The sequence below is a fragment of the Tursiops truncatus genome, chromosome 11 (assembly GCF_011762595.2).
Source record: "Tursiops truncatus isolate mTurTru1 chromosome 11, mTurTru1.mat.Y, whole genome shotgun sequence".
Classification (NCBI taxonomy): Eukaryota; Metazoa; Chordata; class Mammalia; order Artiodactyla; family Delphinidae; genus Tursiops; species Tursiops truncatus.
The window spans coordinates 42,026,921-42,087,868 of record NC_047044.1 but is presented as its reverse complement, the minus strand read 5'-3'; the positions used below and the strand labels follow the sequence as shown (position 1 = coordinate 42,087,868).

General features: G+C 42.3%; 1 pseudogene; it reads right to left on the bottom strand.

The window, feature by feature from the left end:
* Positions 1–21,257: 21,257 nt before the first annotated feature.
* On the bottom strand, positions 21,258–21,695 carry LOC109552918 (transcription initiation factor IIA subunit 2 pseudogene; annotated as a pseudogene).
* Between the last annotated feature and the right edge of the window lie 39,253 nt (positions 21,696–60,948).

Below are 60,948 nucleotides of genomic sequence, written 5' to 3'. Positions count from 1 at the left end.
AGGACCTACAAAAACAAACCCAATCCGTTCTTCTTACCCATTAAGAAAATGGTAATAGGAACATACATATCGATAATTACCTTAAACATGAATGGATTAAATGCTCCAACCAAAAGACAGAGGCTTGCTAAATGGATACAAAAACAAGACCCATATATATGCTGTCCACAAAAGACCCACTTCAGACCTAGGGACACATACAGACTGAAAGGAGGGGATGGAAAAAGATATTCCATGCAAATGGAAATCAAAAGAAAGCTGGAGTAGCAATACTCATATCAGATAAAATACACTTTAAAATAAAGAATGTTACAAGAACCAAGGAATGACACACATAATGATCAAGGGATCAATCCAAGAAGAAGATATAACAATTATAAATATATATGCACCCAACATAGGAGCACCTCAATACATAAGGCAACTGCTAACAGCTGTAAAAGAGGAAATCGACAGTAACACAATACTAGTGGGGGACTTTAACACCTTACTTACACCAATGGACAGATCATCCAAACGGAAAATTAATAAGGAAACACAAGTTTTAAATGACACAATAGACCAGATAGATTTAATTGTTATTTATAGGACATTCCATCCAAAAACAGCAGATTACACTTTCTTCTCAAGTGCACACGGAACATTCTCCAGGACAGATCACATCTTGGGTCACAAATCAAGCCTCAGTAAATTTAAGAAAATTGAAATCATATCAAGCATCTTTTCTGACCACAACGCTATGAGATGAGAAATCAATTACAGGGAAAAAAATATATATGTATGGGCCAAAGACCTTAACAGACGTCAAAGAAGTATACAGATGGCAAGTAAGCAGATGGAAAGATGCCCCATATCACTTGTCAGGGAAAAGCAAATTAAAACAACAATGAGGTACCACTACCCAGCTTTAGAATGGCCAAAATCCAGACCACTCACGACACCGAATGCTGGCCGGGACATGGAAGAACAGAAACTCTCACTCCTTGCTGGTGGGCATGCAAAAGGGTGCAGCCACTTTGGAAGACAGTCTGGCGGTTTCCTACAAAACTAAACATGCTCTTACCAGATGATAAAGCAATCATGCTCCTAGGTATTTACCCAAAGGAGCTGAAAATTTATGTCCACACAAAAACCTGTACATGGATGTTTATAGCAGCTTTATTCATAACTAGTAGAGCAGCTCTGCAGGCGACCAGATGTCCTTCAGTAGGTGAATGAATAAAGAAACTGTGGTATGTCCAGACAATAGAATTTTATTCAGTGCTAAAAAAAAATGAGCTATCAAGCTATGAAAAGACATGAAGGAGACGAAAATGCCTATTACTAAGTAAAAGAAGCCAATCTGAAAAAAGGCTACATATGGCATGATTCCAACTACATGACATTCTGGGAAAGGCAAAACTATGGAGACAATAGAAAGAGCAGTGGCTGCCCCAGCAGGGCAGGAGATGATGAATAAGGTAGTAAAAATACTCTACATGATATTATATTGATGAATAGATGTCATTATACATTTGTTCAAACCCAGAGAATGTACAAAATCAAGAGTGAACCCTAAGGTAAACTATGGACTTGGAGTGATTATGATGTGTCAGTGTAGGTTCATCCTTGGTAAAAAAAAAAAAGTACCATTTCAGTGAGTGATGTTGATAATGAGAGAGGCTATGCATGTGTGGAGGAAAAGAGTATATGGGAAATCTCTGTACCTCCCTCTCAAATTTGTTGTAATCCTAAAACTGCTTTTAAAAAATAAAGTCTTAGAAAAAACTGAGACGTTTCTGGCCAGAATTAACTGCCTTATTTTTATCAAATCTAAGCTTTCATTTACTGTGAGTGACACCATTATTTCAACCACCACCAAAAAAAAAAAAAAAGCCAATTAATTAATGTGTGACATAACATAATAAGAAAGACACCTCCCAAATTCTCAGGTGTTAAAGGATGAAAATGTCTGATTCCCAAAAGCCACAAAACATAGCAACACAGCCCCTCAGTCATTGGACTAAACATTTCATTTATATAAATTCTCTTTCTCAGACTGTCTCAGTGTTAAGATGCCACTTGGAAGGACAGGTGAAATAAAGTTTAAGACACAGAATTGTTCATCTAGACCCCTCAAGCGACCTAACACACCCTCTTGTCATTTCTATCAAAGCCACGCCTGTATTTCATATCTCCAGGAACAAGAAGCAACCAGCAGGAGAGATCGTTTTGAATCAAAGAGATGAGAGCAGAGAAGAGAGGACCACCAAGCGATTCTCTGCCAAAGCAAACAGAGACGGGCAGAGGGAAGTGGGAAAATGACATTTCCTTCCCAGAGTCTCTGAAGGAAAAGTACAAAGACTTCATCGACCGGTATTTGGAGTTGAGACAACAGCTGTAGAGGTATGATGAGCCCCATGTGAGGGACAGGGACCTGCGAGATTTCCTCTGGCTGTCTCTAGCCTGGCACAAGACCAGAGCTGTCTCTGGCTATTCACAAAGAACTGGTGAGGGGCCAGTTGGCTACCAGGGGTATGTTTCTGTATCATTTATCACACACAAAGTGCTCTGTGGCTGGAAAAAGAGCCATGATCACTGCAGCCAATCAAGCCCGGCAGTAGGACAAGCCTTCCCCCACTCTTTCTAAGTCTCAATCCCTTCCTCAAAAGCAAACAACTGGCAAAAGCCCAGCAGCGGTCAGAGAAAGGGACCGAGGAGACCATGCAGGGTATGGTTAAGCTCGTAGAGACAGCTTGCCATGATCATCATTCACTAAGTATTTCTTCAACACCCGCTATGTTCTAGGTCTTGGGGATACAGTGGTAAACAGGACAGCACATTACATTCCAGTATTTTTGATTTGGAATGATTTGGGGCCCTGGGTTCTTCCCATCTACTTCCAGGTGCAAGGGGAGAAAACTGCCCCAGTTTGTCCCTTTGTTCAGTCTCTTCAACGGGCTCACATCTTGCTCCCCTCCCAGGCTTTCACAAGATCGGTCATGGGAACGCCGGCTCAGCAGAGCAGCCCAGGAAAACTAACAGCCCAGCTAAGTGAAGTCAGCATTTCATCATAAGTTTGGAAAATTTCGAAGTGGCTCACAGGAGAAAAAAGAAGGAGGACAGATAAGAGGGGCATGATTGTCATTAACAAGAAACAGTACAGCCTCACAGCCTCTAACCATGTGCTGAATAAGTCTGTGAAATATTCTTGGGAGGATAAACACTGATGGCCATTCAAGCTGACAGTGGGAGCTGGACAGTTGACATTTACAACAATGCTCAATGCAAATCAAGGCACTTGCCCCCAGAAATGGAATTTCATAGATTTATCCTTTGAAAGGCTGTTTCTCTGACTAGTCTGGGTCAGCAGTTAAGCTGAAAGAGAAATATTTCTATTATGTGGTAGATTTTTCCAAAGCCTCTAGCTCATTAGGCGAGAGAGGCCTTGAAAAAGTGTGATTCTGGTGTGGTCGTCAGGCAAACAGAATGAGAAAACATCAAAGCGCAATCCCACCTCCAGAAATGATGAAAACAAATACTTCCTCTGAAGTCACTAATGTTCCGAGACGGGGGTGTCCTCACAGGCCAGGTGTCCTGGCAGCATTCCAGTTCTGCAAAAATTGTTTCCACATGCTCCAGTAACTCTCACAGAGCCACCTTAAAGAAGTGAAACTTTTCATGCATGCCACCGCTGCTTGCCATCCCAGAAATGGATTAAAACTCAGAGCCTCTCACTAGTTGGGTGACCTTGAAAAGCCACAAAGCCTTAAGCAAACCCTCATTGCTTCACACCTGCTGCTCCCTCCACCATCCCCACAATCAGTGATTCCCAGATGCACTGTGTTTTATTTTCCTCACAGCACTTAATATTTGAAATTATCTCACGTATTGGTTTGCTTGTTTATCACAGTCAGCTTCCTGAGATTAGAGACGGTACCTGCCTTATTCATCTCTGACTCCTTAGCACTTAAAAGGATGCCTGGGGGCTTCCCTGGTGGCGCAGTGGTTGAGAGTCCGCCTGGCAATGCAGGGAACACGGGTTCGTGCCCCGGTCTGGGAAGATCCCACATGCCGCGGAGCGGCTGGACCTGTGAGCCATGGCCACCGAGCCTGCGTGTCCGGAGCCTGTGCTCCGCAACAGTGAGAGGCCCGCGTACCGCAAAAAAAAAAAAAAAAAAAAAAAGGATGCCTGGTACCTACTAGATGCTCAATAAATATTTGTTACACAAATAAATGAAACTTATTTAAATTATTTGAGCAAAAATTCTATAATAATAAGAGTAATAATACAAGGTAATCACTGCCTTATAGGATTCTTTGAAAGATCAAGTGAGATCATGTTAATAAAAGAGGAGCCTGGAACATTGCAAGGTGCTCAATAGATATTAATTTAATATTAATATTAATATATATTAGCATTCCTAATTCCACAAAGCACTTTTCTCGGGTAACTTTCCAGAAACAAAAATTCTGAAATACTTCATACTTAGATATGATTAACTAATAACTGTTTAATATACCATATTTATAACATTCTAAGCCCCCATCTACTGAAAATGCATTATAAATTTAATAAAACTTGGCTGGGTAAAAACGCTATAATATATTCATCACTTTTAAAGCATATCAATTTCAAAAACGTAGAAAAACTTTTAAAAATAGATATGGTATTACCTCTCCTTGGGAAAAATAAAGGTAAGTTTTAGCACAAATGAATAACTCTCTAATTTCAGGTGCTGTGATTGGATGGTGGGAAAGATCATGGGGGAAAGCCTTCCTCACACCTTGAATTAATAGCATCCGATGCTACTTCCTGGCCCGAGTTTGGAGTGTGAGCAACTGCTCTCACTTTGAGACTAGGAAGTAAGCAATGTAATGAACAGACATACAATTAACTCTTAATTAGCCTGGGGTCAGGAACTGCTTGACTAGTCAAACACCCTGCGAAATGAGATGACTAGAACGCGGTAGCTGGAAAGGAGAGAGCAGACTAAAGAGATGCCCTCCTTTACCATGTGTGGGACAAAGATGAGCTCAACTCTCTTTCATTAAGTAGAATCAGATGTGTCTACTCTCTAATGGAAATGCTCACTTGTGGATTTTTAGTTTCTTTCTTTCTTTCTTTCTTTCTTCTTTCTTTTCTCTCTTTCTCTCTTTCTTTCTAATAGTCACCACGCCGTACATTACATCCACAGGATTTATCTATCTTATGACTGGAAGTTTGTACATTTTGCCCACCTTCACCCAAAACTCTTTTTAGTTTTATCCCCTCATCCTTCCAGCATTCAATCCCTGGGCAGCTGGGTTAATGACCAAATAACAGGGTGACAGGAGAACAAGAGGCCTGGATGGTCCAGCAACTTAACAATCAAGACGTAAGTGACCCATCCCCTACTCACTCATGAGTGTCCAGTTTCTTCCACTGAATGAAAAGTCCTATGGGCCCATCCATAGCATTTAATGCGCCTCCTCTTCTCCCATTTTCTCACTAATCACCATCAGTAACAATGAGAGTTCAAAGGTCCTGGAATAAAGGCTGGGGAGAGTAGACAGGAGGCATTTTCCTGTAAAAGCCTTGTCTCTGATGTCCACACTTGAAGTGAATGCCTCCCATAATGAGATGTCAGTTTATTTTTTTTTTCCTTTGGATCTGCACATAAAAAAGGAGTTCAACTGGCAGACAGCATCTTTAAGGGGTCCAGACTCGGCGCACTGGGATGCCCTGTCGCTTGTTGGCGGTGGGGGAGATCACCAGCAAGTCACAGCCTTCCTCCTGCACGTCTTTGTCCCTCCCTGACCTCTCAAATAACAGGAGGGAGCGGAGAGAACAAGGACAACATTTAAAGGTAGATTTCTAAATGGAACATCAATATATTACCATGAGCCATCTGCCAACTCCTGAGTCTGGGGAACCATTATATTTTCTGAGACGGGGAAAGTGGGCTAGTTCTTGGACAGAATAAAAATACAAACAGCTTCAGTGAGCTTTACCCACTGACCTGTCTCAAAGCCCTTCAACAACAGGAGGAATTTCCAAAGCTGTGAATCCATCTAAGAAGCACTATTTCTAGGAAAGACAAAACCAGGTTCAGATGGAAAAATAGAGCTTAAGTTTTGTTAGGGTTTTGTTTTGTTTTGTTTTGTTCAGATGGAAAAATAGAGCTTAAGTTTTGTTAGGGTTTTGTTTTGTTTTGTACGCTTTGTTTTCCCTAAAAGAAGTCTATAAATCAATTAGCTTCTTTGTGCCTTCCTGTGTACAATACAGGGCAAATTGCATGAAAACCTCCATCCCTGTCAGACTGAATAGCAGCTTGGGTCTGAGTACCGCACATCCAAAAGGCGGCCATGCGTGGGGCATTACAGCCTTTGCAAGCGCCGGCTTGGTGTCCTGAGCAGCAAGCTGAGATGGGCTTCCCGGCCCAGCCAGGCACACCTCTGCCGCCCTCCACTCTAGCTGTGAACACCAGCCCAGCATGCATGTCCTATGACACAATCCCACTCCAGAGTCCTCTGGAGAGACCCCATTCAGATAACTGGCCAAACAGATAAGCACATCAGGGGGTCACCCATCCTGACTGCAAAACAAGTCAGCCAAGTGGCTGCGAAAGGAACAGAGGATGTCACCGAGAGCTTTGCTCTTGTACGTTTAAATTCTATTCTGCCTCTGACCACGTGCATCCAACACAATTGAATGTCCTGATCCAGATAAAACCGTGTTTGTTCCAGGGCTCTATTGGGTAAATAAAACAAACAAAAAACCAAAAACGCTTCCATCTCCATTGACAACAGTTTTAGTTTGTTCTCACGTCTTCCCAATACAATAAAATAGGATTTTTTAAATAAGTGGATGACCTCTTTACAAAATGTGATCAGCTAACAGCTAATTTGGAGCAGTGGAGAGCTGATTGTATAAGCCACTAGCTCAGTCTTAATACTGTTGGTACAAATAGGTATTTAAACTACTTGCTTACCTTGTTATCTGTTAAGGTTTTACTTCTGGTCAAGTGAAGTCTTCACTGGAAATGTAAGCTCAGTGGTTAACTGAGGGATTTAAGATCTTATAAAGACAGCATTTGTTACTTTAAATTGAGCCAAGAAAGCATGAATGCCTTAGATCAATAGCTTCAAACTCTAGGGACCCACTGTAAGAAACGCGCTTACATCACAGCCTAGTACACACCCTTACATGGGTGTGTGACTAAAACAGAAGTTTCACCAAACAGAGCTCACCCTGGCCCTTTCCTATCAATTTCTTCTTTATCAGAAAATGCTGTTGCAAGTTGAAACTCACTATACTGAATTGATGACCCACTAATGGGTTGAGACTAGCAAATTTTTTTTTTTGGCTGCGCTGGGTCTTTGTTGCGGCACACGGGATCTCTAGTTGTGGCTTCTCTAGTTGCGGTGCGCAGGCTTAGTTGAGGAATGTGGGATCTTAGTTCCCCGACCAGGGATGGAACCCAGGCCCCCCTGCATTGGAAGCTCGGAGTCCCAACCATTGGACCACCAGGGAAGTCCCGAGACTAGAAATTATTTTTAATCTTGCTTTAAATTATATCCAGGGAAAAACTACTAAAACTCTCTTTCTATTTCTCTAATACCTAATGCCCTCTCGCTCAAAGCATAAATATCCACATATTATCTGAAATACACTGTTATGTTTTTAGGATAAGAAGTGGTAAGGGGTGGGGAGGATTAAAACAAAATAGTACAGGGAATTCCCTGGCGGTCCAGTGATTAGGACTCAGCGCTTTCACTGGCGGAGCCTGGGTTCGATCCCTGGTTGGGGAACTAAGATCCTGCAATTCGTGCAGCATGGCCAAAAAAACCCCACAAAAGTACAAACCAGAAAGTACTAGTTGAAAACTTTTAAGGAGATTGAGAAAATAGCTCCAAAAGTTGTCTCATAATGCTTCGTTCAACCAACAGATTCTGAGCTCCCCACCATGGACCAGGCGCTATGGGAGGCTCGTAGTGAGGAAGGAAAGAGAGGGAAGTAACAGGACTTTTTGCTGCCTGCGTATTCACCACCTCAGACCCTTTACACACAGCCGGGGACCAAAGGAACAGCCTAGGCCAAGGCTGCCCCTCTGCTTCCAGGAGACGGATGCTTGGAGTGCCAGGCCCTCACACAGGGTGCAGCACGGAGGCCTGGGCTCTCCTCCCCTTGCCTTTCACGGGGAGGGAGGAGGGACCCCCTAGAATGGAGGTCCAGCCTGAAGCAACATGAAATTTCTCTGGCCAAGCCCTAGTTACTCATCTGACAAAAAGCAGAGAAGGGAAATTATTTATATTCAAGAGTCTAAATTTTACTATTGATAAATTGTAATTTATTTTCTATCCTGGCAGGAATAGTTTATAAAGCACATTTCCCAGCTTCACCTTTCTCTTTCCATTTCCTCTCTTGATAGGAAAGAAGGGAGGGAGGGAACAGAGAGGAAAAGGATAAAGGAGAAGGAGGAAGAGGAGAAAAGGAAGGAGAGAGGGAAGGAACAAATGAACAAACGAAGGCAGACAGGGAGGGAGGGAAATACTAAAGCTAAGATCTAATCAGATCTCAATTCAGTTAAACCCAGAAAATTTTTCCTTGTATCCTTACTGTGGAACCTTCATGGCCACATGGGACCAAAAGTATTTGGAATCTTAGCTAGTTCTTTTTTAAAATGCAAAGAATAGAGTGAAACTAATGTAATTTATACTAAAGTGTAAAATGCATCCTCAGCGCCTTTCTAGAAGCGATAAAGAGTAATCAGTACAAGGCGTGAGGCCTACCCAGCTATTACCATTTTGTCTAAAATAGGCCCTAAGGATTTCCTACTTCTTAAATCATTTTATGGATCATCCACCCCATTGGCTCAGTTTCTGCCTCTTCTTTCAATCAATCCAAATGTCCAAAAGCACCCACAGCTAACATTAGTCTTTTCCAAAACCACTCTACGATGCTTGGGGAGGGGGTGGGGAGGGCCATTAGGCAGCCAGGAAAACAATGATTTAGCAAGGAGGGCAAGCAAAGACTACAAATATTTTCCAGAGAATTAAACATAAAGTGAACTCAATCTCTCTCCATTTAATTACAAAGGGCTTCCAGTCTTCTCTTTTTTTTTTTTTTTTTTTGCGGTACGCGGGCCTCTCACTGCTGTGGCCTCTCCCGTTGTGGAGCACAGGCTCCGGACGCGCAGGCTCAGCGGCCATGGCTCACGGGCCCACCCGCTCCACGGCATGTGGGATCTTCCCAGACCGGGGCACGAACCCACGTCCCCTGCATCGGATCGGCAGGCGGACTCTCAACCACTGCGCCACCAGGGAAGCCCCAGTCTTCTCTTAATGACATCTTGATGCTCTTGAAGATCACACTTCAACAGAATGCCTGCTCTGTTTCTGTTGCCAGCTTACATGTGAGCATACTCTCACCACAGGCAGGTGAGGTTTCCAAGCCAACGATGAGAAAAGTGCTTAACTTGAGATGAGTCTAAGATAAGTGTTTGCACTCACACCCGTTTTGATCGGGCAGATAAAACATAATGTTGGATAGGTTATCAGCAGGGCTCACTTTATAGAATTTTCTTCTCTCAGCAGGAATCTGAATTTATACAAGATCACATTCAGAATTCCTTGATGTCAGCAAGATGGGAAATATATATAAAATATATATACATATATGCACATATATACATTAGAAGCCCATTAAAAACTTCGGCTCTAGGGCAAAATGAAGCCACATAGCCCTCCCTAGAAGTAAAAACATTCTCTGTGGTGGAAATTAGCTTGATGACAAGGAAAAGCTACAAGTTACATCCATGTTCCCATAGAAGAAGGGCACCACCAGTGTGGCGTTTGTCACCAGCCAGAGCACCTGCCTAGGTTAGGTTTTCTCTGAGAATAGCCATGTCACAAACGTGCTACTAAGAGTCAGAGGAACTGGGCTTCAAATTATCCACCTTGCCCTCTACCAGCCTAGTGACACATCAGGAAATCTCTCTTGGCCTCTGTTTCCTCAAACACACAGGAGCACAGACACATGAACTGTCATCTAAAAAATGCCAGTACTTGATTAAATGATGTCTAAAATCATTTTCCATTGATAACATCCTGTTTTGAAAACAGGAATCATTTTAACTCCTAATAAATAAGTGTAGGTTAAAAAAAAAAACCCAAACTGCCAGAGTTCGAACACAAAACAAATGCGCCTTGAGTTTGGAATGGAGGCTAACGTCACACCAAGGCTCGCGACTTCCAAGCCAGGGTCATTCATTCCTTCCTTTACTCAGACAGTCAATAAAATGTACTGAACATCTGCTACGTACCAGACACCCCCCTGAGCATGAGTGAAGCTCAGAGGGAGGGTAAAAGATTTCAAAGCCAGCGGCTCTATAAACAGGTGGGAGGTAAAGGGAAGAGTAAAGAAAACAGAGAAAAGGAATATGTTAGCACACTCCTACCAGAACAAGGGTCCCAACATTTTTCACCATAAATATGTATGAATTTATAGAGTACTAAGAGTTGAAAAGGAACTAGAAGAAGGTGTGCTTATTTTTTTTAATAGGCTTTGGTTTTTAGAGCAGTTTTAGGTTCACAGTAAATCTGAACAGAGAATACACAGCTTTTCCTGTTTTCCTGTACAGCCTCACCCACACACACGCGCAGCCTACCCCATTATCAACATCCCCCCTCCACAGAGTACATTAGTCACAACTGATGAACCTACACTAACACACCATTGTACTTATTTTTTCAACAGACGAAATTCACATGTAACACTGATAATCAAAATATAAAACCACCATTTAATCTTTAGGATGTTTAACTAATCCGTTTCTCTCTTTCTAATGCAACCCCTCAACCCTTAAGGGACCAGAGAGGAAAGAAGACTCAAGCCGCTTCTGAAAATCTGGTAATCAGCTGGGAAACCTTGGAGGCCCACAGTCAGGGGAGGAAACTCCCTTTAGTCACTGGAGCAACTGTTAACAGTGAGGACTGCTCTTGGGGTCCATGGTTACTTTCTGGGATTCTTCCCCCCAACTCCTCTCCCTCCCAACTGCTTCCCAACACACACACACACAGACACACAGACACACACACACACACACACACACACACACACACACACACACACACACACACACACACACACACACACACACACACACACACACACACAGAGTCATTCTAGCTCATAAAGCCTCTGTAAGATCTTCCTTTGACCAGGAAGTTGGAGACCATTTTCTAAGGATTCTTTTAGACCTCTGATTATCCTAATTTAGGACATGACCCCAAGATGTTCCCATGAGTAGGGACTACTAATAGTGTAGGACAATAGTGTAGGGACTCTCAGAGCTCGGAGGTAACATACCTCCCACTAAAGGATGTCATAAACTCTTTGAGTTAAACAACCCAATGGGCTAAATCTTCTTGGAGTCATTATTCAGATGCAGGTATTAAGGCTACCCAGTTAACAAGTAGCACAAGCCTCAACAGGTAGGATGTAATTCTGAAATCAGCTTAGAATAAAGATGGCCAGCTGGTGACCAGAGGCTCCTATCAGCCCATAGATACGGTCGGTTGGCTCACATAATTGTTTTTAAGGCTACATTTGATTATTCCCTCTAAGGTATCAGATTTCCCATGTCTTTTGAAAACTGGTAACACATGAGGTTGACATGCAACAATCGGCTAGAGCTAAGGACAGAGCAACTGACTTGATTAGATGGAGACTGTCCTCTCTCAAGTCTGCCTCTGTCTCCAGCCCCCAACACACACACACACACACACACACACACACACACACACACACACACACACACACACACACACACACACACACACACACACACACACACACACACACACACACACACACACACACACACACACACACACACCCCCAAGGCTCCGTGAATGCACACACAGTAAATGGGATGGCTTCACTCACTATGCAAACAGCCTGGCCCTTGGCCACAGAATACACCCTGTTCTTTGCTTATCCTGAACCTCAATCTCAGAGTGCCTACACTTTTCAGTTCATCATCCACCTACCTCCTACCTAGAGTCAACTGTTTTTATCTGTTCATTCTCACTCCTTTTCAAAGTTCTCTTTTCTGTAACTAGCATTGGCAGCTTCTAGCTGACTTTCCACCATGGTCCTTCCCACAGTGTTGAAACACTGAGTAAAGGCGCTACTCATCTCCCAGCCCTGCTGTCATTGTTCAAGAGAAGAGTAGGTATTCTGAGGGGCTGGCTGAAGGCCATGAGGCTGTCAAGTTCTTGTGAAACGACATTCATTATCATTTACCTATTTTATCAGTCCTTTTGTACCGTCCAGACCCAGAAAATAACAAGGAAAATAACCTACGCAAAAGAAGATTTCAAAAGAATACTTTTTCCTCCTAAATTAGCAGACATGAGGTATTAAATAGTAAAAAGTATCTAAAATAAGGCAGTGTTCAATAAAAACCTTTGCATTTATCCCACCTTCATTATATTATTTCTGTATCCAGAAGAATGATCTGAAAAATAACAGAGAAATGTAGTTTCCAAGGCACTGTTCTTGCATAAATTTTAAAAAGCACTGTTTGATATACAAAGATACTTTTAAAAGAAAAAATGTATTATATTAAATAAGCATAATCTTGATCATTATATATTAGGTGTTATTCCATAGAAATACAGGAAGAAAGGCTACAGCTGAAAAGGTCAAGAGTTGACAGAACTGTTTATTGCTAAATTCTCTGTGTAGCGGCCTCATGTGATCCTTATGTAAATTCATTAGGTAGTTGGTCTCAGTCTCCATCTGCCTTGCAAGGAATTCTGCTCATTGGCTAATAATGCTCTGGCAACATCCTTACCCGTGTTTACTATACATTAATTCACTCAAAAAGTAATTAGCAGGCCTAAAAGACTCAGTCCTGAGAGTCATGCTGAGTATGAGACATAGCCATTCAGTTTTTGCGTTTTAACAAACTATTTTCCACGGCATCTGGCTGAAGGTATGGCCTATGCTAATGTTTATGACTCATGTAGTAGAGGCAGGACTGTTACTGAAACAAGTTTTAAGGACTGAAATCTAAGCCATCAAGCCCCTGGGCTTCCCAGAAGCTCCAAATTTACCTTACCTCGTGCTCCTCTGCCTTTGGCTATCATAAAACACTGCTGACTGTCTTCCCCCTTAACTAATACTGCTTTAACCTTATTTAAGGATGCTGCCTAAAATTAGCTTTGTATATAAGTAGTTTAGAGAGCAATATAAAAAATGAATTCATTGCTTTGGATAAGTGAATGCATGAATTGACTGATAAAAGGCAAAGAAAATTGGAGCTTGTTAGAACTTTTTAAAAGCATCCTTCCATATAAAAACTAATGAGGGCTTCCCTGGTGGTGCATTGGTTGAGAGTCTGCCTGCCATGCAGGGGACACGGGTTCGTGCCCCGGTCTGGGAGGATCCCACGTGCCACGGAGGGGCTGCGCCCGTGAGCCATGGCCGCTGAGCCTGCGTGTCCGGAGCCTGTGCTCCGCAACGGGAGAGGCCTACGTAGCACACACACACAAAAAAACTAATTAATGCTCACTTCATCTGGTCTCATGAATAAGGATTTAAAGTCAGACAAGAGAAGTTTCTGATTATTAGACAACAATCTTCCACATTAATGGAAACAAGTCAAACTAAACTCTCAGATAGTGATAGCTTTTTCTATCTTTGGGAATATATAAAATATCAATTTATGCTGAATTCAGCTGTGAAAAGATGCTTGGCCTAACATGAGGATTAATTAGTTATCTTTGCCTGAGCACATGGTGACTTGCTGGAGGATGGGGATATGAGGAGAGAGATGACAACACCACAGGTAATGATGGTAGAAGTTCAGTCCAGGATTTGAAATATGCCATAAGTAACCTACAATGTAGATAACCTACATAAAGAGTAAAGCTAAATGACTGAAAACAGCTAGCTTCAAATTTAGCAAATTCTGTCAGATTCCGCTACGGCATAGTTTGCTCAAAGCTATACTTTTGGTCACAGCATCAGAGAAGGAAGTTAGCAGTACTGAAGACATGATTCACGAACACGGTTTGGCTGCAGTTGGAACAAAAACAACATGCTCTTTTAAGGAACTGACATTGCAGAGACTTGATGATATTCTAGGAAATGAACATGAGATAATGTTTTCAAAATAGCCCCATGATAATGTCAATGAGTAATTTCAGTTCTTATCACCATATTATGTAGTTCAGGGCAGTACTGATACTGTAGCAAGGAAAGGTGTCAGAATGTTTTAAAAGAACTGATGCTTCCCTCCCTCGCTCCAAGGAAAACAGCTGACGATGGATAAAAACTTTACACTGCTCATCATGGGGAAAAACAAAAAAGTCTGAAAACAGGTTTTGCTGTTTCTCAGCAAATAATGAACCAAAGATCTTGACCCATCAGCATACATATGTCCAGCTTTATTATCAGAGGGAAAGTCATGGAAAACAGGGCCCCATATCATTCAAGCTGGAAAAGGTTTTAAAGATCACTAGGCCAGAGCCCATACTGACAGATGCCCAGAGATATTAAGTAACTCTCCTCAACTGCCCAGCGTATGAATTGCAGAGACAGAGCTGTGGAACGAGGTCCTCGCCTTTCTCCTCTGCCTTGTGGTATTTCTCCACCTACTTAATCTATTTCCCCTCTTCTTTTATAAACAATATAGATCAGGGAAGAAAGACTGCTGAAACCCTTTTGCAAATCTGCAAAAGTACAAAAAGCCACCCACCCTGGTCCCCCTTTCTCACCTCGCATTCCCTGCTCACATATTGTAGCTCTCTCTGGGACACTTTTCCACCCCTGCCTACTTCACAGATTTCATTTCTTCTTTGATGGTTTTTCCTACCCCCAAGCCAGAGTTAGGGGCTCAGTTCCTACAGCAACCTGTTCAGACCTGTGTCACAGTATCCACTACCTTATTGTTTTCTAACCTCTGATAACCTTTCTATCTCTTACCACACCCACAACACTGTGATTTCTTGGAAGCAGTGATTTTGTCTTACTTACTTTTGCAGATGCCATTAAGCCCAGCACTTAGCGAAGATCAGTAACTTTTTCCTGAATACATAAATGAATGTTACAAAATATTTTTGCCTTTCGAGCTTTTGGAAAAAGCAGACAGGCAAAGTTGCATGATGGTACAGGACAATATATGTATGCTTATATAAATATTTTTTCAAATTGCAGAAGATCCATGATTGGGTGCTATCTAGTTTCTGTAATTTTTCTTTTTTAAGGGAGCATGAAAGGGCCTGCTAATTCCAGGACAGATAATTAGCAAACTATGCCCATAGTTTAAAATTCAAGTTAGTCTCTGCCTCTCCCTTCACAGGCTTCTCTGCCCCAAATGCTCTTCCCTCCATAGTTGTTCTTGATCCATCCATTTTCAAGGCTCAGCTCAAACACTAGCCCCCCAACAGGGCTTTCCTTGACCCCCTTGGTGACCTCAGGGCCCTTTATCACACCTTCTTCTGAAGTCTCACAGCACTGTAGCTGTACCTCTTTATTGATTGCATTCTGTTTATTTAAGTGGATAGTTTATCTCCCCTCCCCCACTAAGCAACCTGAGGGAACGGTTTCTTTCTTTATACCCTGAAGATGTCTAACACAGAGCCCTGCCCATGGCAGGTCCTTGGTAAACAGTTTTTGCATTGCTAAAAGCTTCCCTCCTTAAAGATAGCAAGTTGCAAACAGACAAATCTTTACCGGCAAAATGAGGAGATCCTTCCCAGCTGGCTGGTCCATGACTTAGGTAGCTACGTGTGTGAGCACCAGCCAAGTCAGTAGGTGAAGGAGGACAGGGTGGAGATGTGAGCCTATCATGGGGGGATTTCTCAAGGCAGATAGATAAGAAGAGCCCCTAACCTGGACTACAGGGAGAAGACTTCCTAGAAGAGAAGACTTCCTAGAAGAGATGACCCCTTAGCTGAAGCGCAAAGGTTGAGTATCAGATGGGGAATGGGGAATGACAGACAAGGAGGCTGAAGAGGTGAAGACCTAATCAGGGCTTTATACACTGTGTTAACAAGCTTCTTTCTTTTCCTGGAGGAATGGAAAGTCGTTGAAGGATTTCATATGATCAGGTAGCATTGTGGGAAGTGAACTGGAGGGTCCTAGGCAGGAGGCAGAATGACCCATGGCTATGGCAGTCATCTATGTAAGATGAAAGGAGCTTCAAAGAAAAATGTGCAAAGTGGGCTATTAATATTAAGATAAATATGAGCTGGTGATCTATTAGCAACGGGAGAAAAGAGAACAGGGAGGGAGAGGAAGACATCAAGGATAATTACGAAATTTCTGGCTTGAGTAACCAGGTCGTAACATTCACAAAGACAGACAAGGCAGAAAGTAGAGGAAGTTTAAGTGGGAAGATAATGGATGAATTAAGCTAACTGAGACTGAATTGTCTAAGGGATGTCAAAGTGTCTGTCCAATAGGAATTGGCTACATAGACCCAGATCTCAGGAGAGAGATTTCAGAGCCAGAGACATCTATTTGGGAGTCCTTGTAAGGTGATGGTTGAATTCATAGGCATATATGAGATCACCTAGGGAAAGTACATAGAACTCACGAAAGGCTCAAATCCAAGGGCAGATAAAGAAGGAAGACCTTTGGAGGAACTGAGAAGTTGCAATCACAGAAGTAGGAGGAAAACCAAGAGAAACCAATTCATGGAAGCTGAAGGATGTTTCAAGAAGCATGGCGTGGCCAACACTGTAAAATGCTGCAGAGATATCAAATGAAATAAAGACTCAGACCATAGCCATTGCATTTAGTCAGGAGCTTTTAGTGCCCTTGGAAAGGAAAACACTATTTCTGAGGAGTGATAGAAACTGAAGTCAGGCAGTGGGTTAGGGAGTAAATGGAAGTTGAAAGTGTGGAAAAAATGAATGAAGAGATTTTTTAGAAGCTTGGTTTTAAAAGGAATGTGAGAGATGGGACCAAAATCCAAATGAGACACAAGACCGAGGGTACTCGTACGTGTGTGCGTGTGTGCGTGTGTGTGTGTGTGTGTGTGTGTTATTTGGTTGGTTACTTTGTTTGTATAGTTGAGAGAGCCCTTCAGTGTTTATGTCCTGAGAGCGATAGAGTCAGGGAGAGGCTAAAGATACCGGAGAGGGAGGATAAAAAATGGAGGGCGTTTCCTAAGAAGCTGGTGGAGAGAGACCAAGGGCGCTGACGGAAGAATTAGCCTTAGATAGAAGGGAGAAGGGACACTTTTCTCAGGACCAGCAGAGGAGGGAAGGATGGATGCAAGTGCTAATAGGAGTATAGGTAGTTAAGGGTACTAGTTAAGAGACTCTTACTGTAAATCCTGATCAGCTGTCAGGAATGAGAGAGTTGGTCACAGTAATATAGCAATGGTTTCAAAAGCAATCACAGGACCTAGTTTCTTCAAACAAACAAAAACTATACGTATATGTATATAAAGAGAAAAGGAGGAAGAAACTTTACCTTAAAAGAGACTTACCAGACATGTCAACCAATCACAAAATATTGACCTTATTTGGATCCTAATTCAAACAAACTTTTTTTAAAAAGTCAAAAGGCAACAAAGAAATGTGAAAACTGCCTGTATGTATGTCTAGTGGTATTAGAAAATGACTATTAACTTTTTACTGAGATAATGCTATTGTGCTTAGTTTTTTAAAGTGTCCTTATCTTTTAGAGTACGTACTGTATTCACAGATAAAATAATATGATGTCAAAGATTTGATTTAAAATAATTTGGTGGTGGGATAGAGGCCAGAATGGAACAAGACTGGTCACGAGCTGAGTAACAGATATGTGGAGGTTTAGGACACTATTCTCTATGCTTTTACAAATGTTTGCAATTTTCCATAATAAAAATGTTTTTAAACTAAAAATACATACTTTTAAACGCCAGAAGAAAAAAATAAGGCAATTGTGGGGAATGAAAGTGATAACCCAAGACACATAGAAAGATTAATATGCAGCATTGTAAGTCTGCCTAAAGTTGAACACAATCAATTTGTTGCAACAAAGCTGAGTGACTTTTTTTCCTAGCAGCCTTCAGAAGGCTAGATGTGAAAGTGAAGAAGTTGCATTGGAACAGGGTAAGGATCTTGAAGAATATGACAGCAGAAGGGATACGATGGTATTGACTAGAGAAAAAGTGAAGCATTAAGCCATCATCCTGTCTAGGCTGGATAGGAAGTATGTGAAAATATGGAAGTGACTGACATGATAGGGACAAAAAGGAACCGGAAGTCTTGAAGAAAATGCATGGCTGGAAAATGGAGGTGAGAAAGCTGGAAGAATTGTAAGCCTGTGGTTAGCAAGCCAGTCTATGGAGTTTAAGATTTCAGCTCTGGGCGATGACAAGGTCAAGTGTAATTGCAAATGCCTATGAAGTGCCTATGTAAAAGGATGGCTGAAGTGGGATGGAGGTGAAAGTCAAATAGAATTAAGACAGTTATAAAAGTGTGAGGTTGGGTGCTGGATGGGTCCTAAAAGAACACTAAAATCTCCCATAAAGATGAGGCTCAGTTATAAGTTCTGTAACGATAAGGTCCATGTCTCTCTTTTTAAAAAAATTAATATACACCCAACATTGAAGACAGTGCCTGGACCACAGAAGGTGCTCCAAATAGTTGTTGAGTACATGAATGTAAGGACTATGGCACTAACTTTTTTTTTTATATAAAATTATTTATTTATTTATTATTTATTTTTGGCTGCGTTGGGTCTTCGTTGCTGTGCGCAGGCTTTCTCAAGTTGTGGCGAGCCGGGGCTACTCTTCGTTGTGGTGCGCAGGCTTCTCATTGCGGTGTCTCCTCCTGTTGCGGAGCACGGGCTCTAGGTGTGCGGGCTTCAGTAGTTGTGGTGCGCAGGCTTAGTAGTTGTAGCTCGCGGGCTCTAGAGCGCAGGTTCTAGAGCGCAGGCTCAACAGTTGTGACGCACGGGCTTACTTGCTCTGCAGCATGTGGGATCTTCCAGGGCCAGGGATTGAACCCGTGTCCCCTGTATTGGCAGGCAGATTCTTAACCACTGCATCACCAGGGAAGTCCCATGTCACTAACTCTTTAACTTAAAGCCTTCAAGTTTCTACTTACCACTGGTTAGTGGTTAGTTGGGAGTGGGAGAATGGCATGGAAAAAACAAACCAATGAATATGCACCAGAGCAATATTCATAGAGCAAAAGAAATATTAAAGGAGTTAAAAGTGGAAGCTACGAGAAAAAACTCAAATGAGTTCACTCCTTCTTTAGTCATTTATACCTGAACTAATATATGAGCTGTGGTCAAGTTAATAACTATCTATGAGTGTACGAAAGGATATTTTAAGGGAGGGGAAAACAAGAGAGGATTGTTTGCCTAGTGCCCTGCCCTGTTGCTGTCTGGCTGGGACCTGGCTCAAATGGGAGTTGATCTGGATCACACCAGCCTGAGGTCATCTCCGGTTCATAAGCCAGGGAGCAGGGCGAGGAATCAGGCCTCTAGGAACCCCTGTAACTCTGTAACTGGGCAGAATAAACTCCTCACCCTGCAATTGATCTGCCCGCCTAGGAATCTCAGGAACAAATGAGAATTTTTGAGAATATAGTTGGCTCTTATCATTGGGAACATAGACCACTATCATTCAGTCACTGTTGATTCATTTATTCAACAAAGACTGAGAAATAAAATAGTGGTTTAAATTGAAGACTTCCCTGGTGGTACAGTGGTTAAGAATCCACCTGCCAATGCAGGGGACACGGGTTCGAGCCCTGGTCTGGGAAGATCCCACACGCCACAGAGCAACTAAGCCCTGCGCCACAAGTACTGAGCCTGCGCTATAGAGCCCACGAGCCACAACTACTGAAGCCCGCACGCCTAGAGCCCATGCTCCACCACAAGAGAAGCCACTGCAATGAGAAGCCCTCGCACCGCAACGAAGAGTAGCCCCCGCTCGCCGCAACTAGAGAAAGCCTGTGCACAGCAACAAAGACCCAACACGGCCAAAAATAAAAATAAATAAAATAAATAAATAAATTAATTGAAGACATGATTTAGAAAAGACATTAAAAAAAAGAATGTGAGAGAATTAAAGACTAAGCTTACAAATAAAATTCTTATTAATCTCAAATACTGAGTGAGTTTACCACTGGCCACATACTGTCATGTGCTTTACATAAATTCTCATGTCACCATCACAGTAGTCCTGTGATCCAGGTATTACTAGGATTCCCATTTAACAGGTGAGGAAACAGGGTAAGAGGTTAAATGACTTTTCCAAGACTACCAGCTAATATGAAACCAGTCCAGGTCTAGCTGACTCTAAGGCACACGCTTCTAACCTGTACTCTAAACTGCTTTACTAAACCCTGGAAGTCAGGAAGGGAGTAGATGAAGCCCCATGTAGACAGACTTGAGCTACTAGTGATGAAGGATCTGAGGCTTTGAGGAGTTAGGAATGTAAGACAGAAGAAATTTTTATAGTATCTCTCTGGTCTCTGCTCTCACATTCATGTAATTCATATTTTCAACAGAGAAAGGAAAGGCTGCATCAGGGACACGTTAAGGGCAGGAAAAAAAATGGGAAAACTGACAACAACAACAAACTTCCAGAGATCATTTAGGTCACTGCCTATCAGAAAACAGAAAAGGGAGGAACTCCCAAAGTCCTCGAGTCCCTATTTCCCTGTGAATGAAAGAGACTAGTATGTAAATAAGAGCTTTGCATAAGCTAGACATTCTTTCAAGTCCAGTTTATCTAGCATATGAGTCACTTCCTTTTTAAAGCAGGAATTAAAAGAGATAGAGGCATATAATCATTACCTAGCACAAACCTTTTTTTTTTTTTTTTGAGTTTAAAAATGAATTTATTAAAGAATGGTCTTAGGAAGGCCACAATGTTTGATTTGTCGTAAAACGAAGTTCTGGGGCTTCCCTGGTGGCGCAGTCGTTGAGTGTCCGCCTGCCCATGCAGGGGACACGGGTTCGTGCCCGGGTCCGGGAGGATCCCACATGCCGCAGAGCGGCTGGGCCCGTGAGCCATGGCCGCTGAGCCTGCGCGTCCGGAGCCTGTGCTCCGCAACGGGAGAGGCCACAACAGTGAGAGGCCCGCGTGCGGCAAAAAAAAAAAAAAAAAAAAAAAAAAAAGTTTTGTTTCTTCATGCTGTATAATAAAGGTAATGTAAGAAGGTACAGAGTTATAAGCTTCTTTCTACTGGAACTCTCTGATAGTACGGCACAGTGCAGTCACTTCTGCAATGCCGGAATAAATTTTTTAAAAATCTCTACCATGCTTCTCTTCAAAAAGCGATGAACAATAACAGGATAGCATTAAAAAGCCATTTTTTTCCCTATTCATTCTGTAGTATTGGAGCCAGTATTTTTACCATCACAGGCTACAATATTCACTTTATCCACTTTAATAAGTTCTGTCACCTCTCCGAATTCAACATCATTCAATACAAAAGTCCACACATTATCACAGAATCTGTACGTATTTAGAGAGCCCCTGAAATTGACTCTGTTCCTGACCCTCTGTGCCCATGCTGAATTTATAGCCTTATCAAACTGAAGTAGAACTTGAAGGGCAAGTTGGGGGGTAATCTGTTGAGACTGTGTAAGCTCATCGAGGCTCTCCTGAAGACTGTTTCCCAAAGTGGTATTTCTGTACAACGGATATGCCATGGCTTAGGAGGGAGAAATTCTTTTTCTTATTCAGGCTTGCATTGATATCTGTCAAGTCACTGACCCACACAATCTTAATAGACCTTTTCTTCTTATTCAAGTAGCAAAAAGGTAAAGGGCTCCTCCTTGGACAAAACAACATCATTTTGCATATACTGTACACACAGTCTGACCAGTTCCTATCCTTATTGGCAGAGAGAAATGAACAAGTAAGATAAACAGGCAGATGAGATGATAGAAGAGGCCACAGCCGGTTAACCTGCCACACTTACAAAGGAATCTGAATAACAAGAAGCCTTTGACTGACTCAGGAAAGGTTTATCTCCTCCAAAAGGAAGTTTAACCCCACGTCATCCACTAGAGCAAAGATGCTCATAAACCTTTGGAGGAAGTCTCAGAGTAGCCTAATGCCAGAAAAAAGGAAAAGGAAACAGCAACCCGTTCATTCACAGATAAAGGCTCCGCCTTGACCTTTCAACTGAAAAACAAATATGGCTGTATTCTGTGATGGCACAAAAAGTAAACAGGAAAGTGACTGGCCTCTTTCCCATCTTAATGCCTACTGTAGATCTTGTCCCATCCCTGCAGTATATTTATCAGGGATGACTTTTTTTCTTTTCTTTTTTTTTTTTTTTAGGATTAAAGATTCAATTTGAAGATTGAAGCAGGGAGGAAGAAGGAAGCAAAGTAAGTAGAAACGGAAGCACATTCCCATTGCCTCGGGAATTCCAGAACCCTAATCCATCCTTCCTATATACCCTGCACATGAAAATGTGTCCAGAAAAGCCTTAGATTCACCCAGTTCCGTCAGCGTCCACAGTTACTAACATGCAAAGCTAATGAGAGCCACCAGCACCAAAGTTTAGAGGTCTTGGGATGTCCTACATAACACGACAAAATTCTATGGAGCATGCACCAATAAAGTGCTGTGCTGGGTGCCAAGGTTACAATAATAAACAAAATAGATCATTTTTCTGTTCTCAGGGATCTGTGGTCCAATGGGAGAGGCTGACAAGTTAACTATTGGTTCCAATGCAGCATATGCTAAGTGCTATAATTGCGGGGTGGGAGAACAGGTTCCTACCGGAGCTCAAGAGGGAAGGGGGTCTTCTCAGGGGACATAATATCCAAGCTGAAACCTAAAGGATGAGTAGGAATAAAGAAAGGATTTCAGGGAAGGGAATAGGCAGGAGAAAGAGGAAGCTTTGCCTGGGTATACAGAGAACTTGGAATGCCTTAGATCCACCCCATAAAAGAAACAAAACCCATGTCAATTAAGAACTAGGTGTTTTCCTCTTCTAGTGTTTCATCAATTAATCCTCCTTGTGCTTTATGAGAAAAACCCTAGCCTTTGCTCTCTAAACAGCAATTTTCCCTCACTTTGCTTATCAGGTAATTTGTGAGTCTGAAGTCGACAGCACTTGAGTAATTAGATTTCAGAGTATTGGGAAGGTTTCTCCATCCTTAAAATTCTTCCTGACTTATTTCATGTTTCTGAATGTACTGTTAGGACTAGATAGGTGATTGTTACACACACAAAATGAATGTAAAAGTACATACATAGGAACAATTATGAAAATAATAACAGCTAACATTTATTACATGCACACCAGCACCAGCCACTTTTTCTAAGTTCTTTATGCATATTAAGTCGATTAATTCACACAATAGTAAAGTCTACTGATATCTCTAGTTTGCAGGTAGGTTAACTGAAGCACAAAACGTTTAAGCATCGTGTCCAAGGTCGTACAGCTAGCAAGTGTAGAGTCAGGATTTGAACTCAGACAGTCTGACTCCAGGGTCCATGAGTTTAACTGCAACGCTAGTCAATCAGGGCGAAGACGGAAACAAACTTTGCCTCACAGCTCTTTCTACCTCTGGACAGTTCTGTGTGGGCCAGAGCTGAGCTGCAAACCTTTCTACCAGGTATACCAAGCAACGCAAACTATCCGCTGTTCCACCTGTTAAATCCTAAGGCTGAAAACTTCTGAAATGTCCAGACTCCTCCCCAGATGCTTTGAGCTATGTTACTTCTGTTAGGAGCCCCTATATTCTTTCATAGAAAAGAGCAATTTCTGGTCATTTGGGACCGTTACTTCAGGATGACCGTGATTACATTCATCAAGTTTCTGACACTGAGCTTGCTAAAGGTGCCTTTTCTGAGGAAAACTCAAAACAATCTTAAGCCATTCCTAAGTCTTTACCTGAGGAATTAAGCTGGCTAGTTCTACTGTGGGAAAGTCATCTTTAAATAATTTGTGTACCACACAAAGAATGACTTCAAGAAAATGTAAACAAAATTTTTTTTCCTTTAGTAAAAAGTGTTCTAAGTTGAAGATTTATCTGCCTACCCACAGGAAAATAGAGCCAGCTGATTTTTTTAAAAGGTACCAGTTACAGGCCACATGATTCGACATGAACAAAATACTGAAACATCTAAAGGGATGAGAACTATAATTTATCCATATCATTATTTTTCTATTTAGAATTTAGTGTCATTTTATTAATTAGAAAAATGAATCTGGGGGAAAGGTTTTAAGAATACTTATCAGTTCGGTTTTGGCTGCAAGTAACAGAAACCTCCTCCTCAAAGTTGCTGAACAAAAGAGAAACAGGGGCATCTTTGGCTGATGGTAGAATCTAGCTTTGTGGATTAACTTTGAGCCCTTATGGGTCTTTATTATTTTCTGGATATTCAGCTAGGAATATATATTGCTGTTAATTTTTTTTTTTTCCTAATAGTAGTTGTCAAAAACAAAAACAAAACCTGACCAACTTTCATGAGTCCTAGGAGTCAATAGTTCTCAGATCATCATTTCTATTTTTCCCAAATAGATCAAAGCTGGATGAGAAGCCTCAGTAAAAAACTATGTAAACATTGCTTGTTTAAGATAACCAAGCCTCTCGGCTAACATCAGATAACCCCTGCAGGACTAGTAGAACTTTCTTGTAGCCATAGGCAGCCCTAAAGGCGGGTAGAGAAACCATTATCAATGGGTTTTACGTAGCCCCTATTGTGAAGATCAAGAGAACACCAAAACCCCAGGGGTGGGTGGTGGTAGGAATGATTCTAGAAACTGGTTTCAACCATTTCAAACCCCAATTTTTGTTTTAATTGAAGATATTTCATTAAGATCAAAGGTTTTTCATTATACTTATTTACAGTTCCTTACTAGTCAAAAAGGAAACAAATAATAAACACCTTTATCTTTAGGGAGCTTTTGACAACAGTTTAAAACAGTTTTGTAAATCTGTTTGTCCGTTTGAAATTGTTACCTATTAGATGCCTGAAAACTTGCAATACCAGGGATGTCAGCCTTAAAAATACCGATAACTGCCATATTGGTTAGTGAAATCATGTTAAAAAAAATTATGTATCTCCATTCTACCTTTTTACTTTTTTAACCAACTCTAATTTGTCATTCATAGGAGTACGTATAGGATTTCCCTCTTGCTCTTAGATTTTTAACATGTACATTCTCTCTTCTTTCAAATACTGGTTGATACTCCATTGGAAACAAGTTGCTAAAGGAGCTAGTACAATGAGGGGCATAATGCTTACCCCAACTTTTTTTTCTTACCCCAACTTTAAATAAAGGCCACGCCACACACAAAATAGATTGGGGAGCAAAAGTGGTGAATACCACTTTCTAAGCCAAACTCAACCCACTTGTTACTTTCTATCATTACCCACTGCCCTCAATAAGAAAAAACTTCCTGGCAATCCATTTATGCGAACCTCTAAGCAAGAACGGAAGGACTTAACTGCAGAATGAGTATTCTAAAGAAATATATATTTCTATGTTTATAAAAATTGTTCTGATTTAAAATATTGAAACATTAAGATAAACTTTCGAAGCTCATTTGTCATGAGTTTTATTTCTAGCTTCCAGACAGGTTCATATAACAAGCACAAATGTATTTCCTTTCTGGGTATCAGGTACTTATTTCTATAAAGAGATCTTACCTGTCTGAACGGAAGAGACAGATAGAGTTGCTACAGTCCCAGATCTGTGTCTCTGCTGCATTTAAAGTGGCACAGTTTCTCATGCCTGTTTTTCTTTATAAGCAATTAAAATTATTTGAGATCATTCCGCATCCCCTAAATTTCAAAGATGCAACTGTATATCACAGCAAAAAGTAGTTGAATTCAAGTGGCTCATTATTCAAGGATGAGAGGTCAAATTCATTCAGGCAATGAACAACCAATTCTGGCTGCATTCAACTGTTTGTGGTTTAGGTTATTTTCTTTTTTAAAGAGCTGATTTTCCTCTCAAACCAATTCAGTCTTCCACAAACTGTTTATACGGGTAGATAAAACTTTTAACACAAAAGCCAGCAAAAATTGTATATGTACAAGATTTGCTTATTGACAATCAGTACTGAACTACATTAAACACTGATTTTTCTTCCATTTAGATAAAATTCTTAGATTGCTGTGATGAAGTCTCATTCGTTCTAACTTCCTTTAAGAACGAGGACAGCCTTTGCACACTGACTGACATAAGGAAAGAGTTTCGTCGTTGGTGGTTTACAAATGCTTTTGAAGGATACAGGTGGGATTACACATGACGCCTCCACCAAAATAAATGTTGGTAAAATCATGACTCCATTCAGCATTAATCAAAGAGCAGTAGAGAAGTTACTGTGAGGAACCTTACTCAGTAAACAATAAGAGATCAAATTCCGCTGTCAAAGAGCAACTTTTAAATAGTTAAAACATGATTCATACAAATATAGAATGAACACGTGTTAACTCATATTCAACTCATTGATGGGGGAGCCAGTGGAATGTTAAAGCTGTTTCCCAGGGCTTTTGAGAACCTGTGTATTTGTAGAAATTTGTGAAAGAGAATGTCTGAACAAAATTGCTACGTTAAATACAAAACTGGTTAATGTCCTACTGGATAATCTTTGGAGATATCTTTCTACCAGACATAAATCTACAAATCAACATATAACCCCATGGAGTCTAGGCCTTGTTGGTAGTAAGTTGTCTGTTAAACAAAAGGTACTTTTCCTTGGTTAATTATATAATCCTTGGTGGCCTTTTAAACATTTCCCCAGTGTAACATTGATGGGACATGCTGTCCTATTTTTCCCTTATTTCCAAGTTTGCGGTTATTTTTCTTGTCACCTCTGAAGTTGTGCTTGAAAAAATAAAAATGAGATTCTAATACTAGATCATTAGGAGCCATTATTGAAAAGTAATTCCCAAATCTGGAAACACAAAATTTCTGGAAATGAAATTTAACTTCGTTTCTTCAGCCCTGGTTTGAAACAATGATTCTCCATCTCGTGAGTCACTGTGTTTGCCTCCCTTTTTTCCTCTCCCTATTCTAGTAAAGACCTGAAAGTTTCCTGGCAAAGCCATCTGGTTCTCCCCTCTGCACACTGGCACAAATTACACAAACTGCTTTCCTATTTTAGAAGAAATACCACATTCTGCCACACTAACATTCAACAACTTTCACCTAAGAGAAAAATGCTTCTTTTAAGTGAACATGAGTCCTTACCCTCTTGTCCTTCCTATGCATTAATGGTCAGCCAACTACCTGTTACTAGCCATTCTCCTTTGATTAGAAAGCCAATACTATTCTCCAAACAAAATGATCACCATGCCTTTAGTGTCCTCCTATCTTGTTTTCCAACTCCAAATTCTTTTGGGGGTCCCTTTTAAACTTTCCTGAACCTGATAGATTAAAATGCTCTCCTAAAACTCCAACAGATATTGAACCAAGGACCAAGTATTCCCACAAATACTGGAAGAAATGAGATTACATTTCCTTTGCCTATTTCCACCTCCTCTCAGAGTAAAAGATTAGACTTTAGTAGTAAACAGATTGAACGTAGGTAAAAGATGCAAAGACTCAGAAGAGGATTTAAATGAAAAACACATGATGATATCACGCATAGGCAGAATCTAAAAAAAAAAAAAAAGATACAATTGAACTTACTCACAAAACGGAAACAGACTCACAAACTTAGAAAACAAACTTACGGTGACCAAAGGGGAAAGGTGGTAGGGGGAGGATAAATTGGGAGTCTGGGATTGACATGTACACACTACTATATATAAAAGAGATAACCAACAAGGACCTACTGTATAGCACAGGGAACTCTGTTCAATATTCTGTAATAACCTAAATGGGAAAAGAATTTGAAAAAGAATAAATATATGTATATGTACAACTGAACCACTGTGCCGTACACCTGAAATACAACATTGTAAATCAACTACGGTCCAGTATAAAATAAAAATTAAAAAAAAAACAAAAACCCACGTAATTAAAAAAAAAAAAAATCAGGTACAGAAGTAATTGCTTGGGGCTGAGGATCTGTCATTTATTGAATGTGTTGGGCTTCGGGGTGTTTTACTACTGTTCCTGCTCGACCTCAGGAAGCCATGGCACGAGCTGGAAGCACTGACCTCTGCCTGCAGTACGCTCTGGGTTTCCTCACACACGAGGACCAAACTGAAAGGAAAGGCCTAGAATGTAAACGTCTCATTAGCCTGAGTCTGGGCTTGTTGCCCAGTTCTGATTGGGTTCCCAGTGACTTCTTTTGGGCTTGGGGCCAGGACTTATTTTTATGTTAGATCTTGAAGAAATTTATTCAGTTCCCACAAGCCGCATGGTACTGTGAAAACTTTAGATCCAGCAGCTGGAGTCTCGGGGAGGGGCGTGAACAGAGGGTGGCCTGAAGGAGACAGAAAGACAAAATGCCACGAAGATAGTTAATGAGGTACAGAGCTGTGCTCCTTTGGTCACAACAATCCACGTTTTGATCAACCCATCTCCAGAGCGCAATTCCCACACCAGCTGGAAATAACGAGCTACCCAGCCTCCAAAGGAAAGCCCCCAGCGTGGGGGGCTGTGAAGGGACAGAGGACAGGGGACTTCCATTTGCTCATCACTAACCACATTCCTAACCTTGCACCTGGTACTTCAGTGAATTCATTCTTCAGGACAACCCCATGAAGAAGGACAGGGAACAAGATTCTTACAGCCACTATGTCATCAACCCCTACCCTCACTTTTAATTCCATTGACAAACACAGGCCATGCTTAAAATTTGGAAACCAATGACAGTACCAGAATTAACTATGTAACTTGAATAAAACCAGATTTAGTTCTTCCTTTGCACTTGACTCCCACAGTCAAGTGGGAGGCTCATTAGTAAGGACAGAAATTCACCCCAAAGTGAACTGAATGTATGAAGGGCTATTCAGCATTCCTGGAGGACGAATGGTGAGTCCCACCTCCCCGCCACCGCGCACCACCCCAGTGTCTAAGGGCACTGAATATGTAGATGGCTATGGTCCAAGGATAAATTGTTTTTTCTCTCTTTTGGCCAGACTTGGGTTGAACAAGGACCAAGTTCTTGGTCACATGCATGGCCCTTAACCCCCAGGGGAAGGCTGACTGGGTTAGCTGGGGTGTAGTGAGCCCTCTTGGGTGAGCAGACAGAAACCACCTGTACTGGAGGGAAGAGAACACACAACAGGCAGTCCAAAGCCATAGGTGATTTTGAAAAAGACTTGAATTATGTTTTTTAACCTATGCTAACAAAACTCTAACCTGTGACCTAACAAGCCAAAGATATTGGAAGAATCTGATGGGAACAGTGAATTAAAAGCCTTCTTTACTGCTGTCTCTTCCCAATGGAAGCAATGACCTTCAACATTCATTCACTCATCCAACAGATATTTATTGAAAGGCTACTATACACTAGACATCATTCTAGGACCTGGGCAGCAGTGAACACGACAAGAGCAATGACAGAAAGGTTCTTTGTCTTCCTTATTAAAGTAATATAGGCACATTCAAGGAAAATTATAAACTGGAGATAAACTGAAAGGAGAAATCATTTGAATTCTCCCAATCAGAAAAAAAAAAAATACTGCTAACTTTGTGGGATATATATTCTTCTTTTCAATCTATTTTCAATGTACATGAATCCATAAGTACATACATACTGTTTTCCCCAAAATACTACTAAAATGTACATAATATTGTATCACGGCTGCTTTTTTCACTTGTCACGTTGTTAGCCATATTTCCATATGTTACAGTCTGATTAAATGCTAATTTCCTCATTCCAAAAGCAGGAGTAAAAGCATTTTTTTTGAAATCCTACCCAGTGAGCTAGACTCAATAGATATGAGGAAGAGAAAAGGAAAGAGTAAATGGAGCCCCAAGCCATCCCCACCCCTGGGTTTCTGACCAGGAGAGAGCAACTGCTACTACTCCCACAGTTCCCAGTTGACTGCAGGGAAGCGGGTGGGCAGCATCCTGATGGCTGCAAGTACCTGCAGGCCCTGGTTCATAGCACTGGGTCCACCTGGCCCAGGCAGTGGAAGGACAGCGGGTTTGACAACAACACACAGTCTGGAATGCTTGACCTTTGCCTCAGGTTTTACCTGGGAGGGAGGCCAAAGCTTACCTGGGTGTGGTCAGGGCTCTTAGGGAGAACAGCAGGGCAGGCGTGGGCTACTTGGCCCAGGTATAAGTACCCTGTAATTTCTTCCACATTATATGTTACCAAAAGCCAGTCACATCCTTATTATTCAGCTTAGCACTTACGCCTAAGTTCAATCTGTTGTACTTTGGCAAAGTTGCACGCTTAAGGTCTAAATCACTAAATAATTTAAGAGAAGTCTGGTGCCCAGAGAAAGCAAGCCTCCTCTCAAGGTGGGATGTGCTTGTGGGCACCAGGCTCACACAGGAAATTCCTAGGGGAATTATCCCAGGAGCCAGCCACAGCATCATTGACTATCTCTTATTCCATGGTATCAGTAAACCAAAGTTTATTTTATCAAATGTCTTTTTTGAAAAATACTTTTTATCTTCCATTTTTTTTACCTTAATATTCCTGTAATGAATATCTGACTGCTAAATACTCATTCACTTGCTTTATTATAGCCTACGATAAATTCTTTCAGGTAGAATTATCAATTCAAAGGGTATAAATATTTTTATGACGTTTGCAACCAAATTACGAGACAGCTCTCTCAGAGAAGCTGCACCAATCTTTATTCTCACTAGTCTTGTGTGGAGGTATTTAATTGCCTATAACTTTCTCTACACTGGGTATTACCATGAAACAAAACTGTTAATTTGATATGTGAAAAAAATAATTTCACTGTTTTCCTCGTTAGCAATACATGAGCCTGAAGATATTTTTATATGCATGTTTGCTATTCACTTGTTTTATGAATTAACTATTCACGTGCCTTGTGAGTGTCCTTTACAGAGTAAGGATATTAACCCTTTGCATGTATCTACTTTGCAAAGAATGAGCTTTCATGATTTACATTTTATAGATGCCGAATCATTTTTGTCCTCTTTGCCCTGTAAGTCATTTCAACGATTTCTTTCTTCCCTTGTTGGCTGCATTTATGACTTTCCTAATCATATTCTAAAACCATATATTTTGAAAGAGCTCAGTATATAAGCCATGCTGTAGAGGAGTCACAGGGTTGCAACAAGCAATTCTTTTCAATTTGTGTTTTTAGTCTCATGTTTTGTTTTTTTTTTTGACTGCAGTTGAATTCATATATTTTACTTTGTGATTCAGAATAACTTCTCTGAGTATATATGTCAATAGACACATCTAAGTATGTAAGCAAACATACACAATATATAACATATACGTATACACCACTAATAGAAACAAAAGTGTTATAAAACAGTACTGCCCTTAATACCTGCCATATATACTGCCATTTTCTTTTCTCTTAGCCTAGTTGAGACTCAGTTAAACTGATTTCATAAACCATTAATAAGATCCAACCCACAACTGGAGAAACACTATAATAACTGAAGATGTTCTGGACCTAGGAAGAGATGTAAGCCAAACTCTTCCCCTAGAAGACTCACCCTTATTTTTCTGGAGTCCCATTAATTAGCAGTAACAATTATTATCGTCAGAACATTCTTTTGTGCTTATCAAGTGTTTTACATGTAAACCCTCACACTTTTTGATAAGGTAGGGAGCATTACTGTCCCCACGTGACAGATGAGAAAACCGCGGCAAAGAGATTAAGGAACCTGCGCAAACTCTCATGGCTAGTACGTGGCAGAACCAGATTTTGAACTAAGCAGCCCAATTCTAGAAACCCTTGTCTTAACTCCTCTGGCTTTCCACTCACTCCGCTGCAGCTGGGTGTGAGTCCAGGGACCCTGACTCTTAAGGGTGGAAGAAAACTAATTGCAAAGTTTAGCACCAAAGCTTCAGAAATTTTGGTGGTTCTAATAAACTATAAAACATTGGGAGGGGAAGAATATCGGGGAAAAGAGAATAAAAGGTAAGTTTCCATCATCCCAGTCATCGAGGACAGTTTACAAAGAACCTACTGTGTTGCAAAATCTTGTCTCTCCCTGCCCAAGGAGGAGTAGGTGGAAGAAACGTGTAGCCCATATAAACCAACTGCGGAAGGAATATTAGGACAACGGCGCTGGCTGGTTGATGGGTCAGGACTAGAAATCTGAAATGAAACTCCACCCCAAACACATGTGTGCACGTATCTGTCTCTCCTATTTTTTTTGCGGGGGGGGGTGGTTCACGGGCCTCTCACTGTTGTGGCCTCCCCCGTTGCGGAGCACAGGCTCCGGACGCGCAGGCTCAATAGCCATGGAGCACGGGCCCAGCCGCTCCGCGGCATGTGGGATCTTCCCGGACCGGGGCACGAACCCGTGTCCCCTGCATCGGCAGGCGGACTCTCAACCACTGTGCCACCAGGGAAGCCCCTGTCTCTCCTATTTTTTAACGACATGGAGCCTCTAACCTTTATTGGAATGTGTGGCTGAGAGTGGGGGAAAAGGGAGCTGAAGTCTCAACTTGTGAACAGAAACAGCATCAAAGTCCACCACGTGAAAAATGTGTTCCTTATGTTGTTATTGAGGCATCAACACCCTCCTGCTGTGCTGGTTTCCCAGAGTCCAGAGTCTTAAAGAAGAGTTGCCCAGAATTGGGGTTTTCCTAGGTCACAGGCTCCAACTCTCTTTTTCTTTCCTTTAATACTTTACTATTTGTGTTTCAGTCCAAGACTCAAGCTTGTTCTACCCAGGAGGATGATGGTCTGGTTTGGTGGTGAAAAGTGCTCCCTCAGAGTGGCAGGAAGACCCCATCATGCAAGTCTTTAAAAACTGACACAGTAATTCAGACCATCATTTAATAACGTCACAACCAGGAAGTCCATTTTTAGATCTAATCTACATCCATCTTGCTGAAATTTATAAACTTTGGCTTCCCACCCAGCCCCAGAGCGCTGGATGCCCAAGGAAATTTTGAAACAGTAATTGAATGTATACGGAGCACAGGAGAGTTCATTAACTTGCATACAACGCATCGTGATCCTCAGATGAAAGGTGCCACTTTGAACAAGGCCTCACTAATTTTTTCCACAAATTAGTCCCATAATTAAACTCCTGCTAATAGTAATTGTAAATACTTCATTACTAAATAATTCCTATTCAGAAAAGACACATGCAGCTCATTTACTTATTTTATTGCTGGATGGGTGTGTACAATGGATCTTAATCTAAAGATCCAGGGCCCCGAGCTCTTGCCGAGATAAATCAGGAGCAATGCTGAGATAAGTTAGGCACAATGCTTTCAGATCCTTTGCAGCAGAGGAAAATGGGCTTCAGCTTCCCAGGTGTAGGTCAGAGGTGGAAAGACTGGGTTTTGCGGTTGCATATTAACTCTCTGACCTCCACTAGATAGCCAGGTGACAGCTGCAGGGAGGTTTCTTTGAAGTGTGACATTCTTGCGGCACTTCAAAGGGCACTGGCCTCTGTGGCAGGTATGTTTGCCGGCCACACCTGGTACCTGCCAACCCCACCGCAACAGCTGGCTGGCAGGAAGCTCCAAAGAACCAGCCCAGGGTCTCTCTAATGAAGTGCATCCAACTGATAACTGCACCAAAGGGAGAGAGCGGGGGCCCTGAGATGAAGGAACGGCTTCGAGCCCCGACCTTCTCTGAACACATAATGCCTCCTCCGCCCAGGTCAGATCTTCACAGCTCAGAAAGCGGCAAGTATGGAATTTCGCCTGGAAAATGCCCTTTGTGGAAATCCAACCTGATTCACGCAGGGGAGAGGCCTGAGCAGGAAGGCTTAGTTAAAAGTGAAAGGTGAGCACAGCGCTCAGGCAGTAGACTCGGCTGGGAAAGCTAAGTGGGAAACAACCCTAATCACTGAAGCCAGCGGGCCAAAGGGAGCATATGGAGGTCAGATCTAGAACAGGAAAATAACCCTGGCCTCAACCCAAGTCGGTTATGAAGCACTTAGCACATACATTAAGATCCACGGCACTGCCAGTCACCTGAAGCAACCACCTTTCCGCGGCCCCACTGGGTAACAAGAATTACAGAGTCCCTACTATGTACGGACAGGTGTTGTGAAGGGGATGAAAACACGATGGTCCTCAAAGAAGTTACAGTCTAGTGGAGATTATCAGCCTTAGACCTCTTCAGGCATCTGGCCTCTAAAAACAAACATCCTTGGGTCTGAATCAGAGCCCTTCCACTTGCTTCCTGTGAGACCCTGGGCAAACGGCCCCGACTTTTCTGTCTGAGTTCCACCCCCAGAGAGTAGCTGTGAAGATTCAATGAGCAAACGCGTGTCCAATGACTAGGATGGTGCCCAGCACTTAGCAACAGCTCAACAAACATGGGCTAATATTCTCACTACTATGGCAGGGATGGAGGTAATAAGGTGGGACGTGGCCCTGCAAAAACTGCTGTCCCACGCAGCTTATGGGTCCCGTTGACTGGCAATGAGCTGTACCTGCACTCCTCACTCACTCGTTTCTGGGGAAGGAATGGGCCTACGCCAGCTGTTCGTGGTCTGGCAGAGAACGCTGCGAACCTAGTAAGTAACCAGAGTCCCCAGTGTAATTTTCTTACTACATCCAGCCTGGAAGCCAGTGCGGTCGATCCCACCCTGGTGAGGCAAGGCAGTGCACTGGGAAGGCGCTGTGCTAATCCCAGCTCACCGCACACAGAGTGCTTAGCGCACGGGCTTGCAGCGAGGATTAAATGAGACCATGGATGCGACGCTCTTAGCAGAGTGACTGACACACACTGAGGACTCCATAGTCACTGTTTTGTTTTTTGGGTTTTTTTTCCTGCCACGCCACACGATGCGAGATGTTAGTTCCCCCCCACCCCGCCACGCCAGCCCCTCGGACCAGGGATCGAACGCATGCCCCCTGCAGCGGAAGCGCGGAATCTCAACCACTGGACCACCAGGGAAGTCCGTGTTCATTGCCCTTAATGAGTTGAGATACAGCCATCGTCCCGGGAACAGCAAGTGATTGTTTTCCATCAATATCCATTCCCGTCACTGAGCTAGCTGTCCAAGTCACTGTAGAGGGAAGAAGACAAAGCGGGGGTTGGGGGGTGGGGCATTGGGCTTTGAACCCTCACACGCATTACACAGGACCGGAAAGAGCATTGGTCTGGAATTCGCGAAGACCCGAGTTTGAATCCTGACTTCACAACAGATTAACCAAGTTACTTAACCTATGTAAGCCTCAGTTTTCCCACCTATACAATGGAGAGAGGCGTTGTAAAAATTAGACCTGATGTATGTAAAACACCCAGCCCAATGCCTGGTTTACCACGGCTGAAAACATACACTGGTGGCAGCCACTTTCTCTGCGGGTTCTCCCTTCAGGCATTTTATATATTCCCTTTTAGTAAGTGCTTTGCCAATCGTAAAGGCCTTGAAAACTGGCTCCAAACATAGGATAAGATCACATGACAGCAAACATCAATGTTTTTCACCCAAAGAATGAGTACACATCAGAATGAGAAAACCCAGTGTGTCAACGATATCAGCCATGCTTCCCATAGGTAAGGCCGTGGGTGAGGCTGGCACCAGCCAGAAGGGAAAAAGAGCAGGAACTTAATAAACACACACCCTTCCCTTTCTCCTACTACCTCCTCCCATGACTTTCTTTGTCTCTATTGCCAACCAGGCAATGCCTTCCAGACCTTTAACACACGCGCACATGCTGGGTCGTCACCTTGCATCTAGCCCCCCTTCTTCGTATAAGTAGGCATACGTGGCACGGGGTGCTAGAAACGGCCTGAGCTTTGAGGCCAGACGCATCTGTGACTTCCCAAAGGCCAAACTCCTACTCAAACTGACTCGGTTTTTCTAAGACCCCACCCCAGCCATTTCCACCTTCTTTGCCAAGGCCAAAGCACGTAAGGTCTCTAAGCCTCTTAAAACACCCTCTGTGAGGACTCCCCATTCCAGCATGATGCTCCTCTGTCGAGCCTCTCAGTGGCTGCTGCAAGGATCTGTACCCCATATTTTAGCCCCTCCCTGAAAAACAACCCTACCCTGTGAGCAGGGGAGCCCTTACTGTTAATACCGCTGCTACCACTATAATGATAACGCTATCTCTGTTAAAGCACTGTGCTAAGGGCTACAGGGACATTTACATCGTTTTATTTCTTCCAGCTACAAAGTAAGTATTGTTTTTTTCCAATTTTGCAAATAAGAACACTGAGACCCAGAGCGCTTGGGTAGCCTGCTCAGAGCCACACAGTCACAACAGAGCAGCTCTGGGATGTCAAACACGTTGGTTCATTCATTCACACATCCACCTATTCATTCCCTCAACATTCAACAGAGAGTTACCGAGCATATACTCTGTGCCAGGAACAGAGCCAGGTATTGGTACATCGACAAACAGGTTGGGTGCCATTCCTGCCCTAGAGGGACTTTTGTCTGCAGTCTGACACCAAATCCTGTGTTGTAACCATTAAATATACGCCTCCCAAATTGGAGACCAAACAGTTGTCCCGACAAGGTATATATGCCCTAACCTGGAAAAGGGCTTGTAGCCTGCCTTCCCTGGAGACTACAGCCTGATACACCAGATCATCACCCTGTACAACCCAGAGGAAGACCTGGCACACAGCTCTGGAAAATGCAGACTGTACTGTGGAAGTGCTACCCTAGAAGGCTGAGACCTCTCATTTCCAGTCCTGCCCCACAGACACTCCAGCTCTCACAGAGCAGCCCGTAAGTGTCTGCCACGCACAGTCCGCCACACCTCCTCTTCCAGCACTGGCTTCCATCCTGCCTGAGGAAGGCATTTCTAACAGATGCTTCAGTCCACTTCCTTGTCAGGCTGGCTCGGCCGCACTTCGGGGATTGTTTCTATTTCTGTCTCTTCCATACACAGCCAGTCCAGACAGGTAGGCTCCAAGTCAGCATTTCCTGTGATTTAGAAACACTGAAAAGCTAACTCTACAATCTCCTTCTCCAGGGCCTCTGTGCTGCCCATCGCTCGGAGTACAGAGAATATGATACAACAGGTGCCCTTGGATGGGAGACTCCCCCCAAAATCCTATTAATTCCTTACATGCCCCAAATGCCCCAATTGCACCAGCCTTTCCTTCCACACTCAGTAAGACATTTTAAATGCAAATACTCTTCTAAAAGGTCACATTCACACTAAGAGTCCATCTTTTTCTGGTGACATTAGGGGGTGGGAGTGGTATGGAAGAGGGGGCGGACTTCCTCGTGGCAGCCAGGACTGAAGGAGAATTTGGAGCATAGGGGAAAAGTACTGAAGACGCTGGGAACCAACTTTGCCCATGCCTGACTCCCAGTACCAAATCTGGGCCTCGTTTTCAAAATCACAAGTGCCTCAAACCAACGGTAAAGTAAGTTGAAATACAAGACCCTGCTTTCTTTCCATACTCTTCCCTCATAACATTTCTCTGTACATAAAAATCTGACATATTTTAGAGGAAAAAAATATAATTTCCATAGTACCAAACCATCATATATTTTCTAGTTTTTGGAAGATTTATCATAATGTGCTGACGTGCATATCAAGTTTCAGAAAAGAGGCATTCCACATAAATGTCCATAAGAAAATATAGCCTGTCTTCCACGAATAAGATGGGTTTCATTTAACATTCATTAAAATGTAACTTGCTTTCAGCTCATAAATCTTGACAACAGATTCTCGCCCCCGCCCCCCCCCCCCCCCCCGCCGTGTACTGTTTTCATTGGCTAAGTCACTTTTTCTTTCCCTTGACACTTTATAGTTTGTGTTTAAATATGAGACACAGCTGGTTTTGCCAGTGGGGGGTTTCTGGTTTGGCTTTACAAGAAAACACAGAACAAAATCCTCAAAGATTTACAACAGGTGCTCTGTTTTCTCCTCATAGTGAAATAGTACATTGTGTACTAACGAAAGGGGAACAGGAAAAGCAAAACAATGAAATACCCAAACTAGCAGGACAGAAAATATGAGACTGGGCTGATTGGCGATTTTTTTTTTTTTTTTTGGCTGCCTTGGGGTCTTCGTTGCTGTGCGCGGGCTTTCTCTAGTTGTGGCAAGCGGGGGCTACTCTTCGTTGCAGTGCACGGGCTTCTCGTTGCAGTGGCTTCTCTTGTTGCGGAGCACGGGCTCCAGGTGCATGGGCTTCAGTAGTTGTGGCTCACGGACTCTAGAGCTGCAGGCTCAGTAGTTGTGGTGCACGGGCTTAGTCGCTCCGTGGCATGTGGGATCTTCCCGGACCGGGGCTCGAACCCGTGTCCCCTGTGTTGGCAGGCGGATTCTTAACCACTGCGCCACCAGGGAAGCCCCTGATTGGCAATTTCAGAGCAGCTGCCGTATTTTAAAGGGTAGGTATACATCTCTGTAGATGTGCTTAGTCTATCTGTTCCCTTGAAAGAAATCGCCAATGCTAAGGATATCAGAACTTTAAAAAGTATGTCCAAATTCACAAAGTAGAGAAAGACTGTGTGACAGAGTTTTGGGGGTGGTGATGACAATGGAATTCTTAACAGACAGACTGTTCTGAGGATGTATACACCATTTTCCTTTTTGCTCAGATGGCAGAAATGGACCCACAGTACACTCTGCGGCCTAATAACCAAGCAAGCCAAGTTCCTATCAAGCCAGAGGGGTAGAACAGCCAAGGATCTGAGGATCAAAGACACTGTATTGTCAGAACCAGCCTTGACTGGACGTGTGAGGGAGCCCTAGATGGGGCCTAATTTTCAGAGAGCTCTTTAACGCAGGGAAATGATAAAAAGAAGAACCATGGGGATGAAGATGATAGATAAGATTTACAGACTGCTTAATATGGATCAGGCGCTGTTCTAAGCACTTAGAGTCATTCATTTAATCCTGGTAACAGCCCTATGTGCAGGTACAATGATTATCACCGTTATACGTACGAGGAAACTGAGGCCTGGGGAGTTAAGTGACTGGTCCTTGGTCACACAATTAGCAAGGTATGAGCCAGGATAAAACTGCTCAAGAGGTACGTCTTTGGATGGGCTCATAACTAGGTAGGTACCACAGTGAATATTATCTACCCTCTTATTTAATGTTCTCTGCAGTCAGGTGGCAGGAAACACTAGCAATTTGGCCATCCAGGGAATCTTGAAATGTCTTCAGAAATGTTTAACCTATTCCAAAATTTCCAGTTACTCTGCCCACACTAACCACTAATTATAGAAAGTGCCCAATAACCTTCTCTACGCTCCTGTTCCTATTCTCAGTGCTCTAAATGTATTACACATAAAAGTTTCACACAGACCCAATGAAGTGGGTACCACTATGATCCAATTTACAGATGTGGAAACTGAAGAATGAAGAGGCTTAAAAAATTCCCACATTTGGACAGCTGGTATATGGTTTTCCCAGAATTCTAACCTGAGCCCTTCTGGGTTCAGAACTCAGGGAAAAGACACACCTGTTTTGTTCACCCTTCATGCCCACTCCTGAAACACACATATTGAATGACAATCAGTAATTGGTGTCCAATAACGTTTGTTGAACTGAATTAATACTATCATCAGACACAAATCTGGAACCTCAAACCCTCTTGTTTCCTGATTACACATACATGTTCATCTTTTGTGGAGCTGCAAGGTCTCAAATTAAGAAACAATTCTAAGGAGAGAAATTCTATGCTCCTACCTAGCAGACTCCCTCTCTCTCCTCTCTGCCTATTAAAAGCCTATCTGTTTCTTCAAAGCCTTGTGTTCCCTTCCCTGGAAGACGTCCCTGATCGCTGCAACAATCAGACTTAGTTGTTCCCTCCTGTGTGTCCTACAACCAGAGCTCTTCAAAATGTTTGTGCGTCCAAATGACCCGGGGATCCTATTATGAGACACATTCTGATTCAGTAGGGCTGGAACGAGGCCTAGGGGTCTATATTTTTAACACCCCAGTGATGCCCGTGTTCTTGGCCATAGATCACACTGAGTAGTGCAAAGCTCTACGTCACTTCGTCATGTATGAGTGTCAGTTGAGGGTCTCACTCACCTTGCTAAGCTCTAGTTCCTTGTGGGCAGCAACTCTTTCTGATTAGTCTTTACGCTCTGCACAAAATTCTACTTTATTCTGAAGCGCTGTTGGCTCCTCCTCATAATCCTATAGGAACTGGAGAACCAATCTCATTATCCTGATGAACAAAATTGAAGCTTGGGGAACTTAAGAACTTGCCCAGAGTCACCAGTTCTTATCCCAAGCTCTTGGCCATGGTCAGATTTCCAGGTTTGATTGGCTCAGGTTCTGCCTTGTGAGCCTACCCTTGCTCTTAGCCAGTGGAGCACGGGGCAACGGATGTGGACAGGCGTGGTAGACGGTCACGGTGCCTAGGGAGTAGTTGGTGAGCAGGACCTGTAGGTGCTACTGCACAGGACAACCCAGCACAGTAAAGCACTGTCTCACCCAAAATGCCAGGAAAGGAAACTCACAGAAGACATTTAGTGCTCATGCAATCTCTAGGATTATGCCCAAATCTTGGCTTGAATCTTCCAGCAGCGGAAAGGCAGCATGCCTTAAGAGCCTGGACTGGGATCCAGGATCCGTTGCCATTGGCTCTGTGCCCACTGCCAAGTCAGTTCACTTTTCTGTTCCATCCTCTGCAAAATGAAGATGCTAGTGATAGTATCTATTTCACCAGATGGCAAGAAGGTTGAAATGAGAAACTGCATGTAAAGAACACAATGGGTTCTCAATGACTACTAGCCTTTTCATTATTACTATCACATTGTTTGTCCTGCATGTTGTTCATTGCAAACACAGTAATGGTTTGAAATGGTCAAATTATTAGTCATCTCCCACCTAAACTAGGGCAAAGCCATTGTGTCAAAGCCAGGGTGGCTCAGGAGGTTATGTTTATCTTCAGAGTCTATTTTGAGCCCTGCCCCCCTCCACACACACACTCCCCCTCACTAGCACCACTATTCTTCAGTTTCCTCCGGAATACCCAGGACCCCCATTTCACCCCCAAACGGGTGAATGCCCTGGTTTTTTTTCTCTTCCTTTAACAAAACTCACTTAATACATTCCTCTGAACCTTCTGTTACAAGATCATACCTTCCCAGGGAACGTACTTGTATTTTGGCAGGAGCCCTAGACAGATACAATAGCTCACACAAAGAGAAAAACTCAGAAGGTACTGGGAGTGGGGCTGTAACTCACTGATGTATGAGCCCTCTTTCTGGAAAGCTCTTTTCTTCTCAGACATCTGATGAACTCCTACTCATATTTTAGGGTTAGCCTCACACATCGTGTACTCTGTGAAGTTTTCATGCCTCCAGCCCCTACCCTCGCCCAGCAAAGAGGCAGATCCTCTCCTCTGTGGTCCCACTACAACCAGCACGTGACTCTCTCTACATTACGTTGTTATTACTCCACTTCACTTCTAAATGCACCAAAGGGTCCACACACCCCACCCCTCCCAAGGTCCTCCTTCCTCTGACATATCTGGGGAAATCTGGGGCACAGGTTGCACCCACCTTCCACAAGCCTGTTTGTTTCCAGTTGCCTTTGAGGTACTACGTAACAGTCCCCAAGTCCTGCCACTTTATTATGCAGAGCAAAAAGCTCTCTCTAAATTTCATTCTCTCATTCCAGACCACAGCCCCACCCATGGAGGGGAGGAGGACCACTATTCACAAAGGAGGGGTTCAAGTCCAATTTCTAAGAAAAGAGCCATCACATGGGGGTAAATTGTATCAATGCCCTAGCGTGCGAAAATGGTGACAGCCATCTTCTTCTCTAATAGCAACGTTTTCCTTCCTTTTGCCTTTATTTGTCCAATCCCCAGTCTGAACCATGCATCATAGGTTCCTCACCCAAACTAAGCCAGGAGTTCCTGGAAGGCAGGGATTGTGCTATATTCATCTTTATATCTTTAGGGACTAATATGATGCCTGGTACAAAAGTCAGTGAGGAGTGGGACTTCCCTGGGAGTCCAGTGGTTAGGACTCTGCACTTCCACTGCCAAGGGCCCAGGTTAGTTCCCTGGTTGGGGAACCAGGATCCCGCAAGCTGCATGGGCCCTTCCTTTTGACAACTTCTTACCAAATCTCTTTGGCAACCAATCCCCCTCCCACTCCAGTATGGGTAATTCCAGCCTGCTGGGAACTTGCCAGACCCTGAAGCAATCTGAGAGATGAGCTGTGCCCAATACGAGAGAAGACGTACTGAAACAGGCCTTGACTTTTTACCACGCTTGGGTAATTACATTTAAATTTTCATTGAGCTCTTTTTATGTAGTCCAAAATGTATATATCTCATTAAATTCTTATGATTTGACTATATTTTACAACAGTGACATTTACAACCACAGTTTTGAGTTCCTCTACCAACGATGTAGCAAACTTTGGCATTATAACTTGCATATACAGCATTCGGTTGGTATAAATCTGCTCCCTATTTAAAACAAATGGAAATGATTTGGGAATGAAGGTCAGGAAGAATGATTTAGTCTTTAGTTCTATTCAGTTCATTAAATCCATATATGGCTCTATATTTACAAGAACAGGATATAAAAATAGAATACTTTGCACTGAGCACTTTTATCTCAAATATTATTGATACTTTCAACCTGAATCTCCATTAATTTCAAGTCTCTATTAGGCAACCTGGTCTACTGAAGAGCAGGAGTTTTGAAATCAGGCAGACCTGGGTTCAAATCCTGGCCCTACCACTTCCTTTATGTGTAGCTTTGTACACAGGGATTCTCCCCAGTACAGATTTCTGTGTCATACCAACCTGAAAAATTCCAATTTATTAAGTCTGAGATGGTATCTAGCAATCTATCCTATAATCTACTTTCTAACTTCCAGTTTTGAAATAATTTTAGACTTGCCAAAAAGTTGCAAAAACGGTACAGAGAGTTTCCATATATCCTTTACCCAGCTTCCCCTAATGTTAACATCTTGTGTAACCATAATACGATGATCAAAGTTAAGAAATTAACATTGATACAATGCTATACGTACTTGGAGTGATACTTATTTGGTTTCCACCAGTTTTTTCACCAACATCATCTTTCTTTTCTAGATTCCACATTGCATTGAGTTCTCATGCCCCCTTAGGCTCCTCCAAACTGTGACAGATACTCAGACTTTCCTTGGTTTTCATGACCTTGACACTTTCGAAGAGCAGTGGTAGATAACTGGTAGAATGTTGCTTAATTTGTGTTTGTCAGATGTTTTCTCATGGTGGGACTGATGTTATACAAGATGTTATACAAGATGAGACCAAGGTTGAGCAAGAATTCCACAAAAGCAAAGTTCCCTTTCAGTGCATCATACCAGAGGTATAAAACATTGTTCTATCTTATTTCTGACAATGGTAACCTTGATCACTTAGTTGAGGTGGTGTCTGCTGGGTTACTATTAATAGTATTAATAGTAAAGTTACTATTTTTCCTTTTTTCCTTAATAAATACCTGAGGGAGATACTGTGAGATGCTGCAAACGTTATGTTTATCCTCAGACTTTCATGCACTGATACTTGTAACCATTACTGTGGTGTTCTAGTGGTGATTTTCTATTTCCTTCAGCCCTTCTCCATTTATTAATTGGAATCCTTCTGTAAGGAGAATTGTTCCTTCTCCTCCATTTATTTATTTACTCAATTATTTACTGATATCAGTATGGACTCATGGATATTAATCTTATCCTGAGTTTTAATCGAATGCTGTTATTATTTCTTTTGTTGTTCAAGATATTCTAGTTTTTTTAAGGCTGGTAAGGGAACCATTGACTTGGCCTCTCTAATCTGTATTCTCGTCTGCAAAATGAAAATGATAATAATGTTGCTCTTACAACATTGTGAGGATTTAAAACATCATACATCTAAAGCCCTCAGCTCATTGCTTAGCATACAATAGACTCTCAATATATATTAGCCGTATCATCACTACAGCCATTACATAGATACATGTGTCAGATACAGAGAAGAGCCAGTGGCACAGTGAAGTATGGCCAGTTGCGGAGCAGATGTGAAGAAGACAAATCAAGCAGGAATTCCACTCTGGAGTCAGAAGAGCAAGACCAGCTGTTACTAACCAGCCGGTGATGTTCGGCGAATCACTTGCCCATCTGGAACTCAATTCTTCATGGATAAACACTGGAGGCCCCATACAATTCTAACATGTGATACTAAACTATCTCAGATGCATGGAAAGATTTGGTAACTTGCACAAAGTCAGGAAGCGAATCAACAGTACTCCTATGACTTTACAAATTCAAAAATCACAAAATGAAATGCACAAAAATTCACAAAAACAAAATCCAAGACTTTGCTGCCAGTATAAAAAGAGCAAGGAGGAGAGCGAGGAAAATGACACATGTGGCTATTTCCTCGGCAGGCTCAGACTTCATCTCTTAGTAAAATTCTCATCATTTCCCTGATGTGTAACACTGGTCTGAGTGCTACATATGGCATGGTTTTCTATCATTCCTATGATGACAGACATAAGTAGCTTTTTTTCGTAGCACTTAGAATTACATCGTTGTGTGTTGAAAGTTCATTGAAAAAAAATGAAAACTTTTAGGGCTTCCCTGGTGGCGCAGTGGCTGAGAGTCCACCTGCCGATGTAGGGGACACGGGTTCGTGCCCCGGTCTGGGAAGATCCCACATGCTGCAGAGCGACTGGGCCCGTGAGCCATAGCCGCTGAGCCTGCGCGTCCGGAGCCTGTGCGCCGCTACGGGAGAGGCCACAAGAGTGAGAGGCCCGCGTACTGCAAAAAAAAAAAAAAAAGAAAGAAAAAAAAAAGAAAACTTTTAAAAAGGAAATAAATGGTGCTGTTCATCTGTCTTGTTCATTTGTGTATCACCAGGGTCTAAGACAGTGCCTGGCACATTGTGTAAGCTCAAAAACTGTGTATTGATTAAATGAGCAAATCAAGGATGAACAAATCATTCAACATACATATTAGAAAAGGGGGAAAGCATTTCTTAAGAGGATAACAACAGTGTACCACTTTGGAGGCGCTGGAGAGTAAAGTCTGGGTCAGGGAGAAGAAGAAAAATTGCTTCTCACACAGGTCAAAATGTCCCACAGATGTGCTGACATGGGAGCTTCCACCACTGCTTTCTCTCCAACTTCCTTCTCTGAAAAAAAGGCCCTTTAATACTGGGCCCCAAAACTCATCTGGTAAATGAAAGCCACAGGCCCAAGGTCCTGCCCCTGTGACAGGCTCGGAGCCCTGTTCAGGTTCCATATTCAGTGTGACTCAAATGCTTCTCCCTCCCAAAGTTAAGGACATGGATTTGGACAATTCATAAGCACCTCTGAAAATAACTTTAACATGCTCCGTTAATACCACCTCCAGACATGACTACAAAATTAAATCCCTGCCTTGTTTATTTTCCCAACACCTGCTCCTCAACTGACCAAACTGTTTCAACCAAGTATTTAACCTGCTTGACTCTTGTGGGGAAACACTGGCTACAGGGACCACACTGGGGAACTGCCTCATAGCCAAGACACAGCATCCTGTGGGGCTTCAGTGACCACATCTTGGATAAGATCCAAGATGGAGAGGCATTACACCAAATTGTGAGTAGCATTATAGCCCAGCGGATGTTTCCAGGGCAATCCCAGTCCATGTCTTTGACATCTTCTGATTGGCTTTTCTCACATTAAGCTTATAAAGCCATCTACAGGCTACAAGCACCAGGTCACAGAGGTAGCCAGACCTGTGATGGCAGGAAGCACAGAAAGTGGCCTTGAATCAAAAGAGAGCTTCAAAGACTGACCATCCTTCCTCCAGCCCTAATGGCGCTACCATAACCTGAAGCCCATTACCCTGTACGTTCCCAAACCTAAGCCTGTGCTCTTCAGAAGAAAACTGTTTGGGACCTTGAACCCATTACTACTAATACACGCAAGAACTTTTCATTCTAATAGAAATGGAAGCACTTTAAAAAGGGATTGCCAAGGACACTCAAAGGTCATCAGGCAAATGAAGTGAGAGGCAGCTTGATGAAGAAGATAGAACCTGGGTTTGGAGTCAGACCTTTGAATTCCTGGTTGTGCCTAGTTCTAACTATGTGATCCTAAATAGTTACTTAATCTCTGCAACTCAGTGGTCTCCATCACAAAATGGAGACAATAAATAATTATCCCATAGTGTTGTTAGTATTTAATAAGATAATGGACCCAAAAGTGCATAGCACAGCCCCTGATTACCCAGGAGGAGAAAGGTTCTGGTGGTTGAATTAATCATCAATGCCTACGGATTTAATCAACCATGCCTGTGTAGTGAAGCCACCATTAAAATCCAAAAGGAGGGATTTCAGAGAGCTTCCAGGTTGGTGAAACAGAATGCCTCCACATGCCACCATGCTGGGCTCCAAACTCCAAGAGGATTGAAGTTTCTTTGTTCTCAACCTCACCCTATGGATCTCTTCATCTGGCTGTTGGTTCCTCTGCTTTAATATCCTTGGTAAAAAACCACTCACCTGCCGTATGCCTGACAGGGTCTTGGTGCTCTGGCTTGGTGTCAGGCCTGAGCCTCTGAGGTGGGAGAGCCAAGTTCAGGATACTGGACCACCAGGGACCTCCTGGCCCCACGTAACATCAATTGGCGAGAGCTCTCCCACAGATCTCCATCTCAGTGCTAAGACCCAGCTCCACCCGACGGGCAGCAAGTTCCAGTGCTAGATGCCCCATTTCAAACAACTAGCAAGACAGGAACACAGCCCCACCCATTAGCAGAAAGGTTGACTAAAATCATACTAAGTTCACAGACACACCAAAACACACCACTGGACGCAGCCCTGCCCACCAGAAAGATAAGACCCAGCCCTACCCACCAGAACACAGGCACCAGTCCCCTCTAACAGGAAGCCTACACAGCCCACTGAACCAACCTTACCCACTGGGGGCAGACACCAAAAACAACGGGAACTATGAACCTGCAGCCTGCGAAAAGGAGACCCCAAACACAGTAAGTTAAGCGAAATGAGAAGACAGAGAAACACACAGCAGATGAAGGAGCAAGGTAAAAACCCACCAGACCTAACAAATGAAGAGGAAATAGGGAGTCTGCCTGAAAAAGAATTCTGAGTAATGAGAGTAAAGATGATCCAAAATCTTGGAAATAGAATGGAGAAAATACAAGAAACGTTTAAAAAGGACCTAGAAAAATTAAAGAGCAAAAAAACAATGATGAACAACACAATAAATGAAATTAAAAATTCTCTAGAAGGAATCAACAGCAGAATAACTGAGGCAGAAAAATGGATAAGTGACGTGGAAGATAAAATAGTGGAAATAACTACTGCAGAGCAGAATAAAGAAAAAAGAATGAAAAGAATTGAGGACAGTCTTACAGACCTCTGGGACAACATTAAACTCACCAACATTCTAATTACAGGGGTCCCAGAAGAAGAAGAGAAAAAGAAAGGGTCTCAGAAAATATTTGAAGAGGTTATAGTTGAAAACTTCCCTAACATGAGAAAGGAAATAGTCAATCAAGTCCAGGAAGCGCAGAGAGTCCCATACAGGATACATCCAAGGAGAAACACGCCAAGACACATATTAATCAAACTGTCAAAACTTAAGTACAAAGAAAAAATATTAAAAGCAGCAAGGGAAAAGCAACAAATAACATAAAAGGGAATCCCCATAAGGTTAACAGCTGAACTTTCAGCAGAAACTCTGCAAGCCACAAGGGAATGGCAGGACATATTTAAAGTGATGAAAGGGGAAAACCTAAAACAAAGATTACTCTACCCAGCAAGGATCTCATTCAGATTCGATGGAGAAATTAGAAATTTTACAGATAAGCAAAAGTTAAGAGAATTCAGCACCACCAAACCAGCTTTACAACAAATGCTAAAGGAACTTCTCTAGTCAGGAAACATAAGAGAAGGAAAAGACCTACAATAACAAACCCAAAACAATTATGAAAATGGTAATAGGAACATACACATGGATAATTACCTTAAATGTAAATGGGTTAAATGCTCCAACCAAAAGACATAGACTGGATGAATGGATACAAAAAGACTCGCATATATGCTGTCTACAAGAGACCCACTTCAGATCTAGAGACACATACAGACTGAAAGTGAGGGGATGGAAAAGGCTATTCCATGCAAATAGAAATCAAAAGAAAGCTGGAGTAGCAATTCTTGTATCAGACAAAATAGACTTTAAAACAAAGACTACTACGAGAGACAAAGAAGGACACTACATAATGATCAAGGGATCAATCCAAGAAGAAGATATAACAATTGTAAATATTTATGCACCCAACATAGGAGCACCTCAATACATAAGGCAAATGCTAACAGCCATAAAAGGGGAAATCGACAGTAACACATTCATAGTAGGGGACTTTAACACCCCACTTTCACCAATGGACAGATCATCCAAAATGAAAATAAACACAAGCTTTAAATGACACATTAAACAAGATGGACTTAATTGATATTTATAGGACATTCTATCCAAAAACAATAGAATACACTTTCTTCTCAAGTGCTCACGGAACATTCTCCAGGATAGATCATATCTTGGGTCACAAATCAAGCCTTGGTAAATTTAAGAAAATTGAAATTGTATCAAGTATCTTCTCCCACCACAACACTATGAGACTAGATATCAGTTACAGGAAAAATACTGTAAAAAATACAAACACACGGAGGCTAAACAATACACTACTAAATAACCAAGAGATCATTGAAGAAATCAAAGAGAAAATGAAAAAATACCTAGAAACAAATGACAAGGAAAACACAGCACCCCAAAACCTATGGGATGCAGCAAAAGCAGTTCTAAGAGGGAAGTTTACAGCAAGACAATTCTACCTCAAGAAATAAGAAACATCTCAAATAAACAACCTAACCTTACACCTAAAGCAATTAGAGAAAGAAGAACAAAGAAAACCCAAAGTTATCAGAAGGAAAGAAATCATAAAGATCAGATCAGAAATAAATGAAAAAGAAATGAAGAAAACAAGAGCAAAGATCAATAAACTAAAAGCTGGTTCTTTGAGAAGATAAACAAAATTGATAAACCACTAACCAGACTCATCAAGAGAAAATGGGAGAAGACTCAAATCAATAGAATTAGAAATGAAAAAGGGGAGGTAACAACTGACACTGCAGAAATAGAAAGAATCATGATGGATTACTACAAGCAACTATATGCCAATAAAATGGACAACCTGGAAGAAATAGACAAATTCTTAGAAAAGCAAAACCTTCCGAGACTGAACCAGAAAGAAATATAAACAGACCAATCACAAGCACTGAAATTGAAACTATGATTAAAAATCTTCCAACAAACAAAAGCCCAGGACCAGAAGGCTTCATGGGCGAATTCTATCAAACATTTAGAGAAGAGCTAACACCTATCCTTCTCAAACTCTTCCAAAATATAACAGAAGGAGGAACACTCCCAAACTCATTCTATGAGGCCACCATCACCCTGATACCAAAACTAGACAAAGATGTCACAAAGAAATAATACTACAGGCCAATATCACTGATGAACATAGATGCAAAAATCCTCAACCAAATACTAGCAAACAGAATCCAACAACACACTAAAAGGATCATACACCATGATCAAGTGGGGTTTATTCCAGGAATGCAAGGATTCTTCAATATACGCAAATCAATCTATGTGATACACCATATTAACAAACTGAAGGATATAAACCATATGATAATCTCAACAGATGCAGAAAAAGCTTTCGACAAAATTCAACACCGATTTATGATTAAAAAAACTCTCCAGAAAGGCAAACTCTCAACATAATAAAGCCCATACGTGACAAACCCACAGCAACATCGTTCTCAATGGTGAAAAACTGAAACCATTTCCACTGAGATTAGGAACAAGGCAAGGCTGTCCACTCTCACCATTATTATTCAACATAGTTTTGGAAGCTTTAGCCACAGCAATCAGAGAAGAAAAAGAAATAAAAGGAATCCAAAGTGGAAAAGAAGTAAAGCTGTCACTGTTTTCAGATGACACGATACTATGCATAGAGAATCCTAAAGATGCCACCAGAAAACTACTAGAGCTAATCGATGAATTTGGTAAAGTAGCAGGATACAAAATTAATGCACAGAAATCTTGCATTCCTATACACTAATGATGAAAAATTGAAAGAGAAATTATGGAAATACTCCCACTTACCATTGCAACAAAAAGAATAAAATACCTAGGAATAAACCTACCCAAGGAAACAAAAGACCTGTATGCAGCAAACTATAAGACACTGATGAAAGAAATTAAAGATGATACAAACAGATGGAGAGATATACCATGTTCTTGGAATGGAAGAATCAACATTGTGAAAATGACTATACTACCCAAAGCAGTCTACAGATTCACGGCAATCCCTATCAAACTACCAATGGCATTTTTCACAGAACTATGGAAATAAAAACTTTTGTATGGAAACACAAAAGACCCCAAATAGACAAAGCAATCTTGAGAAAGAAAAACGGAGCTGGAGGAATCAGGCTCCCTGACTTCAGACTATACTACAAAGCTACAGTAATCAAGACAGTATGGTACTGGCACAAAAACAGAAATACAGATCAATGGAACAGGACAGAAAGCTCAGAGATAAACTCACGCACATACGGTCACCGTATCTTTGATAAAGGAGGCAAGAATATGCAATGGAGAAAAGACAGCCTCTTCAATAAGTGGTGCTAGGAAAACTGGACAGCTACATTTAAAAGAATGAAATTAGAACACTTCCTAACACCATACACAAAAATAAACTCAAAATGGATTAAAGACCTAAATGTAAGGGCAGACACTATCAAACTCTTAGAGGAAAACATAGGAAGAACACTCTGACATAAATCACAGCAAGATCCTTTTTGACCCACCTCCTAGAGAAATGGAAATAAAAACAAAAATAAACAAATGGGACCAAACGAAACTTAAAAGCTTTTGCACAGCAAAGGAAACCATAAACAAGACGAAAAGACAGCCCTCAGAATGGGAGAACATATTTGCAAATGAATCAACTGACAAAGGATTAATCTGCAAAATTTATAAGCAGCTCATGCAGCTCAATATCAGAAAAACAAACAACCCAATCCAAAAATGGGCACAAGATCTAAATAGACATTTCTCCAAATAAGATATACAGATTGCCAACAAACACATGAAAGGATGCTCAAATTCACTAATCATTAGAGAAATGCAAATCAAAACTACTATGAAGTATCACCTCACACCAGTCAGAATGGCCATCATCAAAAAATCTTGAAACATTAAATGCTGGAGAGGGTGTGGAGAAAAGGGAACCCTCTTGCGCTGTTGGTGGGAATGTAAATTGATACAGCCACTACGGAGAACAGTACGGAGGTTCCTTAAAAGACTAAAAGTAGAACTACCATATGACCCAGCAATCCCACTACTGGGCATATACCCTGAGAAAACCGTAATTCAAAAAGAGTCATGTACCACAATGTTCATTGCAGCTCTATTTACAATAGCCAGGACATGGAAGCAACCTAAGTGTCCATCATCGGATGAATGGATAAAGAAGATGTGGCACATATATACAATGGAATATTACTCAGCCATAAAAAGAAACGAAACTGAGTTATTTTTAGTGAGGTGGATGGACCTAGAGTCTGCCATACAGAGTGAAGTAAGTCAGAAAGAGAACAGCAAATACTGTATGCTAACACATATATATGGAATCGTAAAAAAAAAAAAAAAAAATGGTTCTGATGAACCTAGGAGCAGGACAGGCATAAAGACGCAGATGTAGAGAATGGACTTGAGGACACGGGGAGGGGGAAGGGTAAGCTGGGACGAAGTGAGAGAGTGGCATGGACATATATACACTACCAGATGTAAAACAGATAGCTAGTGGGACGCAGCACAGGGAGATCAGCTCGGTGCTTTGTGTCCACCTAGAGGGGAGGGATAAGGAGGGTGGGAGGGAGACGCAAGAGGGAGGGGATATGGGGTATATGTATTTGTATAGCTGAGTCACTTCATTAAACATCAGAAACTAACACAACCTTTTAAAGCAATTATATTCCAATAAAGATGTTAAAAAAAAAAAACAAAACAGTGCATAGCACAAAATAGGGATACAATAAAGGTTAGTTTTCCTTTCCCTGGTCCTCAAACCTGCCTGAGCCAATCAAGGAAGCGGAGGAAGACAAGGTAACAAAAATGTTAAGAATGAGGTTTTAAGTCCCATTGCCACTTATCTTTTTTTCTAGCTCAACAGAGAATGTGTCAGACCAAAGAAGGTCAAAGAATCCTTGGGGTGAGTTGCAATGAAGGGTGTGATGAAATATTTGAAATGGCATGAATGTTCTCATAGCAGGAAGTAAAGGGCAGGGGCTAGTCCAGGACCAAGTAAATAGGTACTTTTCATGCCCAAGTTCTGCATATTTTAGAACTTTCTGGGCTACTTCCCAGGGAAATTAAAGAGGGAGGATGTTATGGGGAGGAGAGGAGGGTTCCTATTTCCCATCACAAAATTATTTAACTCTACTTGCAGTTCAGAAAACCCAGAATGTGAGAGAATGGCCATGGAAAGTTTCATGCTTATTTTACCTCTTCACTGTCATTATTTTAAACATCTGTCTTACCAGGAATGTTGTTAGTTCATGACACAGAAAACACAGATAAGAAGTTCTTTGGGGTTTGGGGGTGAGGAAAAGAACATTACGTATACACAACTCCAGCCCAATGTCATCCTGTGGTCATTACTTAATACAAATGAATGACACAGTGCCACCGGCAGAAGATAGAAGTGATATTGCTTTAGAAAATAATAACCTCGCAAACATAGGTGGTCAGAAAAGCCAGGAAGTGATTACCACAAGTCTGGATAGTGGTTACTTCTCGAAAGGAAGGAGGGGGTGTGGTCTGGAAGGTAATCAAAGGAGGGGCTTCTGCGCTGGTTGTTTCCTTTTTTGACTGAGGGGTGTTCGCTTTGCAATTATTCATTATACTAGACATTTATGTTTTCTGTTTGTATATTCTATTTCATAATTTTTAAGAGGTTAAAAAAAGAAAGAAAATAATAATGCTCCCTTCGTTGAGGAAAATACACTTTACTGCAGAGCTTAGCTCTAGGTATTTCAACATCTTTCCCTGTTGATGTCTATGTTCCCTCCGTAAATTGATTTTCTGGGAGAAAAAGAGGAGGGTGGATTTTTGAGGAGCCATGAGGAGACTGCTGTTAATGCTCCAGTACAGATGACATACCAGAGATTTTTTTAATACTGGAGTACGTTTGGGGTATATTTTTAAGAGTCTAATTATTCTAGAGTCAGAATTCCGTGGGGGCTCCACAAGATACCAGAAAGTTCTCCACGGGGTAGGCAGAGTTCACAAATCAGAGTCATCAGACGCAAAGACAGGGGATACAAATGGGGCTATGAAATCATCGGAATAAATACAACAGTTTTAAGAAGATATTAAGAACTCAGTTCTTGTAGTTTAGGGCATAGCGGAGCCTGGGGGCCCCATGTGAAGAAAATCCCTCCTGTGTTTGGCATCTGAGTGACTCACCCAGCAAACCATCCACTGCGTGCAGCAAAAAGGAAATGAATCATGAAAGCTTCTGACCTTTGCCCTTGTCATCCCGGTACAGGGAAACCACCCACAGACAGTCTCAACAGAGCTGGAGACAGGGAAATCAAACAAGGCACACAAAAATTATGCAAATCTATTGGCAGAGGAGAACAAGACAACCAGGTCTGGATAATGCAGCTCAGAGGTTGAGGATACAGGATAAGCACTGATTTTCTGATACAAAAAAAACCTAGCAGTTGAACTGGCATTGAGGACAATTCGGCAGGGTCCACTGTCCTGTTTTCAGCAGTTATTAGAACCCCTTCCATTTGTAGCTAGGATGGGGGTGGAAGGGACAGCATGGAGGAGAGCAATGATCTGGATGCCCCTTGGAATCTCCATCTTCTTTTATTTATTTATTTATTTATTTATTTATTTATATTTGGCTGCATTGGGTCTTCGTTGCTGCGCATAGGCTTTCTCTAGCTACGGCGAGTGTGGGCTACTCTTCGCGGTGCGCAGGCTTCTCATTGCAGTGCCTTCTCTTTGTTGCGGAGCACGGGCTCTAGGCACACGGGCTCAGTAGTTGTGGCTCGCAGGCTCTAGAGTGCAGGCTCAGTAGTTGTGGCTCGCAGCCTCAGTAGCTGTAGTGCACAGGCTTAGTTGCTCCACGGCATGAGGGATCTTCCCAAACCAGGGATCAAACCCGTGTCCCCTGCATTGGCAGGCGGATTCTTAACCACTGCGCCACCAGGGAAGTCCCGGAATCTCCATATTAAGTTTGGCATTTGGAGAATTTGCTTGGCTTGCTTAGAAGAAGTACACCAAACTCACACGAGTATGAAAGTTGGAATGAACTTGACAATCATTTACATTAAAGAAGATGGGAGCCCAATGAATGCATTCAGAAAGGCAGAGTTTATAAGAACTGGCAGAGGAGTCCTAACACAATCTGAAGAATAATCTACAGCAGTAGCCCGATACTTCAGGTGGTGATTTCATTTTTAAACAAAAGCAGGATGCCTTCAAAATGCTAATCTAGAAGCTGAATAGAGTTCATCCAAAAACATGCACAGAGTAGAAAGGAAACACCTAGAGACAAGAAGAAAGGTCTCTACTGGCCTACATTACTGAACACAAGTACATTCAAGGGCTGTCCATGGAGGCGAGATTGCTCTCAGCCTCTCTGCTCACCCATCAAAGGAATAAGTGACTACCTGCTGAGCTGTAGAGTTCAAAGTCATTTCCCTCCACTCCACGGTGCTTTCTAATGCAATTTCTCTCCTCCTATGGGTCTAGAAATGGTAGTACAGCTTCCTACTACCTCATTGTATTAAAAGAATATACCATCCCTCCAAAAACATCACCCAAGTTTTTGCCCTCAGGATGAACTTGGCTAAGAAACCTTGCCCTGGCTGATTAAGAAAATGGAAATTAGGCACTCATATGTCACACAGCTTAAATCAAAGCTCTGACCTCTGCTTGGGGACTCAAGTTGATAGAGGACACTGGATACCAAATGATGTTCCAGTCACAGGTCAGGAACGCAGATTGGGGTTGACCTTAGAGCCTTTCCTCTCCCTACCACCTCCACTTCCCACTCTGGCCACTTTCATATTCTCTCTTCACACCCACTGCAACATTATCCTACTATATTAAATTAGAGAAAGGAGATTAGTCCCTACTAGGTAGACAGTCAGGATTTCTTGGTCTGTGCCCTGTTACTGCCTTTAGCATTTACTGGTAGAAATGGAAGTGATTCAGTCCTCTCTCAGAGCACAGACTTAGAATATGATCCTTTGCACACTGTTAAATGATTTACATAAAATTGGTATCAGGGCGTCCCAGGAGCATCTTACCACTCCCTTTATGAACTTCTATCCCCACTTCTTCAGTATTTACAACTAACAAACTAGTATATTTTCTGTGATAATAACAAATTTTTTTAGAACAGCTACCATCTGTACAATACTCACCACATGCTAAAGGTTTTACAGACATTAATCCTTTTAATCTTCAGAGTAACCTTATTATGATAGGTACTATTTTCATCCCTACTTTATAGATGGGAAACCACAAATTAGAGCGATTGCGTCACTTGCCCAAAATCAAGCCAGTAAGGGAAGTTGCCAGGGTTTAAGCCCAGAGCTGTTCAACTTCAGAATCTGAGCTCTTCACCATCACGTGATGGGTCCTAGGAGGCTGGGGTAGAAGAAGAAAGAAGTGAATTGTATTTGTTGCCTCATGAATTTTGCTCACCTTTTCCTTACATTCAGGTACATAATTACAGCAGGCAGTAGAGGGGAAACATAAGAAAGTCTTATTTCCATGTGAACATCCCACCTGTCATCTGTAAGTATTTTTTATATTTCTTTCTTATGTGTAAGAAATAAGAAAGAAACCTAGCAACAGAAGTCCTAGCAGTTTCTAGCCTGATTTCCCTATTCCATGATAATGGGAAATTTGACCTTTCTGAAAAGATGATCTTTCAAGCTTGACCAATAAAAGCCCCATCAGAAACACCTCATCAAGCACACGTTGAAAGGGGTCAATCGAGTTCAGCTTCCCATGTGGAATTCATGTTCCGACCTTCTGCTGGGAGCAACGGTAAACAGAAGACAAATGACTCGCATCTTCTACCTCCACGCTTAACCTGGGCTAACCTAGCAACAGCGTGCTGTGCAACCGGCATATGCGTTTCGATTATAACAATCACTGTGTAGTAATCACGGAAGAATTAGATAGTCTGTCTTTAATGAGTACCTGTTCCCCACAGCTTGGCATTTAATAGCTAGTCTATTGCTGATGTCTAGTACAGTTGGTTTCTGATTTAGGACCTCACTATATTCAAAACAATATTTTCTTTTAATTAGCAGCTTAGAGATTTAGGATTTGTTTTGGCTAATCAGGGTTCTGACTTTGGGAGTAGAGAAAGAATATTGCCACGACAATCCAACTTTTAGATTTCAAATGAGTTATCACAATAGTTGGAAATATTCTAGAGAAACTAAAATTTATCTTTGGAAGAGAAAAAAAGGAATTGTCTTGATTCTCTTCTGATTTGGTTTAAACCCCATATTGTATCAGAAGTTTTGCCCTTAAGAACACAGGCTTTAGAATCAGACAGATCTGGTTCAAACCCTGCTTCCCACACTTACCACTTCTAACTTAGGCAAGTTATTTCTCTCTGTATGGACCAGTCTCCACCTATAAAATGGGTTGTGAGAACTAAATGCATCTTCTGTGAAAAGGACTAGCACAGTGCCTGGCACAGAATAGGAGCTTAATTCGTGGCAGCTTACAAAAGAAAGGAAGGAAGGAACGGAGGGAGGGAGGGAGGAAGAAAGAAGTCCATGTTATTTTTCCAGTCAACCAGTTTGAAAACTGTAGATGCCAAGGACAGGATGACCTATGCAGCAAGGTAAGTTGTAGCAGCACAATGAAGATTCATCACAAAAATACTGGCTACAGAGCAGATTTTGCTGTAAGAAAAGTCCCTTTAGGATCTGTTCACAGGGGCCTTAGTGATTACTGAGGCACTTCTTTCCAAGACAAATTCACCCATATCACATTCCAACAGACCCGACAGGGGACACCAGTGGCTGAAGACTGAGAACTCGCCCCTTCACTGAGCTCTAGACGGAGAATTTACTAAGATAACCAACAATAACTGGCATCAAAGAAAAAGGCTTTTGAATTCAAACCCAGCTAATTGGCAGAAAGAGAGGATCAAACAAAGGAAGCCCAAGAACCATTTGGAACTAGAGTCCGAGTTCCAGTTAAGCCAGAACCATTAAACAACTTAAAGCAGGTGACTTGAACCACGTAGGTCTTCTACATCCAGAAATCTGGATCAAATAACGTCTTCCCCAAATAAAGCCGGGAAGCTTTCGAGTGGAGTGTGATAATCTTGAAACAAAGCATTAATGGCGAATGTTACATATTTTATCCCAGCTGGCAGTCTCATCTCGGACTTGGCAAGGGGAGAATCACCAAAACTTCCCCAAATGAAGTTGCATTATTAGGGATGCACAACTGATTTCTGAATGAAACTGAGAAACCCACAAGTGACATAATGAAGGTTAAAAAACAAAACACAACGACGACAAAAAAACCTCCATTCTGAGCCTTGTCGATTAGAGTCAGAACAAAAATGCAAGCCAAATCTCAGTATATAACAAGCCATAAGTAATGAAACTGGGGAGGGGAAAGAGTGGGGGGAGAGTAACAAAATGAGCCAAAGAGAAAATTGCCAAGTTCTCACAGAATCTACAGAGAATGGGAGGAGAAAACATAGCGGCTGAGAGAAAGATTCAAGAAGGAAACTGTGGGAAAATGCGAAAGTGCCTTGAGGAGAAGCCAAGTTTTAGTGGGTGGGAGAGATGAAATGATAACATCTGCTGGCGGCCTCAGCTCTGACAGGAAGGATCAGGAGCCTCCTTAAGACCCTGAAGGAAGGAGAGGGCCTCTGGAGCCAGCCAAGTGGCCGTAGATGGGAAGAGCCTCGGTCACCTCATAGCCATGGGCTAAGGACTATGGTGGTGAATAACAACCATGCCAACAATAAACATGATAATAAGATTTGTTCAGTCCCTCCAGAGAGATTTCGTTTTCTTCCGAGGTCATCTGTAGGGAGAGTAACTCCCATATCTTTTTCTCACAACTACTCTGTGCGGAGAGAAGGTGGCAGGAAGGGTTGAGCTGGCCGGGCTGCAGGAGACTGAGGTGGCGGCGGCATTCAGTGACTCGGCTGGACCTTGGCAGCTGGAAGCATGGAGACACGACACGCGGCTCAGCTCCACCATCCGCCATCTGAGGGCTCGGAGGGCCTGTCTTCGCCTGGGATTCGAGAGATCGCCACACGCCGGCAGCTGCTCTTAGCGATGAGCTTCCAAGGATGGTCGCGATCCTCAGTAAAGCCCCCCGAAGCAGGGCGCAGAGCGTCGATTTCTTCTAAACAGCCATTCCTCACGCTTGCTTTCATTTCCCTTTGGCACTCGGGTGAAAGGGTACAATTCCAGACTGTGCTGTTTGAAAAGGCGCGTCTGACTGCTGACTTGACATTTCCACTCGGTAACTGATAGCAGCCATCGCAGGCTGAACTGCCTATCCTCCCCTCCCCCGCTCCAAAACGCTTCCGCTCCACCGTTAAGTTCCCCCCTTTCATTCAGCGCAGTCCCTTCTCTCTGGCTCGCACCCCACCTCCAGTCCCCCAGCAGGCGCGGCTGGCTCCCTATGAGAATAGACCCAGACTCTCACCACCTCTCACCCCCTCCACGACCTCTCCCCTGGATTTTCGCAACAGCCTCCAAACTGGCCTCTGTGCTTCTGCCCCCTCCTCCTCCGTGTAACACAGCAGGCCAGCTGGTTCTTCTAAACTTTAAGAAAGATCACAGCACCTCTGTGCTCAGACCCTCCAAGGATGCCCAGTCTCAGCTGGAGTAAAAGTTAAAGTTCTCCCGGTGGCCAAAAAGGCCCTGTGCACTCAGGCCCCCAGAGCCTCTCTCTCTCTCTCTTTTATTTTTTTTTAACATCTTTATTGGAGTATAATGGCTTTACAATGGTGTGTGAGTTTCTGCTGTATAACAAAGTGAATCAGCTATACATATACATATATCCCCATATCTCCTCCCTCTTGCATCTCCCTCCCACCCTCCCTATCCCACCCCTCTAGGTGGTCACAAAGCACCAAGTTGATCTCCTTGTGCTCTGCGGCTGCTTCCCACTAGCTCTCTATTTTATGTTTGGTAGTGTATATATGTCCATGCCACTCTCTCACTTCGTCCCAGCTTACCCTTCCCCCTCCCCACGTCCTCAAGTCCACTCTCTATGTCTGCGTCTTTATTCCTGTCCTGCCCCTAGGTTCTTCAGAACCAGTTTTTTTTTTAGATTCCATATATATGTGTTAGCATATGGTATTTGTTTCTCTCCTTCTGACTTACTTCACTCTGTAGGTCCATCCACCTCACTACAAATAACTCAATTTCGTTTCTTTTTGTGGCTGAGTAATATGCCAGGACATGGCAGCAACCTAAGTGTCCATCGACAGAGGAATGGATAAAGAAGATGTGGCACGTGTATACGATGAAACACTACTCAGCCATGAAGAGCCTCTCTTACTTGGTCTATCTCTACTGTCCCTTTTTCTCCCTCCACTCCAAACACTGGCCTCCTTTTACTCCTTCAAATATGTGAGGTAGTGTTGAGTCGCCAGATTTAAGAAATAAAAGGACATTTTTTTAGTATGAGTATGCCCCGCAAACTGCAGGCACGTATTTATATTTCTAAGTTATGTACCATGTAGCTGACATTCGTATTTCCTGTGTTTTCTCTGGCAAGCCCAAGCGTACCTCCACCTCAAGCCCTTTGTACCTGCCTGTCCCCAATGCCTGGATACCCTTCCTCTGATATGTGTGTGACTCACTTCCTCACCTTTTGTTCAAATATCGCCTGGGGGAGGCTGGCACTAGTCACAGGAAAAGTTACACTCTGGTTCTTCCTATCCCTTTCCTCTCTTTCATTTTCTCTAAAATACACTTCTGCATTGTTGGTCTCCCCCAACTAAAACAGAAACCCCATGAGGGAAGGGTTGGTTTCTTGTTGTTGTTCTGCTTTGTTCACTGCTGCATCCCCAGCGCCTAGAACATTACCTGACACCTGGTAGACCGTCAATGAATATTTTTTGAATGAATGAATGAATGAACAAATGAGAAAACCTCTCTAAGCTGTCGAGAATGAAACGGCCAACACCAAGTTGCCACTGATTCAGGGATTTTTAGAATCTACCCTCCATCCACTTTGAGATGACTAAGAGAAGCTCGCCCCACTCCCAGGAGAGCCACCCCAGCATAAATCACCTTTCTTGGCTCCGCACAACAGGGAATGTCTCGTTTGATATCGATTTTAAATAGGAAAATGCCAAACTTCACAGAATGTATACAGTGCATTAGCTTACCCTGCTTAGCACTTTACAGTTTACACAATACCTTCACCACATGAACTCCTTTTTGAAGACCTTAAATGCAACAGAACCAAATTCAAGAGAACCAAATAGTTTCACAATGGAAAAATTGTGGTTTCCATCATAATAATTACATTTGCAAAGACAGTAATACCCAACCCAACCCAAAATAACTCAGTACAATCTCTGTCTTATTCACCCTGCTGAAAATGTCCTCTTTAGAATCCGGCTGAAACTGTTACTATTGTGATTAATAGCTTGTGAAAATATATTTGCAGTCGATAACAGCCTGACTTTGTATGTGTGTGTGTGGTTTTAAGAGACAAACAGCCTGCATCACCTACCCTGAATAAGGTGAGCTCAATTAATTATGGAACATGTGACGGTTTTATAATCATCAAAGTCTCTTCAGTGTTAGAGCATGAGAAAAGTATGCATTGCTGTGTGCTTCAGGGTGAGCCAGTATACAGCCCCTCTAATTTTCAATTGGAGGGGAAAAAAAGCCAC